The sequence below is a fragment of the Mytilus galloprovincialis genome, chromosome 5 (genome assembly GCF_965363235.1).
Source record: "Mytilus galloprovincialis chromosome 5, xbMytGall1.hap1.1, whole genome shotgun sequence".
Lineage (NCBI taxonomy): Eukaryota > Metazoa > Mollusca > Bivalvia > Mytilida > Mytilidae > Mytilus > Mytilus galloprovincialis.
In genome coordinates this window covers 100102750-100173695 of record NC_134842.1, presented here as the reverse complement: position 1 = coordinate 100173695, position 70946 = coordinate 100102750, and the positions used below count along the sequence as shown (strand labels likewise).

Here is a 70946-nt window from a genome sequence, read left to right as displayed (position 1 = left end):
GACAAGTTCGTTTTTAAAGTGGCGGAAGAAGAGGAAGAGGAAGAAGAAGAAGAAGAATAATAATAAAAATAATAAGAACTGAGCAAAAACAATAAGTCTCCAAACTTTGTTTGGGATACTTAACTAGTACATTCGTATATTTTTGAGTATTTCAGGATGTTTGTTAAAATCTGAATTCTAAAATATTCCATTTCCACCACTATTTTCAATATAAACAGCTATTGTTGTTTACCATTTAGATTTAACATATTGTACTAATAAAAAATCAAGTTAAATAATGTATACACAACTATTAACACAATTGAATAATAAATATGATATGGGAACATGCTGTTTACTTATACAAAGCCAGGGCCTGTTTTCCGAAGGTGTCCTAGGATTTTTTTCTACGACATACATGTACCCTAGGACATGATTTAGGATGGACTGAGGACTTGCCTAGGAAATGTCTGCGCATGTTCATCGAAGCTCTTTTGGGTTATGTTACCTCGGATGCCTTAACCGCTGAACCAAGTGTTGGAGTTGAAGTAGATAGAAAAAAAAAGAAAAAAAATATAAAAAGGTTTCAAAATAGGAAGATAAAAATGTATAACAATCAACCAGACTAACAGTGAATATAATATTAATATATCAAAACGTTATAAAATAATTAAAAATATTAACAGTATTATCAAAATGATAAAAAAATATGTTTTTTAATATATGTGTTCCGGACCATATGAGTATTTGGACCATACGCGTATGATCATGACCATATAGGTATATACTCATATGGTCGAGGTAATTAACACTCTGTTACAGTTTACTTTTAATACTTCTAAACACTTCATATGGTATGACCGTACAGACGCTATCGTATAGGTAATTTTATTATTATATTATAATAAAAATATTAGCTAAATCAAAATTAGAAGTTTCACATAGTTAATTTTACTTACTTGTCAAAACTATAATAAACACATTTTATACCGATGGTCATTACCGATTTGTTATTACGAGTGAATGGCAATATGTCGACTTAAAAAAATGAACTCCAAAAATTTCTTAATGAACTGTTACACAAGAAGTCATTGGAAAGTGACAAATATAAAAAAAGAAGATGTGGTATGATTGCCAATGAGACAACTGTCCACAAGAGACCAAATTGACACAGACATTAACAGCTATAGGTCACCGTACGGCCTTCAACAAGGTTTATTTAAGTTTATTTAAGTTGTCTTGTGAATATGGTGCATACAACGCAGCTACAAAAAGGCTACCTTTTCACTCGAAAACAAAAGGTGTAAACGAAATGGATCGTTCACAACCAATACTTGCAAATGCAAAAAAAGCTAAGATACCAATTACGAAGTGAATGTCACCCCAAGCCTACATGCAAGAATGTAATTAGCGATGAAAATTAACTATGGCATCAATATTTAATTTTTAAGTAGTATTTGAATTATAAAAATAATACATTGTCATGTAACCATCATCGTTTTTTTAGATACAGTTTTTAAATTATTGAAACTTTAATAATGTAATTTAAAAAAATACCTATATGGTCCAAATACTCATATGGTCCTGCCTGTTAATAACCAAACGAGTATTATACTCATATGGTCCGACCATACACGTATGGTCGGACCATATGAGTATACGCATATGGTCATGACCATACGCGTATGGTCCGAATACTCATATGGTCCGGAACACATGCACATTTAAACTTTTAAATTTAAGCAACACAAAAAAAAATCAAAAAAATATAACTACTTCAACTGATCAAATTGACAAATTCAAATGTAAATATTTGCACCGATACAAATACTGAACTACTTTGGAGTAGTCTCACAGTTTTTTCATACATATCAGAGTTAGAAGCAAACATCGTAGATGTTTCATATAAATACTGAATGGTTAAACTATTTCGATACAGGTCTGCCTACGAGTGACTATGTACAAAGAGGAATCGTTAATTTACAAATACCGAACAACAGGCTCTCATGAAAGCATACATCTTTACTGTTCGGTAAAATGTTTTATGTTGCAACAAATCATGCTTCAAAGAGGGCTTGATAAGATACACATTAAGTATCTTAAAATCCATCCTAAATTTAGGACAATCTTATTATACCTAAATTGGTGTCCAGTACTTAGGACAATTCCTAAGAAAAATCATACATTGCGATACGTTTGATAAAAAAACTAAGAAGAAAGATATGTCATAAGATGGTCTTAGAACATATCCTTATCCGAAGACTTTTTCGATAAACAGGCCCCCATTTTCTAATACAAATACATGTAGGTACATTTCATATGTGTACTACTCGAGAAGTATAATGTATAAAAATTTAATAATATTTAACTAAAGAAAAAACAAACGAAACATATAAAATAATGGTGTGAACACAAGAAAAAGACAAATCGAATATTTCAGAAATACAATAGTGAAGTGCATGTTTCTGAACGGACACCCTCATTATTTTATTTTAAATATAAACATGCCCTATTGACAAGGGACCAGTATCATGAAGCAATCTTAGTGCTTGAGATCATCTTATCCGCTAAGATTGTAGCCTGAAGTAATCTTAGAATGATTGACAGTCCTTAAAATTCATGTTGCACTCGTAACCCTGTGAGTACTCTTTATACTAACTCTCTCTAAGTTTTAATCTTATCGACTGAGTATCTCGAATATCGATACTCAACTTAAAGATCGTCTTTGATAATTCTTGGCAAATTTTAAGTGTATCAGCATTCTTTTTTTTTTTACTGAAAACGTAACAGAAAATTATAAGGGTGGTCTCTCTCTTAGTTGATAAAATGGGACTGGAAGTGTCCTTGCATGTGTGTTCAAGAGAACAATATAGAATATTCAGAGATCAAACAAATCCATTGGATTTCCTAGACGATCATTGGCTTGTCTGTTATTATAGAATAGATATGCACGCTAATTTTGAAATATGTTGCAAAATTGATGATGAATTATCCGTTAACAGCACAGATGGGCATATTCAGAGAATCTATCTCATCGCAAATATGTTTGCAAACATGTAAACAAGTTGTTTATTTTTCAAAATAAAACATTTCGTACAATAGATGTCAATATGATATTCACACTTCAATTTTGCAAAAAATAAAAATTAAATGTCTATTATAGATCAAACATAAACGACTCAACATTCAAAGTTAGGTCCCTGGTGTTAAAGTGGATGGATGGTTATTTAAATTCCAGTTGCAGGTCAGATACATATTGAGGACGAGAATATGATAATGAGAATTAAATACTGACCCTGTTTCGTTCTAGTACCTTCCGTGCTATATAGGATCTGGCACTAACAATTCTCAAAAAGAAAATTATACACTTTTATTTATCTCGATTACGTCGATTGTGTGTCAAACACAGTCGTTCTTGCACAGCCTCTTCTTGTGGTTTTGTAATCGGTGAATAACAACTATTAATAATAAATATATTTGTCAAGCTACAATCCAATGTCATCGTATAAAAATTACGAATATTTGCAAACAAAACAAGTCCAAAATTAGAAAACAAAAAAGTTATCTATAAGCATGCAGTGATAGAGATGAATTTATAGTCATACACCAGCATAGGCGTTCTATCATGTTCGCCTCTTCCTTTTGAGGTATACAATTAATGATTCAACCTTGTACTCAATACCTTCTTTGATCTCTTTTAAATAAAAGAATTCCTATAATTGTGGGTTATTTTCTTAAAACCAATAAAATACATTTTACTTTTACTTTGCCATTATGTGATTGTGTTCATACGGATACATCATTTTCCATTTGAAACAAAAAAAGTAATTGAAACATGAATTTGTCAAATCTTATCTATTTTTTATACAATTTCAAATTTTCCTTTTGTTTGATGACGTTGAACTTGTATTTACTGTTTTTGTATTGTAGATGTTTAGCGTTTGCTATAATTATTTTAAAGCGGTCCCGTAGAAAATAACATTGATTTAATCCAGCAATTCAGCAAACAAAAAATGATAAAGAGAAAATAGTGATAAAAAAGTAATAGCCAAAGTGCAGATAATATATCAAGGCAGCAATCTAATTTACCTCTCTTTGTTACAGTTATAGAAGGAGTATCAGCTGAAACTTTGTTATTTGTCATGCATATTATCCCCTATTTAAACAGCTTTTCTGACAAAATTAATAAAATATAATTTACTTTGAGTCGTTTGAAATGAAGCAAATGTATAATTCCACTCATATACTAGTAAGTGGCAAATATATTTTCTAACCGACAACATATATGCCGAAAGTCAATTTGCATGTAAACATAACAAAGGGACAAATGTATGTCATATGAGATATGATAAGCAACAATGTAATAAAATTGTAAAGGGGTTTCATGGAATCATGTGTCTCGCATGCAATTGCTACTGTCAGTCTAAAAAGGTTATGATTTTGTCTTTTTATAAATAAAAAAGGAAAAATTCAACAACAACGAAAAATCAATCTTTTTTTTCAGATACTACATGTATTTTTTGATTTAAGAAGCTTATTTCCACGTCTCAAACAATCCAATAAAGGTTTAACACATTAATTGATGTCTAAAATATAATCCGAGATTGTATGTACAGTAGCTAAACCGATGACTTAGATGAATAGAGAATTCACTGTTCTTATGAAAAAGTTTAGAAAATCAATTTTAAAACAATGCCGATGACGATACTGATTAAAAGTTATTTCTAAACAGTAATCCTACATTTTAAATAATTATTTGTTAAACTGTACATGTGTTATTAGAAATATACATGCAAAGACTCGATGTTTTAAGTTCATCATTTACAGAGATAATTGCATTAGAAGCTTGTGAAAGAGAAACAGACTGTATCTAAATCTTAATGGCAACAACACATGAAATAAGTCCTTTATAAGTAAACTACTGAAAATTAAGAAAAGAAAACATTTACAAACTTTCACTGTGGATTTTGTCTTCTAGTCATAAAAAATCTCCGATCCAAGTTTTATTATATTTCATCAAATTATTGATATTAAAAAAAAGTAACATTATAATCTTTCTTAACCATGAAAAAACTCAGTACACTGATCACTTAAATACGGGAAAAAGAAAACAAATCATAAATTTACAGTACAGTACAGTATTTTGATCATAAAAAAGCTTCTGTCCAAGTTTAATAACATTCCATGAAAGTAAAATTTGACAAAGTTAATGATGTTTAAACAAAATTTAAACCACAGACTGAATTTAAAAGAAAAATAACATATATCTGTTTACATTTAGCAACGGGAGTGTTAATAGTTTTTGTATATATATACACACAAATTGTACTTTAAGATCGATTTTTGTCAATTATATGAATAAGAACATTTGCGAAACAACAACCCACCAAGAATTAAAGAACATAGTTATGCTCTATGTTTTAAAATATCCTGATGAACCTACTACAATGTATTTTGATAATTGTATAGCATTACAAATATCAAATCGACATAAGTATGTCTGTTTAATGTATCTATTTGTTCTAGTAAGTCCCGATGCATTTTCTTTTTATAATAAAAATTCGTTTAAATTGCTAAAGGGACACTTTATTACGAATTAGACAACAATCTCCCATGAAGAGTTGCCGGTCCTTGCTCTGAATAAAATGTTTGTCTCTGATAATATAAAAATGCTGTACATGCATGTTGTGAAATCGGAGGCGTTGCAACAATGATATATTTGCCACTGAACGTAATGCAACCAACAATCAATCAATCTACTCGATCAGGGGGAGTTAATGACGAAATTCTCGTAGTTTGATTATATATAGTTCCATGGAATGAATATTCCGGAGTAAAATCACGTAGAAATACAATCATCTACGGGTCTCACTTCGATCTTTTAGCTTATTTGTTATCTGACACTTCAAGCTGCACACTCCAGTTGTCGGGTCTTAAAATTACGTTCCGAATACACTTAAGGATGTATTTAGGTGAGGTTTTGGAAATTGATGTCAAATGTTCGGACTCCTTGGTTTTTTTTCCATCAATACAGGGTAACATATTTTGCCCCATACACTAATTTTTCTTTTCATAAAAGACTTCAATAGCTCTTAGAAGGCCATTTTCCAAAATTTAAGCAGATTCTTGATTTTTGTTTTTTCGATTTGAGACCCAAATAATACCAATTCAAATGTCAGCTTTTTCCTGCCATTTTTCAAAACTCAAATATTTCTAAAAGAAGCTCCATGACCTATCAATATTTTTAGCATAATTTGTTCCTTAACTGGTGTTCTTTCTACATATAGTATCAATTTTAATTTCTTGATTTTTTAAATTTCACCTAAGTACATCATTAAAGGTACTTCAGTTTTGTTCTGTATAAACAAAATGCACCTTTGTCTTCGTTCCGAATATCCTAGCATTCACATGTAGGGAGTAATCATTGAACTTCAGGGGTGGGGGTATGGTTTTCTGTCTGAGTCAGATTCTTTTTCGATCAATTTTATGGTTTCTTTTCTGATACATTTTTTTTTTTCACCGCTGTCAATCACATTATTTTTTCAATATTTAACACTATGAGGTATGGGGAAAATCTGGATTCAGAATAACAGTTTTTGTCATCTGCTTGACCAGAATATTTTTTTGGAAAAAAAAAACATAACCCCATTGCCTTTTTCCCTTTTTCATAAGTGTAAAGTGATATGTCAGCGTTTTAACAAATTCTTTAGTTAGTAAAAAATAACTTCTGGTATCAAAAGTGTCAAAAGTAATTAGTTAAACAGCAAATTGAAATGTAATTAAAAGTTTTGATAAACTTTTAGGTTACTCATTACGCATAGAATGTGATCCAGCTATGTATAATCACCTTGATATATGAAATATGTAATATGAACATTTATCTAGACAGTAGAACCAGTCTAACATTACGTATAGATAAATTTGCTCTTTCCGCTAGCTCCCCATTGTCAATAAAAATGTATGTCGCTCGTTAGGGCGACAACTTTAAAGAGGAATACCTAATTACAGGGTCAGTTACGGGAATTGGCAAACGGACTGTGTATCTATACTATTACATGAGAAGACCTTTTATTTATAGTATAGATGAGAAGACCTCATTTTGTGTGTCGCTTCTCTTCTTTCCACAATAAATTATTCTTCATTCCTCTGTGTCCTATATGTACCATGCATGGTCGCATTTGTCATCCTCGCTTATGATTTTTCAGTTTGGGTTATTTTGGGAGAAAAACGAAAATGAAGGCGTCCGGATATTGTTTCCGTCATCGGACGGACTTTTAAGTCACAGACAAGACTTCCGTTTAGGACTGTTTTTAAAATACTTGGGGACAAGACAACTATTTTCGCGTGCTTCTGTATACTATGATCATTCATATACTATACATAAAGTGTATTTGCTATTTACTTTCAATTTTAGTTTACTATATACGGCGGTCTCTGATTTATTATATAGAGAGTCTCTATATATAATATTATCAGTGACCGCCGTGGATTGTCTAAATAATTATGACGTCTTGAAAGATCTTGAAAGGCTGTTTTAATTTTTTTTCAGTGACACCTTCCTTAGCGTAAAAAAAAAATGCCTTTCAATACGTCATAATTATTGGGACAACGCCGTTGATAGTGAACCTGGAATTGATAGTAAATAGCAAATACACTTTATTTCTAGTATATATGAGACAATATCTGAAAAAGTCTAATTTTTGGCAATAAGAAAAAAAAAAAAAAAAAAAAAATCTTTAGACCCGGTATTTTAATAACACAAATCGAAGAACACACATTAAGGATCTAGGAACTGTTGTCCGTAATTCAAACAATTGTTAAATGTGGTAACAATGGCAATTTTAAAAATGGTATAAAAAAAATCCAGTTTTTTCCTGTTACTAAAGTGAATCAATTTAAAAAAAAAGTTTCTAATGGGAATAAGGAATAAGTTTAAGATACTATTTGTGGTTTACTAGTATATCCTGCAATAGTTTATCAAATGCCAATTATTGATTTTAGCATTTACAATACAAAAGGTTTAGAAATATACTAAAATATAGTCAGATATGTCGGTAACATGAAAGTATCTTGAGTAACAGGACAGAGTTGGTAACAGAAAGGTTTTTTTTCTCAAAAAAATGCTTTATTTTATAGTTTAACAAAAATACACCATATCAGATTGGTTACAATTGGAAGATAACAGCAAGAAATGTCATTTATCCTTTGAAACTGTATTTGCAAGATGAAAAATCTGCCTAGGTAATGAAAAATTCTAAAAGATTTTCCTTTCTGTTACTATCTACTATACTAGAATTGCACAATGTTCTCTGCTGTTATCAAAAGCAAAATACATATTTTTTCATTCAATATACTATATATTATTTTGAAATTTATTTAATTTGGTGATGTTAATCTATATTAAATGAAATAGTTGGCATATAGAAAATTAACTATTGATTCATCAGTGAAATTATCTTGAACATCCTTCCTGTTACTGATTATGGTTATGCTGTTACTTTCAATCAGGTAACATTACAGAACGTAACAGAAAGGAATTACGCAGTACTTTTTGTCCATTTACTCGCATCTACATGTCAATTTGATAAGATACTATAAAAACACATGTACTGGTATAGTGCTGACAATGAAATATTCATAGAAGGTGCATAAAAAGGCTGTAACAGGAGAGAACAAAACAATAATTTTTCTCCAAATTCTGATCTTTGGGGAGTTCAGATTTTTTAAACTGGTTGCTATTCACCTAAACATATGCAGTCATACATTCAGGAAATGATGTTCTTCACATTGCATTACAAGAAAAAAATTTTGTTCTTTCAAACGTGTCCACAGGTTGAAAAACCCAAGCGGTAACAGGAGGAAAATTACCCCTTGGGACAACATTTAAAAGACCCATAAAAATGCAAAATTTTCTTACATGCTTTAGTTATAACAAAATTAGACCAGACATGGAGAAATTTTTTATATAATCTATCAGATTTGTGAAAATCGGAAGGCTGAATTAATTTAGATATTATTTGAAAAATGTAATTTTCAGAAAATAACAGGGGACAACATGATTTTTTTTTTTGGGGGGGGGGGGGGGGGGGGTTGACCACTTAAATTATAATATTTTATTAGAAGAAATATTAAAAAGAATGTTTAATTGGTTGCAGATGGTGCATTGTATACTCTAGTTAATACTGTAACTTAAATTTTCCCAAAAGATGCCTGAATAAAAAAAAAAATTGCTGGTAAAGTGTGGGACATGGAAATTATACTTTTTCAGATGTTGTCTCATATGTATGTTCGTATTATACAGAAAAACGCGAAAATAATTGAACTTAACAGTTAAGAAAACAAAAAATAACGGACTTTGAAAAAAAGGCGGAGGGCTAGAAAAAATTGTGCTGTCCCCAAGTACCTATGACTTTTGATACCTTTCCCTGAAATTCTCCAGTCATAAAATATTTTACAAAAATGCATCCTACAACAGTTTACATAGTTTCAATTATGCTCTAAACGCCCGCGATTTCGCTGGTGTGTTCTAGTTGTCTTTATTTTCAGAATATTATTTGTCTTACCTTGCATTAGAAGAAATAGAAAATCTAATTGTGACTTCATCATCTCCTGAATTTTCTGAATATATAAAATTTTAAACTTTTAAAAAGGTTCAACAGTTATGAACTGTTACTGTCAATTTATATAATTATGTTAACTATAGCTTTTATTATTGCGCTATTTCTTATTTATCACGTGTTGAAATACTGTCAAAGATGAATGCGTAAAAAGTCCCACATTGAAGATAATAAAACATATTGATAATTATTTATATGAACTTTAAAGTACCAATGTCTACATTACATCTACGTGTTACACAGTTGGTTATATTGAACAGTTCTCCAACTAATCATTAAAAGTAAATAACTAACTTAATTCAGCATTGAGAAGCGTATTATAGTATTATCCAAACTTCTATAAACTCTATGAATTATTAATTTTGTAATTATTTTTCTCTTAAAAATACCTTCTTAAATATGCTACGTCTTTCAAAGCCTTACACAATTTAAAATCAAAAACGACTATGACGTCGTGCGGATTATAAACAAATAATACTTGAGAACATTCATTTGACGGAATGATTTAAATATAGGTGAAAAAAGGGCAACTGCCTGTAAAACTTTATTCAATATTCAATTTCAAGGTGACTAGGCAGTTAAGCTAGACCATTTTGAATTCATCAAATATGTTTAACGTAGTGGTGATTATAAGCATTTCTTGCCATGCGCGTTCCACTTCAATCTTAACTTTTCTAGCTTTACATACTGGATCGGAAATTTTCCGCGGAATTTTTTTATCGGTAACATCTCCATCTTTCTGGATACTCATACTCAATAGGGATTTCATGTCAATCTAACCATATACATCTAGCTGATAAAATAGGTTGCAATAGTTTTTTAAAGATCGAAACTTAATCATTTAATCGCGCTTGCAAGAAACTGGTAGTTGTCACTATGTTCTCAATAGTATGTATTTCATAGTATTGCGCTGTTTTCAGTAATGTTGATAGAATCATGTATAAAAATGTTCAAAGGTCGAGCACTGCATACGATTATGTCTGTGAAAATATGTTATTGCAAGGAATCTTGACGACTGTTTTGGTGTTATTAGTAGCAAATTCAAATCAGATTTGCTAATCAACTATGGTATTTCACTAGGAAGGGCGAAAATACCAAAGAGACAGTCAAACTCGAAAATAAACTGACAACGCTACGGCTTGAAATGAAAAAAAGACAAACAGACAAATAATAATACACAACATACAGGTGCTTCGGAAGGGTAAGCAGATCCTGCTCCGGTCCGTGTAACACTTATCAATTCAAAGTTTTAAAAAGTTTTGAAATTTTAGATTTTTGGAAATTTGATCAAAGTTTTAAAATATCATATTTCCAAATTGTGTAAAAGTTTCGAAATTTTGAAATTTAAACCAAATATTTAAAATATTAAAATTCTAAATATCGTTTTTAAATTTAATAGTTTAGAAATTTGATCAAACTTTAAAAATACTAAACCTAATGTGCAATTTTGATTATTTCACTTTTTGAAAGTTTGATTTTTTTTAAATTTTTGATTAAGATATCAAAAATAGCAAAGGGGCGAAAAGAGGGATACCTGTAAACTGCGAAACGAAATAAAAGCGGAACGAAACGAAACAAAATGAAATGAAAACATACTGATACTTAAAAAATCAATATTTAAAATAAAACCCCAGCCATACAGACTTTGTAAGCGTTGAAAAATAAATTCGTTTTAGAACAAGACTCACGGCTCTGATAATGACCATTTTACTTGCTGGTTTTCCCAGCACCACTATTTTAGGAGTAACAGTAAAAACTTATCAACTCGCAGTAGGTCAAATATTATGGTTAGGTTGAGTATGTATTTATATATTTTCTACTGAACTTTAAGCAATAAAATGGCTCAATACACTTATTATATTTGATTTCAATTTTTTTTCTGTTTTGCTCTACGACTTCTTACTTTCTGCAATCATGTCGGCAGATGAATATATCCTTCCATGTACAGTTTGAACGATCTCATCTTTAACGTTTTAATCAACTATTTCTGTTCTTTATAAATTGTTGGCCCTAAACTATTCAGCTTTGAGCGTTCCCGAAGAAGGTAGATCCAGAACAGCGCTTCGGTCATAACTTTTAACGTTTTGTTTTCATTTTTTATCGATTGCATTACGATCATATATATATTGCCTTGTATCAATGATTTCAGTAATAAGTATTACTAGGAGCATTGAATTCATGATGTCGCAATGAACGTTGTGCTAGTCTGGAATGTGGGAGGTTTTTGATATCTTTTCTTACGCTGAAATTAAGAGTAAGATCAAATATTAGTAGCTTGGAGCTAGGATACTGTTATAAGGTATCTACATAAACTCATCATAGATAGATAACAGAATGTAAATTTTGTATTTGCGCCAGGCACGCGTTTCGTCTTCACAAAAGACTTATGTAATAGTTGCCGCTAAGCGCCCATCTATCCATTTGTAGGTGTCGGCATTTTGAAAAATATTTTCAAAAGTTTATATCAGCGATAAATGGTAATCTTTTTGGGAATCTGATATATAAATATTGTCACTAAGGTGACACTTTTTTTTTACTTGGCCGGATACTTCCACGAGGGGCTTCAATAATGGTACATAAAATATTCTTATCCCCAATTTGATTTGAAAAAATATTCTGTGCAAGCAGAGATCAACAAAAAATATTTTGAATCCAGATTTTCACAATGCCTTATAGTGTTAAATTTTGAACTAAATCATTTGATTAATAGCGTTGAATCAAATTATTAGCACTTAGCGTTAAATTCTTTTTTTTTTCACTTCCACATAACAACCATATCCCCATTTTTGAAGTTAAATGGTTGCTCCCTTAGACAACGTTTGGACTGATGCTTGTAAAAAGTATATGCATTTATCATATATGTAGCACCATTAGGAGCCCTAAATCAACCACTGTTATTGAATAACAAATAAAAGGAAAAGTTTTTGTTTATATTAAGGGATATCACTGTTCCGTATTTGTTATTTGTGCATTTTTAAGTTATCGTATGGCAATCAACTTTGAGGAAAGTAAAAGAACACTAGTACGTCCGGTCAGAATGGGGCGTGTAAAAAGGGTGCCACGCTGTCAGATGCGATGGATTTTTCCATTTTTGGCCATACACCAATGTTGCTTTCAAAAAATCTGTACAATGTAAAACGTGGAATTTTAAGTAAAGCTTTAACCTATGGACCGCTGGATTTCTTTTAAAGTGCGTTTTACTGTGCGTACTGCTGTGTGTTTGTTTATTCTACATTGGTTAGAGGTAGAGGGGTAGGTTTGTGATCTAAACAAACATGTTTAACCCCGCCGCATTTGTGCGCCTGTCCCAATTTAGGAGCCTATGGCCTTTTTAGTCTTGTAGGATTTTAATTTTAGTTCATTGTTATATTTCGGAGTAAAGTAGGCCGTCTATTATCACTGAACAATCACTGAACCAGTACACTTATTTGTCTAGGGACCAGCTGAAGCAGGCCCAGCACAACGTTCATTGCGACACTATAAATTTAGTATTCCTTCCGTATCATTACTTGGAACTGAATTCAATCATAAATGGGAATGCAATTGATAAAAAAGAAAACAAAGTTGCATGCGACTGAAGCACTTTTTCTGGATCTACCTTCATCAGGAACGTCAAAAAGGCGAATAATACTATTTGGCCTACCGCGAGTTGGTCAGTTTTTACTGTTCACTGGGGACACCAAATAGCTCTGAATTAACTATCTCAAACTTTCACCTTATATTAGATGCCGGTTTGAATAGGTTTGAAATTTTTTTAAATTTAATAGATGCACAACCTAAAAATTTCTGGACACTGTTATCCTATGTGATGGCTAATATGTTTTATAAAAAAAACGACTCCTTCTTTTAATTATTTATTTTGTAATAACAAATGATTTGATATATTTCGTGCTATTTATTCCTAACTAAGAATGATTATAATCAGAGCCGTGTTTACAGGTACCCCTCTTTTCGGCCCTTTTCTATTTTTGATATTTTAATCAAAAATTTAAAAAATCCAACTTTCAAAAAGGGAAATAATCAGAATTGCACGTTTGATTAAATATGTTTAGTGTTTGATCAAATTTCTAAACTGTCAAATTTAAAAACGATATTTAAAATTTTAGTATTTTAATAATTTGATCAAATTTCCAAAAATCTAAAATTTCAAAACTTTTTAAAACTTTGAATTGATAAGTGTTACACGGACCTGCTCCACATGTGTAAGTTGACTATTTTTCCAAAAAATACACCAAAAATAAAACAAAAAGGGACACCTAAAAAGAAATAGAGAAAAAAAGGATTGCGTCATAAAACTACGTCGTTAGCGTTGCCTTAGGATATATTTATTTAGAAAAACAGACTCTTTCAAATCTTATATTAACCTTTCGTGATTTTTTCCACGGTGAATATTATGTGTTATCAAGGAGGATATCCTAGCCAATGAGAAAACAGTACATTTATATTCATTTAATTAAACAGTTTATCGATTCCGGAAGACTTCCTAATTATGTAACTTCAATTACATTATTTTGTAATAACATAAGTGACACTTGCTTTGCTGCATCAACATCAAGTACTTGTTAGTACTTGACATATTATCAGAAGTTTCATATTAAGATATACCACGTAAATTATATAAACTGCGTTTAAAAATACTTTTGATAGGTTATTTTCTTAATTCATATTAACTCACTTAATTGTACATTAACCAATGCATTTGTACATGTTTAAATGCTAAAAGTAAATAAAAATAAAAATGAAACTACATTTTTGAATACACTACACGCGTCTGGTGCGAGACTGTAACGTTCTTGTCAATAACTGACTTGCAATAAACGACCGACATAATTTTTAATATACAAACTGCCTAACATACTATAGGCATTTGATCATGAGTTATTGACTGCTAATATAACGACTTGATTGCTTGCATTTCTATAAAACATTAGCAAATCTATTATCGACAATATCAAATCGTAAAGTCATATTGTAAGAATGAAAACAAAATATGTGTATAGTGTGCTTTGATTTTTTGTATCGGTGGAGGAACTTTGAACGGTATTTCTTAACTCATTGTAAATAACAAAATTAAATCAGATAGGATACATGTATACATCTAAAAAATCAATCAGATATATATCTCTCCAAACGCGCAAAATCAAGTCATTTTACGAACTCTCTTATTGTGCTAAAACATGTGGATCCATGTTTTCATAGGAATTATTTTCATAACAGGTAAGATCAAAGGGTTGTACAATAAATTACACGTACATCTAGTTATTTTTATTTTCGTACTTCTACTCAATAGATAAAAATATTATACAGTTTTCATTTCAAATACTGCCGCTGGGTCTATACTGCTCCTAGTGGACTTTTAGACCAAATGCTATATCAGCGCAGTGTGCGTTGCTTTAATACTGGCATACTTTATAATATTTTATTCAATTATCCGTTGTAAAATTGAGATATGTTTATGGAAATAAGGTACATCATTGATTTTTGTGAATTTTGATTTTTATCTTATTTGTGTTTGTTGGAAGGGGGTATTAAAGCCACTCACGTTGTAACGTTTTTAAAATTTCCTTGACTTGCCACATATATACAAATCCGTCATGTATTTGATCTTTTTGTCTTTTAGCTATTTTAAACAAAAACCAATAAACACACCTTTTGAGATATTTTTATTGTGTTCAGTGAAATTAATGAATTCAGTCTATCAATCAATTTGTCAATACCGTTTTGAACAACAACAAAAACATCGACAACACTATAAATTCTTAGATGATTTTATGATATAAAAGCATACTCAAGTATTTCCTTTTGCCAATGTTCAATTTGTACAGATTTTATCAATAGTTGTAAGAACAGGCTCATGTTATGAAGAGTGTTTACTAAACAGGTAGAGTGCAAGACATCTTATAATGAGTAAATTGTTGATTAACCTTATTATAAAGCAATGATTTTGACTTAATGAATTATGAATAAACAGGGTTTAATGTATTTCCTCAAAATTTTAAAAGTGAACATTAATCATTAGTATAATACTTTGTATTACTTCATATCTTATTGAATATTCCTTTCTACTATATGCCTGAATTATTTGGTGGTATATTGAAAACGGTTTTTTCACGTTAATGGGCTTGATTTGTTTGTCAAGAACGTATTTATTGTTATTTTGTAATTGCTATGTCTTGATTTAATGGAGGTTGGGGATAGGACTGGTCACATAAGTCGGTGCTTGTTTTGATATCTATCAATTTATTATTATCTTAATTCTTAATTTGAATGATACAATAACTGCCTTATTCATTAAATAGGTCTTCTTTGCCAAGATCCATGCAATCCAGGAAACAACCGACTTCTTGACGAGCCTACTCGTTCCGTAAATTATGCTCTTGGTCCGAATGATCCTGATTTATGTGATCGTAGACTACTTAGAGAGGGATGGTACAGGATTCCCGAAAATGGAAACATTGCCACTGAATGTCCAGCAATATTAAGATGCGGATCATTGTATCCAGTGTGGTTAAACGGTATGTAGTTTTAGGTCATAACCGCATTGATTTTTAGAGATAGATGGAGCAAGGTCATTTAGCAATATTCATTTCATATCATTCTCGAACATTTGTTGAACCTATAGTATCAAGATAGTACATACATGTACATGCATACATCTATGTAATGTATTGAACTATATATATATATATATATATAGAACTTACCTGTACGATCTACAATTATAGAAAGAAAACTTGACTCTATTATTTTTGCTATTCAGTACGAAATATCGATACATTTTGTTTTTATTTTTTTATGGATGTGAAGTTAGAAGCCGGTTCGTTATTCGATATTCGATATTCAATATCCAACCGGCTGCTAGCAGTCGTTTCGATATTCAAATTTAGTTTTAAATCATTAAAACATATAATATTTGATAACATTAAAAGCATGAGTTTCATAGCTGAAAGGAGTAAAAAGATACGTAGAAAATCGTTGTATGACCCTTCCAAGTTGTCTTAAACTCTCGTTGTCCTCGATTATAAACTCTTATCAATGCTTATGTAAGTTGCATATTTGTCTTCCTGTAATATAGATTTTTATCAATAAAATGACATCAAAACTGTAATTGTATATCTAATATTTCTTAAAACAAAAACAGAAACCGACCACTCTAGAAACATTTAGACATATATATGGAAAGCCCAAAAAAAAGAAATATATATTGAAAACCTACCTGAGACTGCTTAAATGACGGTGATACCCCCTGTTCTTGCAATGTCCACAACATTCGACGAATTTATAGACTTTGTATATATAAAGATTGTGTCAAAAGGATTTATCAGAATAATATCATCTTCGATATCTACGGAGGGCTTAGCTTGTCACTTTTAAGCTAAACAAAAATAAAATTTCAGGAAAAAGGGCACAGGGCAATTGTGCGAGCCCCCTGATCTCTCAATCTGCCTAATATTAAACAAACAGTTAGTTAATAGGTAGATACAAACGTGACTAAAAGGAATTTGGGAACACTTACTGTCTTCTATGATTACGGAGGGCCCAAAGTGCTAGTTGGATATTCAAAATTTAAAGCGAAAACCTACCTGAGACCGTTTAATGACGGTGAGACCCCCTATTCTTTCAATGTCCATAAAATTCGACGAAATCATAGACTCTTTATATATAAAGGTTGTATCAAAAATTAGGATTGTCCAGAATAATGTCATCTTCGATATCTTCGGAGGCCTTTTTTTTCAAAATAACAGTCGTTAACCTGGCAATTTTGAAAAGAGGGTGCCGTCCGTTATTGCCAGTAATTACAAAATCTAGTTGTCTTTATTTTCGTATAAAATATGTGCATGTATGAAATAGTTTTTAAAAGAAAATATAATGCAGGAGCGCGATGATAACTTCTATTAACAGGAACTCTTCCAGAGCAAGGACAAAGGATAACTTTAAACGCATGCCAGAGAGGGTTTCTATCATGTTGTGAAAGCACTTTCCAAGTGGAAGCACAAAACTGCAATGATTTCAACGTGTTCTATTTGAAAGCAATTCCAGCATGCCCTGGTCGCTATTGTACAGGTAATATAATCCAACGCAACTATAGGTTTGAACGTTATTTTCAATTTAGATTTGTTTATAATTTTTCGTTTGGGCTTGTATTATATTTGCCTTCGGGTTTATATCATCCGTTCATCCTATTTCGACTCTTTCAAAATTCAAGAGTCTATCATAAATTGAGGTAAATTATATGGCCTATCAAATACCTTTTCGATTCCTTACGTCACTGAAGAGACAATGTACTTGTCGAAATACGGATATGGTGTACAAATAATTGAACCTCATGTTTGCTGTATACCATCTTTTCTGCAAGTTTATTGTTTTATGTTTGGTAATAAATTAATGATACGATCAATTTTGTTACATCTGGTAATCCGTTTATTTGGCAATCACAAATGGCAGTCAGCAGAGTTCAAGAACATCAGTTGTTCGACTTGCTAGTCGAATGCGTTTTGTTAAAATATACTTTTTGGTCTTTTGGAAAATGTTGTTTGTGCTGTATTTAGACCCCCCTCCTCGCCGTTACCAAGACATTTGTTTTGCATGCACACGTATAGAAGTCGCAGTACTCATCCGTCGCAATCATAGGTTTGGACATTGTTTTCAATTTAGACTTGTATATATATATATATATATATATATATAATATAAATAATCGAGACAAGCCAGGTGCATTTACAGCGCATCTATAGTGCATGAAGGACGGAGGGGGGGAAGGCCCACTATGAGGACAGCTCTAGTTAAAAATGTGCGATCAAAACGTTTTTCAAATTATTTCAAAATTGAGAACTTTATCTCCCTAATACAAAGCTACAATTCACTGCAGGGCGTTTTCTATTCTTTTTGTTTTATTGTTTTATAAGCTGTTCTGAATTTTTTAGATAAGTTTTAGGGTTATAAATATTTTGGCCCCGAGCATCACTAAAGATCCCTTTGTCATTATTCCCCTTTTTATTAAAAAGGATGTTTTTCTTTATATACAGTGGGACCACCAGCTCCATGTCAACCAGGGATGTCATCAGAATCTGGATTTGAGCCATGTCAGCGTAAGTTGTATACTTTGTCACAGATTCAACACTGACGTGAACAGTATGACATTTAAGAACTATTTACTTATGTTCAGTCATTTAGATATCATGTTTAATTAGTATTTAGAAATGGCCAGACAATGATTCAATATTTTATTTTGAAATTAAAGTATAATGTTATAAAATAATCTAACAGTGTTAATCACTGCACGGGAATTTAATTCTTTCCTGCGTTGATTGTGTATAAAATTGTTTTGGGTTTATTGTTTTGTTCATACCTCAAATCGTTATATTAATCGTTTGAACTTTTATTTATTTACATTTTGTCAACTTGGATTAGTGGGACTGAATTCCACATTAAATACAACTTTTTAAAGCCTGACTTTTTTTAGTTTATTTTGTCCTATCATCAAAAACAAAAACGTGTGTATCAATGCTCTACTTATCCCCCCCCAAAAAAAAACAACAACAAAAAACAAAAAACAACAAACAAAAAACAGCAATCTATTCAGCCACTGATTAAACACAGTATTTATACATTGGCCCTATTGTATAATTTATAGTGGATGTGTGCTAGGTCATGCAGTTGTTTTTTTTTTTCTCTTTCCAGGTCTCAGTATAACTTTCAGCGTTTTACCACGAGTAAAGGCATTCATACCTACATTCAATTTTAACTCTCAACTTCGAAATTTGGCCTTTCAATGTCAAGTCGCGATGCCTTCAAAGTACCAACAATATTTCTTTGACATTTCCTGGTATATTAACAAGAAAGAAGTCTCCTATAAGCCAAAAATTCCATACAGTAAGCTAGACACTGACGGTGTTCTTCATAGAAAAGACTGGGATAAACATTCCAATGGACCTAAAGTACTCGGATTTTGGGTAAGCTGTTTATTTCTAAGATTAATTAGGAAATATTTTTATCATGTAAACAAACCATGACAAACTTTTTATAGCGCGATGAACATGAATCCAAAAGTTTTACAAATATTGTGTTACTATTAACCTGGCATCAAGTTTTTTGTTTATGGCAATGAAAATATTCGAATTATCTCCTTGTTGTAATAAACGATTATTTTGCTGATGCGAGGCTAACATTTAGCTACAGCCAGTTTTTGTTATTTAGTTATTACAAAAATTTACACTACATAGATATAAGAAGATGTGGTATGAGTGCCAATGAGATGACTTTCCACTCAAGTTATAATTTGCAAAAGTAAACCATTATAGGTCAAAGTATGGTCTTTAACATGGAGCATTAGCTCACACCGAACAGCAATATATAAATATATATGTATATGTTTTCATCCTCCCTTGGCTTTCAAACCGTTTGTCTCAGAGCATTTCTATTGAAGAATTGTAGCGCAATAAATATGTGCGTCGTAAAAAGAAACGATCAGTGTTGTATCGATTCAGGATATTTGTTATACGGTGTGCAAAATTTACTGTTTCCTTCTTTAATTCTTCAGTTTAATTTGTGTAATCTTCCTTAATTTGTATAGGAGAGGCGAAAGATCTGTTTTATGGATTTTATGAGCTTGAAGAATCGGCAAATTACTGTTGTTTCGAATTTATTTTAAAGAAATCACAATATTCAAATTAGTCATTTTGTGTTTGGTACAATCAAACCTATGTATACAATTTAATTACCAAACAGGTGACATGTAGTATAAGAGCTAGACAAAGTACTGACGGTGTACCTACAGCATACAACACCAGCAAGGAATTTTTCGCAGGAGTCCAGGTAACAATTTGGCTATCATATTTTGTGAATTTAAAGACAAATCACAGTTTCATTAAAACTTCTATTGAATACAATATAACTCTGGTGAATGTCTCCAAATTAAAATTCACATCAACCGTAATAAATAACATTTTTAAATTGTCAATTTAACATTTATTATCAAGAAATACTTTATGTCCCACTATATTTCAAATGATACGCTACACGTCTGCAAGTTCATACTTTAAAAACTCTATTATAAAAAAAGTTCTATATGGCGATTAGAAGACAACTGAAATCAACTTTATATAGAATTTTGGTCAACATCCTGATTGATGTACCCAATAGCGACATATTTTCGCCTTGCTACATGTAAAATACCAAAAAAGGTTGTTTGGTTTGTAAATTTACCTATGGTTTCCTATTCCTGATTTTATAGTTTTGTCAGTTTGAACATCCAATGTAGGTGACCTTTACCCTACCGACGAACTTGTTTTTCGAGTTAAAGAGATTCCCTTCGTCCTTGTTTTGTAAACTTGTGATTCTTCATCTTTTTTTGGCTTTATGGACATCGGTCAACGACTGTCGCATCGTATTTACGACACCTAGATATTATTCAGAACTTTCAATTCTAAAAATGCATAAAGTATACAACCAAATTGTAATGTGATTTATTGTTATCCCGTCCGATTTCTTGAATACATTAAATACACCTTCATAGATATGTGTTTAGAAAATATAATTTATTTATTTTATATTAATCTTATTTTTACATTGGTTGTGTTGTAGATAGAGAAAACATCTTTTATTGTAAAAAGCGGAGAAGAAGTCAAAATCAATATCAAATCAACTGTACCAGTGGCATGTTTAGAATTTCCTGGGTTAACGAGATGCAATATAGATATTGAACTTTTTAGTTTACAAGACCAAATTAAAAGCAGACCCGCTAATTGTAACGACAGCTTATCAGATGATATAATTGAAAACTCCAGGAGTTCATGTGGCCTTGCGTTTAATGGAACTGCATGGGATAAATATCAGACTTTCACACTACGCACACTCGGGGATCAAGCAGTACGATCAAGCTATACTTGTACAGCAAAACTTATTGCTAAGTCTACTATAGATTCCTTATGGAAAAATTTCCAACTTCCAGAAGTTTCTGTAAGTAGCTTTTGAGAAGCAAGGTAAACAAGATACCTCAGAAAAATATTTATTTTATTCAACGAAAATCAGTTTTAATTCTCAAGATGAATAACTCTTTATCCAATATACGATTTATACAAATATACAGAAAATATCAAAGGTGGCAATTAAAAATCATATAACTAAATATGAAATAAAAAAAATAAAAAAACATTATGATAATAAAAATGTCTGTATAAATACCAATAAAAACTGATTAAAAAATGTGACAAAAAGATGGATGTGGAAGAAGCAAGTTAAACGTTTAAAAAACCAGGAAGGAAATAATAATAAAAAAAAACAAATATAGAAGTTATTTAATATATTTAAAACAACATCGTTTTTATTTTTACACACTTTTTTGCACAATATACATGTAATTTAATCCGAAATAAAACTGAGAAAACAACTAATCCTTTTGTTTGGATGAAAGATATTTAAGTCCTTATTACCTTCACATTCAAGTTAACAAATAAAGATATAATATGACTAACATGTATGTTGCAGAAAATCGTTTAGAAAAAAACAAATAGGAAAAAAGTAAAATTCGGTGTCAGAAAATTATTTATTTCGCACTGATCATTACAAACAAACGTATATTTTTCAGATGAAATACACATTTCCCAATTGTATGCGTTCAAAGCGTTTTTCTGCTGGAATTTTCTTTATTAGAAACACTCAATTCTAGAAATTTAAAAGATAGGGATGCGTAATTACACTAAAACGGTAGGAGCTTTCTCTATAACCATAGGATCATTGTCTTTCTTGTTCAAAACTGATTAAAAAGGAGAAAGAGCTTTTCTGATATCCCTTTTTACGGTATTATGTAAACAAATTATATAAAATTGGCAATTCAAATACAAGCAGAAATCTAGATATAATGAATCATGAATTAAAGCATTACAGGATCAATCACTAAATAATTGGCAAGAACAACCGGCCCCCATCTTAAACCAGTTCCTTCTATAAACTTTCTCTTTAATTTTAAAAGAGAAGACTTAACCAATAAAACATTAAAATGTAAGTCCCCTTCATTGAAGACGTATTTGAGATTAAGACGTTTGGTCTCTACAATAGATATATTATAACATTTGAACATAACACTGCAATGTTTATGTTAAATATAAGAAAAATTCATAAGGTCCGAATTCGACGTAAACGAAGATTGAACTAGTTTCGACATGATGTACAACAAACGTCCATTATAATATGTTGTCGATATCACTGATTACAGTCTGATAACAGTCTTTGTGCAAAAGCAATAGAACAAAATACAAGAAACATGTTTAAATAACATGTATCTGCCTTCCCGAAAAACATATTTGATATAAAAAAAACATAACGACTAAATGTTGAGAAGTCATATATGAACAGGGTAGTCTAAAGTTAACTTTCCAGTATTTGTCTGTTAGTTTACTTGTTTTAGCCACGGATTGTAGGTAAATCTTAGACGTTGGTGATTTGTTGAGTATCGTCCGCCGCTTTTGACAAATGCAACAAGAACACATATGGCATCGTCAGTATTTCACGAACTACTCTCGGAAACACTGTCAATGACTTTAAATAAAATTAATATTTGATACTTCTTGTGCGACAAAAAAAAAGATGAATAATGTGTAAAACTAGACATCATAATGAAAATGTGTCGATCACATGCGTCTTGATAGTTATCAACGGTATCAGGCTTATAAATTAATACGTCAGACGCGTGTTTCGTCTACACAAGACTCATAAGTGACGTTCAGATTAAAATAATTCTGAAGCCAAACAAGTACAAATTTCAAGAGCATTAAGACCCAAAATTCAAAAAAATTGTGCCAAATACGGCTACGGTAATTTATGCTTGGGATAAGAAAATACTTGGTATTTTCGAATAATTCATACTTTTACAATCATTAAATAAAAAAAAAACCAACATATAATTGATATTCATGTCAACAGCGAAGTGCAAATAGTTATCAAAGGTACCAGGCTTATAATTAAACTATGGCCACGTAAGTAAAATCATCATAAAAACGAGAATAAATCTATTATGAGTTTCTTGATAATTTTAGTCATGTTAACTTCTTCCTTATCTGCTGATGGTTATTCGTTTTAAAAGATATTTCTATCAATTTAGTAGAGCTTTATAGATAAAAGGTCAAATATTTTCCATGTTGATGGCCGCACTTTGACCTATAACGGTTTACTTTTTACAAGTTGTGACTTTGATGAAGAGTCTCATTGGCACTCATATCAAATCTTCTTATATCTATACACATGCAAAAACAAAATGGTAATAATTATCATTAAAAGGCAATAACGTATATGATACTGTTACAGGGGAGATAATGAACGCGAAATGTTAGTTTTTGCGACGAATTATATCTAACGTATACTTGGTTGAACATTCATTACTCCAATAGTAGTCAGATTAGGAAAAGATTTCCTTTTAAAACAGAAGGAAACTAATTTCGTTAAAATTTGGAAATCTCATTGTTTATAAGAAAACTGTTTGTATTCAGTATACTTCTAGACTATTATATGAGAATATACTGTCATTTTACTTCAAGATTCATGTATTGAACAAACACAGACCAAAAGGAACGTGTTATTCAAGGAATGATCCACATCTGCGAACAATTGATGGCAGGTAAGTATTTTTGAGCCCACCTGTATTTATCATATTAATCACGTCAATACCAGACTCAGTCCGATTTACCATTTGCTTAGGGACTTTTCTTTTTGAATTTTCCTCGGAGTTCAGTATTTTTGTAATATTGTAATAATTATACATATAATAATATGATAAAATCTATCTGGAATATTTTCTATAATAAAAAAAAATATTCCATCTATTCTAACATCCCAGTTGGACAACAGCTTCGAAATTTTTAAACATAATTAGTTCATACCATCGGTTGAATTACAATGCAGTGATCTGACATTCAGAAGTGAGAGGTTTTGCTAGGTATAAAACCAGGTTCAATCCACAATTTTCTACACATGAAAATGTCTGTATAAAGTCAGGAATATGAAAGTTGTTATCCTTTTGCTTGACGTGTTTGAGCTTTTGCTTTTGCCATTTGATAAGGGACTTTCCGTTTTGAATTTTTCCTTGGAGTTTCAGTATTTTTGTTATTTTACTTTTTCATATGAACTGTAGGTTTCCTATACAATTCATTGATGAGTTTTGTTTAGTTAATACAATTCTTATTTGTACTTTTTATTATGGAGCTCGAGTTTATAGCTATTCTGATTGCAAAGACCAGTTAATTTCTCCATAGAAGACGTTGGTCTCTTTTCGAGATGCATACGTTTTGATATTTTTAAAGAAACCTTGCAAGAATTAAAGACGAATTATAACATGTATAATGAGAGTACTTGTAGTCCAAACAATATAGATTCCCATTGCTATTATTGATGTAGTTTTTTATCAATTCCTTTGCCTTTCATTTGCACGTATAACACGTATCTCGTTCTGGCACGGGGAAGACTTCTAAGTTCCGTTAGTGATATTAGGTAAATAGGTTTTTTTTGCCTTCAGTTTAATGCACAGTGTACGAAGTACCTAGTAATAGAAAATATATGACGCACACTTCGACCATTAATCAGGATTATAGCTATACTCTTTATAGTGAACACCATGTTCATAAAATCGCTTCGCGAATAATTATATTATATCCCTTTTTTGTTCATTGAAACTTTCAGTAGTGATTTGAATTTTTGAATTTTTCTTTCATTAAATATGTTTAATGGTTTGGGATATACACCAATAAGACACTATTCGAAACCAACAAACAATTAATAGATATAATAACGCAACATGTATACTTTAGCAATAAAAAATGCAAGATTTGAACATCTAAATGCAGAGTGTATGTTAAAGTTGTGAATACAAAAATCAATTATATCTCTTTAGGTAACAACAATCATTGAGATGTCATATTAGTCAACTGCCGTATCATTCTTGAATTTGGACAGATGTGTATTAAATGTGGTTTTTAGGTTACATACGTGAAAACACCAACGCTAAGCTTTCATTTTTTATCTTTTAAAATTAGTAGTATATTGACATAACATACACATATTTACATTGTGTCATAGATACAAATATTCGTTCAGTGTATGTTCACTTGTGTCAATATGTCTTTTGAATGAGTAAAGCCATTTGAATTGATATTTTGTAGTGTGTCTGTCTTTGTTGTGGCCTTACAATATATGTTAGGGTAAGGGTGAAGATTGGTACCTACATAAACGTTTAAACATGGTGCATTTGTTTGCACCTGTCTTAAATCAGGAACCTGATGTTCAGTATTTGTCGTTTGTTGATGTGGTTCGAAAGTCTTTCTCATTTCTCGTTTCTCGTTTATTATATTGTTTAAATCGTTAGTATTCCAGCTTGAATAGTTTTGCATTAGTAATTTGTGGGGCCTTTTATAGATCACTGTTCGATGTGAGCCTTTACCCCGTGTTTAACACTGTACCTCTACCTAGAATCATGATAAGGGTTTACCTTTATAAAGTGTTTCTTTGAAGGAGAGTTGTCTCGTTGGCATTCAAATATGTACCACATCTTGTTATAGCTATACATTTGTTGGTTATTCTTTTCTTTTATTATTTTTTCTCATGTTTTGTTTGGTTTTTTTGCTTATTAAAAATCATTCAGTTTTCTCTACGTTTCTGGTGGAGTCATGTTATATGAAAGAGATGTGGTATGATTGCCAATGATACAACTCGTCAGAAGAATAATGCTCACACAGACTGTTTAGTTATAAAAGGCCTATAAATTACGAATGTAAAACAATTCAAACGAGATAACTAACGGCCTAACTGATGTACAATAAAATGAAAGAAAAACAAGAATGTTACTATAAAAAAAACTCATCATAGATACCCAGTACTAAATTTTGTATATACGCCAGACGCGCATTTCGTCTAAAAAAGACTCATCAGTGACGCTCGAATCCAAAAAAGTAAAAAAGACCAAATAAAGTACGAAGTTGAAGAGCATTGAGGACCAAAATTCTTTAAAGTTTTGCAAAATCCAGCTAAGGTAACTATGTTACACAGAAACATACGACAACAACTGAATTTCAGGCTCCTCACTCCGGACTGATACATACGTACAGAATTTGGCATGGTTAAACAAGTAAGCGGGATCCCAACTCTCACCTAGCCTGAGACAGTGGTTTAACAGTACAACATATTAACAAACTATAACAACCAGTTGAGAAAGGATTATCTCATCAGATGATTTCAAATAGATACACGTTTAACAAAGACCGTTACAGTTCCATTCACTTGCAATATGATACCCTTGCATTCACGGGTTAGTAACGGTCCTTTTGAATTAGTATAGATGCCATTATATTAAAGGTATTAGTTGTATTTAACACACTAGTTGGCTCATAAAGAATATCAATGTAAATCAAATTGGAAATCAAATTGCCCAATATCAATACTCCCCGAAGGCTTACGTACATTTTGAGTGTATTTTCCTCCTTGTCTGTGGTGTTCTATTAAATTTCTTTTTTTATCAAAATCAAAATAAATGATAGCCTCTTGGATTTTTTTCGCAACTTTACATATTTAACCGAACACTACATTGTCTGTTTAAAAAGTATATTACAAATGTATATGATTGAGAAATTGCATGTAAAATGTTGTTCGATTCATGATTTTAAAAATGTATTGTAATTCAACATCAACTATTTGTTTTTTGTACTATCTTCTCAGATATATTCTATTTATCTTTCTAATAGATATTTTTCAACCCATGACACTGGCGAATTCGTCTTATTTCGACATAAGACAAAACCCATCGAGGTATGTAATAATAAAAAACTAGTAAACACCTGACATGCTGTACAACGTATTGAAAATGAGACCTCGATAGTCGCACACATTTTTAGGTTATACATTTTGGTGGATTTCTTATTGGTTTTATTACGCATTGAAAGGCTGACTGAGTTTTAAAAATGAAAGATCAACCATTAAAGGTCATTCTTTTCGGCAGTCTTGTAACCCCAAAGTGTGCAGACCATCAAACCTGAAAATGATCATTATCGTTAAAATTTATTCGAACGATAAGGCTAATTTCAATAGCAGCGTTGAATTTACGATTTGATGATTTCTGTTTCGAGATTTAAAAAAGTTAGGGACAAAAAAAAACAAAAGTATTCAAACTCAGTCGAAAGTCTAAAAAACTGACAACGCCATGGCTAAAAAAGAAAAGTACCAACATAATAACAATAGTGCACAAAACACGACAGAACAAAACAAATACTGAGCAATACAAACCCTTCTAATTAGGGTAATCTCGTGTAAACAGATCCAGGTTCATCATCTTGCACCCGTGGTGTTGCGTTGACTTGGGCGTTTTCGACAGATGATGGAAACATCAACATATAGAGTGAAAATAAAAGTATAAGTAAATACATGCGTGTTATTCAAATCTCTTATCTCTTGCAGAAATGATTGTACTACTATTCGTGTCTGTTTCTTTTTTTTCTCTTAATTCAATTGACCTGATGTGTTTCATTAGCATAATATATTACAAGGATACAGGAAATTGCCAAAAAATATGCAGTACATCAGACTACAACAACCAGTAACAACCAACTCTTTATAAGAAATCGTAAAAAGCAACAACGATGAACAGTTCGACATAATCTCTTTAGTAATTTGAAGTAAATATTTGAAGAAAAAAAATAAATCGATTTGACAATAACTAAACGTGTAAGTGTTATGCATAATTGCAGATACACACAATTCAAAGGCGGGATGATCGCCGAAAATGGGCTTCAAACTGTGCTGTTCTATTTCGGGCTTCAACAGATATGTTTGTTATATACGGTTGCAATAAACCAACCAGATGGATCGCAAGAAGACTTAACTGTGATAGAGCACATCAGTATCTTGAAGTTTTAGAAAAAGGAACAAATTTTGAGGTATAAATATTTGTAACCGGTTTAATTAATATGTAAGTAGGCAATCTGATTTTTCCTCTGTCCCACCCTTTCCCATACTTACAGCGTATTTTGTGATTTCAATTTGAGAGCTTTAAATGTTTTTTGATCTGCAGTCAGTTATGTGACATTTCAGTACATGGGAAACATATATGGTATTCGATAAATTGAGAAGCAGTAGAGGTAGCGATCGTTAAACATGTCTCACCAATGAAACTGCATAATCATCTTTATTATTTTTTCTTCATTTTTTGTCATTGTCAGTACCTGTAGCTCTGGTTAGGAAGAAGGAAGGAGCATATAAAAATCCCGTCTGCCTAAGCCGTTGTTTTCAGGACCGCATGCAATATTATCTCCGACTGATCTTTATTGTTTAGTCTCGGTAATACATATATTAAAAGATGATTTTTTCTACGGCTTCAAGTGTGGGTAGGGATTAATAGAATTGTTTCACATTCGAAGAAAACAAAACAATAAAAAAAGTCATTTAATGGCTTCAAATTCCCATTTATTAATCAGTTCCACTTCAATGATCAAGTATAGTTAATAACTATTTTCAGTACATAGGAAACATATATGGTATTCGATAAATTGAGAAACAGTAGAGGTAGCGATCGTTAAACATGTCTCACCAATGAAACTGCATAATCATCTTTATTTTTTTTCTTCATTTTTTGTCATTGTCAGTACCTGTAGCTCTGGTTAGGAAGAAGGAAGGAGCATATATAAATCCCGTCTGCCTAAGTCGTTGTTTTCAGGACCGCATGCAATATTATCTCGGACTGATCTGTCTCGATAATACATATATAAAAGATGATATTTTCTACGGATTCAAGTGTGGGTAGGGAGTAATAGAATTGTTTCACATTCGAAGAAAACAAAACAATAAAAAAGTCATTTAATGGTTTCAAATTTGTATTTATAAATCAGTTTCACTTCAATGATCAAGTAAAGTCAATAACCTTCTGTAATATTTTTTTTTCGAAATACTAAGGTTTTGATACACCAGTTAATTATAGATGACCTAAGTTGAATTTAGCCAAACGTTTAGGAATTTTTGAACGAAGTCAGTAACACGACAGATGGTTTCCATTCATGTGATATGTTGTAGCTTTAAGTTTTACCATTTAATAAGGAACTTTCCGTTTTTTAATATTGTTTGGAGTCTAGTATGGTCGTACTTTCACTTATTGGATTAAATTCAATCCTGGTACATATGATGAGTACATTTACGCAAGAAACGTATTTATTCTACTATATAATCATGATCGGTATATTATCATCATTTGTATTCGAATCAAACCAGGTGTTCGGTCAGATGAATTGAAAGTTGTTATGTATCATAAATACAAATCAATTTCATCAGTGCGGATAAGGCTATATCAGGGGGTAGAAAATCCAAAATGCTTTGGATAATTCAAAACTTATTAAAAGTAAATTTATAAAATTGAACTTCTCTATGTTGTTTTGCTTACTGAGCTTGTGATTTTTTTTGGTAAGAAACACCAACCAGCTGTTGCATCTACCGCATGATGGTATGAATTCATTTAAGATGTTAATATACGTTTTTATGGTTTAAAAGAGAGAAACCAGGGTAATCTAAACAATCATCAAATCCTAAAAAAAACACAAAAAAACATGGTAAAAATAACTAAACAACCGAACAAACAAAAATGACAACATTAAGAAAACATAATATTAGACAGCATAATCTTTATCAAACACCTGCGATTAACACATGTTGTTGAAGGCTTATTAGTTCCTATTCCGCATGTACTACTTAATTGTTTTACTATGCAGTTAAAAATTTTCCGACAAGCTAGACATATTTGTAATCCGATGTGTCATATACTCCATATTCATGGCGTCGATATTTTCTTCAATAAGTATGTGCATTTTGTTAAAGGAGGTTTATTATCGAACTAGAGCAGTTCAAATAAATTGATTGATTGATTGATTGATTGGTGTTCAATGCCACTTTTATCACTATTGGAATTCAAATTAAATACTTTTATTTTTTGGAAAAAAAATAGTGTTGTCTTAAGAAAAAATGTAAAAAGCAAATTATGACAAGTTAAAAAGCGCAAACTTCCTTGGTGTTAATGTTTGATTTATTCAAAATATATATAAAAAATGTCAACGAGGAAATGTTTCAACTATATCAAGAATTATATGTTTATGATTAAAAGGTGATTATGCCAACTGGAACACGTATAGTTGTATTAGTTAACAAATATTGGTTAAATGTTTACATTTACGTTTCTGCAATGGACTGGGAAGAAACCGAAGGACTATGTGGATTGTACAATGGCCGAAGTAACGATGACTTTACCGATATGAAAGGGAATATTGTAGACCAAGCAAAATTAATGAGCAGCTGGAGGTAAATAAGCGTTAATGTATATCAATAAAGGCACGAGATAATTCATGTAAATTGTAATACTAAAAAGATGAGCAATATCACGGGTGCCACATGTAAAGCAGGATCTGTCTACCCTTCTGGAGCACCTGAGATCACCCCTAGTTTTAGTGGATTCGTGTTGCAAAGTCTTTAGTTTTCTCTGTTGAATATTATGTACTATTGTATGCTTGTTTGTCTTTTTCATTTTTAGTCATGGTGTTGTCAGTTTATTTTAGATATATAAGTTATAATACCCCACTGGTATTTTTCGCCCCTATGTCGTATTTAAAGAAAAAGTAAAAGGATTTTTGTCACACCAAGGAATGAAATGTATGTGTACTTAAGACAGGACAAACATGTCAAAATAGTTTTAAACAATTTATAAATTGCATGCGTACGATTTGATTGTCTGTATTTACCTTCATCAGGAACGCTCGAACCGAATATGTCAAAGCCAAAGATGTATAAGGACCGATAACGTTAAAGATCGAAATACCAAAACATCTTTTTTATATTAACATTTTTTTTTATCTTAGACCAACTTTTCCGTAGAGAGATTTGCCTGAGGGTGTTGAAATTGATAAAGTAAATGTTTACTTTGAGAAAGACACTTTTAATAGTTTTTTAACAATCTGATTGACTTACATATCCTGTTTAACGCGTTGATTTTGAAAATCTGACAAATCCGACAGAAAAAGAAGACAGACATTTCTTTGATATCAGAAAGAAGTATCGAACGTTTTCAGATTAAAATAGGCACATCTAGGACACATAATTTGTACATTTATCAGATTGCTTTTTTTTAATAACTAGGGTCCCTGGAAGTCGAAGCCTTTTTATAGCAAAGGCTAGATCAGAGAAGATGAAGACTGAAGTAATGTATTGTACATGTTACAACGAGTCTCGCATACTAGAAATACAAGAAGAAATAAAAGAAACGGCAGATTGCACATGGAAGGACAGCTTACCGCTGTGTAAGCCTAAAAACTGGAAGGAAAATACATGTCGCAACTATGGAAGAACGAAACGGGAAATATCAGATGACTTTGAATTTGATGTCCCGATTGATGTGGTTGCTTTTAGAAAGGGTCCACAGGTGATGCATTTATTTGTCATACTGAATATATATTATTAGTGATAGTGTTTTCATTCTTTTTTCTCAGCTGGATATACGGTCCAGGTTAGGTAATACATTTGTAGAGTTTGTGCAGTATGAATGGCTCTAAAATGCATAATGCCCCTGGAAATAAGAATTGCCTTGAAACAGATCATCGACGTCCTCCTTTTCCCCGAGTTTTTGTAAGGGTATTAATCGTGCAGACATTGTTGCATTCTCTCAACACTAGATTTAATGTCCCAACTTGACATGACAGCGTACATGCACATCTCGCACTGCCAAACGGGCGCTAAAATTTGGCAAATTGTTTTCTGCTGGTACGAAAAAGACCAATAGTCATTCTGTATGTAGTCACCAGTACACCTTTACAGAATTTCATATACTATTATTGTCACCCCACTGATATTTTTATTTTATAACAATACTAATGTATGAAAATCGATAATATTATCAAACGGGTTATGTTTCCAGTTAAACATGTAACATGTATTTGCAACACTGTTATGTTTATTCAGGATATTGCGGTTATAGACAAATGCAGTATCTAGTAGTTGCAACCAGTATGGATCCCAATTGCATTGCGTGAATAAGGTGTCTTAATATTTTGATGACAGTAAAAAAATTTCAAACTTTAAAAAAATATTTTAAAAGATACATCACTCCTTCCAATTTACACCATATTATCTTAGTATGCGTTTCACTGATCTAAGCATTGTTCAATTGGTTCATTTTCAGTATACGCATATTTGTTCAAACTTTAATTAAGGAATGTAATGATTCGCTCGAAAACTAACTCCATCCACTGTCCCCGGTGAGGAAGTATTGACGCTTTCAAGCATGTTTAACCGCGCCACATTCTGTATGTGTCTGTCTCGTTATACAGGGCTCTGTAATTCAGTGGCTGTCGTTGGTTCATGTCTGTCATAAATTGTTTTGTGAAAAATTAGGCATTTAGTTTTCTCAATTGAATTATTCTTTACTTTACATGTTTTGGCCATATATAGGCGACTATACGGTATGCGTTTTTCTAATTTGTTTTTGCCATTGTGTTGCCTGTTATTGCTTACAGCCGCTTAATTCCTTTGTTTGACAAAAACAATTGCTTGGTGACTTGTACAGGAACATTTGTTCACGTTAATTAAACAAACTCCCAGTTTTTGGTGGGATTCGTATTGCTTTGTATTAAGTTTTATTTGTTGTGTCGTGTAAATTATTATTTGTCTTTTTGTTTGTTTGTCTTTTTTTTAGCAAGGCGTTGTCAATGTATGTTCAATCAATGCATTTGACTGTCCCTCTGAAATGTTTTGCTCTTCCTTTATAATTGAATTTGACAAATTAATTATGGATTAATCATTTAGTTGCTGAATCATGCAATTCTTTTTTTAATAAACAAATGAAAAGAAAGAAAAGTAATTAAGATAACACCAAAACACGTATTATGTCCATTCCGAGATTGAATCATTTACTGCATTAATTTGAACCGAGCGTATATCAAAGTATTGCATTTATATATTTAAATTATAACTAAAATGTTAATTGCAAATGTTTCTAATCTTTGACAAAAATATATGTAACGATGACATTTCCATTTGTTTTGTTTTCAATTTCATAATGTCATTCGACATTAACCATAATATTAAATATAACAGCATTCAACAAGTTGAATAAACAGTTTGTATCCTCATACAGTTTATATTAATTGCATTGATTTGAATTTTTTAACCTCAAGGTTTTTTCTCAAAAGGCAGTAAAACCCTTGTTTGTTGGTAAGGAATGCATAAATATGCAGCTACGTCCTTCAATCTGGTGTCTCATGTTGAGGAGTCGCCATGCTCTCTGTGGCTTTAAGAATATTTATATATTGATATTCATGTACAATTCACCCTCATTATTCAGTGACTGTCAATATATATTAAATGACCAGTCAAATGTTTTTGTTTGGTTGTTCACGTCCTGAACATACATGAAATATTTCCACTTGAGATAAGATAAGCACATATCAATCCTTCAGGCATATGACTAAAACGAGGCATACATACAACAACAAGATAACAAATGAATAGCAGCTGCATTTGTCTTTCTTTCATTGTCAAACTTGATATAGCTTGTCATTTTTACATTTAAACAACAATCTGACATGCATGCAATATACTATTTGAATTTTATATATCTGCTCAATTCTGTTTGGAACAATAAATAACACAACGAAACCCGAATGCCCCCGAAAAAGACACGCTTTGGAATTTCAGTTATGGTTCGATATGCCTAACATTTTCTCAAATCTAGAAAGTCTAAAAGGTTGATGATGAGGGTTTTACGCGGAATGGTGGGTTGACGCTATTTTTGTTCTATTTATAAATATACTTTGTGTATAATGTTGGCTTACAGAGTCATATAGTAAGTTTGTATGGGTATATTTATTGTATATTGGAATATTGGCGGACGAAACATATATTTCAAAATAAAACTATACTTTTTATTTTATTTTGAAAGATGTCCTACATATAGCAATTAAGGATAATGTATCTATGCATGTCTAGCTTTTAAATGTTTAGGTTTTTGTGTATGTGATGAAAGTAAACATAGGAAAGATAATTAGAATAAAACGCAATATTCTTTGGAAAATAACTATACCAACTTTGAAATATGAAATAGTTGTTTCAAGTTTTTGTTGGTTGCAATTGATAACGTTTGGTTTTGACAGTTTTTATTGACTATTCCTCAAGGAGTTTATCTTGGAGTTTCATTATTTTCTTAGTACGTCGTTTTACTATCACAAAATGATAGATATTATTACTGACAAGTGTAAGTGCCCAATGATATAATTCAGTAGTAATTGCATTAGTACTGATATAATTCATCCCCTATTCCTTCTTATATTCCCTTCGATAAAAAAATACTAATAAACCTTGGTTCCAACTCCATCAGGTACTATTCACCAAAGCAGAAATTGGCTTTTCCTTATTCCTTTTTGTCATATAACTCGAAGCGTTTCTACTTATTAATGCCTAAAATTTGAGTTTGCTTTTTTTCATTGGTATGTGTTTTTAAAGTTAAATTTTTCAATATTGATAATGTTACAATACTGTTTCAGGAGTTCAAATGGGAGAATGGTTGGACAGAACAAAAGGCAATAAATGCCTGCGCATCTTATTTTGAGAAGTCGAAACTGTTTAACTTGTGCAGCAAAATAACCAAGTCTAGTGGTGTCGATAGGACAACATGTGTAGCTGATATAAAGGTTATTTCTTAATTAAATTTGAAAAAATATAAAAATGGTTTCCAATTACAAAGTTTTTTCTCAACTGTATCAATTTAAAAGATAGTATGTGTTGGATTTTGAATAATTGACATGTTCAACACGAAAAGGTTAATTCTTGGTAAAATCTTTATTTACTATTTCCCACTAAAATCTGTTGTGTTATTGAAAGCAATTTAGTCATGGACATATTGTTTATTTATACAATTATCATACTATAGAATTCGAATTTTGTTTGTATTATATAGCTATCTGGTTCAACTGTTTTTCTCTCAGCTTCGTTGGACTCAATGAAAACGGCATGCATAAACGAAATACGACTGAACACATCTTTTTGGAAGCCAAAACCAGAACCAAAGCTGCACACAACTACGGAAACAAATTTGAAATTGAACGTTAAAACGCAACCTACAACAACGACAACAACTGCACGCAGCTTGGAAATACTAGAAAATGAGGACATTTCTATTTTGGACATTGCAGAAACAGTTTTCAACAATGATTGTCCAAACGATTGTTCTGAATCAGGAATTTGTCAGCAAGGTACATAATTCTTATTTTATACCAAACGAAAGGGAAATGAAAATTTGCAAGTTGAGGAGAAAGGGACATAAACGATGTAAAAATAATCAAAACATGACATTTTTCAAAATAATTATAACACATACCAATCTTGTTAATATAATATGTAGTCTAGACAAAGCCGTAAACCGGGGGTTATATAAGCTGCTATGGAAGGACAAATAGAACTAGCTCCAGACATTGTAAGTACTTAGATAGATATAGGAAAATGTTGTATGAGTGCCAGTAAGACAAATCTCCATCCAAGTAATAATTCATAGTAATCCATTATACAGTCCACATCAATCATCTCCATGACATAGATCATGTAGATTAACGAAATCAAATACAATTCTTATTCTAAATGTTATTACTATAAACACTGTTAAATATATATATGACTTTTACGCCAATAATTGATATATATATATATATATATATATATATATATATATATATATATATATATATATATATATTGATTTTGATATATGCATAAACACTTTTTTTCAAACATTTGAACCAATTCGAATTATAACGAATTATTTGAACAGCGTTACTCTACTGTTGCCTTTATCATTTTTAAAACCATTTAAAGGGATATGTGATTGTGATGAGGGATTCGAAGGTGAAGATTGCTCAGTTGACCGCCGGATAGGACCTGAATTATTCGGATTAGTTGAAGAATCATTCTGTGATTTATCAAAAAGGCCATGCTCTTTTATTTCGGTGTTTGGAAATGGTTTTTATGAATCGGACAGAGTAAAATGTCGCATAATGGAAGCACAGGTACATATTTTTTAGAATTTTCAGACACGTTTTGTGTCGTTAAAACCATTGAACTAATTTTATTATTTCATAATTCCTGGTTCCTATCAAACTGCAAATCTTTATACATGATTTAAATAGATACATATTCGGCATTGTTCGAATGTTATTTTAAATAAAGACTTATAACATGTTAACTCCGGATGAAACAAAAAGAAGATTTTCTTTGATAGCCAACGAGTCAATTCTTCACTATAGACCACATGATGTAGAAATAAATTAATATACTGGCGTTAACAACGAAAATACCTCATCATCCTCATGATAAGTCATCAAAGTCCCCGATATAACTAGTAAAACCAAACAATTTACAAGCATTGAAGTTAAGTCGGTCACTGTAAATATAAATTCTTATTAAATCAAACTGTAGCGCCTAAATATATATATATATATAAATATAAAAAAAAAATAGAATCTGAAGCGAAATGATGTATCCTTTATTTATTTGCGTTGAACGTTCTAAACACGAAACCGTCAACTCAAACACGCCCCAACATACAACCAGAACAAGCAAGAGGCCTGTGATGCTCACCGGATATTTTTATTTGTAATTCATGCATGATATAATGCAACCGTTATACTTTTGCTTAAGTTTCAGAGATATAAGTCAAAAACTGTTTTTTTTCTCTATGTTCTTAGTCATTGATGTCTGCCATGTTGGTTGGCAGGCAGAGTCAACGAACACATTTTTAGAACTACATAGCCTAGTGCTTATTGTGGCCAAGTTTGATTAAATTTGACTAATTTCTTTCAGCAGAATATTCCTGTAAAAGATTACAAAAATATAGGAAAATTGTTAAATTTGACTTTAAAGGGTAATAACTCCCTATGAGGTCAATTGACAATATATGTCATGCAGACTTATTTGAAGATTTAACTTTGCTGAATGTTATTGCCGTATGCAGTTTTTTTCTAACTATTATAACATTCAAGATTATAATCAAATGCTGCAAAATTTCCTTAAAATTTACAATTTAGGGGCAGCAACCCAACAAGAGCTGGTATAATAATTTTGAATTTTATAATTGAAAATTTGAAGACAGATAGAAATTAAGCAGATTAACATTTTTACTCATTGTCAATAATTTGTATCTATAATTTAAAAGTAAACAGATGTATCGAGGCTCCATATTATAATTTAAGTAAGCACACGAATATATGATGTGTGAAATCCTACAGTATGAAGTGTATTTTAAAATTTGTTTATTATTTATTATTTTAAATCTTATAGAAAGATACCTTGATGGCTTTTTTTACATTTTCTAACAATTCGTTCCACTTCTTACTTTTAATGTCCACTGATTCGCCGCCTGAAATCATCCATTACATCCATAACATTTCATCTTGTTTAATTCAATTACATTAATGTTGATTAATGTTTGTAGATCGTGCAATATGAAGTAAAACCTAATGTACGCAATGTTACAACTGACGGCTCGTTGATAACTTTTGCTGAAGTAAAATGCCCACTAGAACAAATGGATGTTAGTAAATCACCCAACTTTCCAGTACTCGATGCATACTTGGTGGCAGTCTCCTTTGATGAGATCAAGTATTCAACAGGTTCTCCAATAATAGTGTATGATTCTACGTGCACTATCTGCAAAAACCGAAACGGCACCGTGGACTGTAAAATGAGGGTAAATACTCAAAACAAACAAACGATCAAACTATATATGCTAGCCTATACTCCATTTTTGTAGGACGTTTGTAGTTTGTTTTTTTTTAAGTTAAATATGTGAATTTCAAATGACAACCACCGAAACTGAATTATGTGTTTCTTAATTTATCTCAAATACAACTGCTTTGACCTCTTTTTTATGGCATATTTGTTTTAATCTTTGCTACAACTTTTCTTCCGTGAATCTATTGTTTATCTGTATTCATTCAGTCTTTATTTTCTTCAATTATCATCTGTTACCTATTTTGACATCATTTTGAAAAGAATTACTTAAAGTAAATTATAAAGTCAGAAATAAATGTCAAAAATATCATCCGCAAGATTTAATAGAAACTTTACCAATAAACGCAACTTACTAGTTCATTTAAAGCTACCACATTATAATAAGAATAAGCAGATCCCGTCGTTCATATAAATATCAGTCATTCACCTATTTTATCATACTTTTTTTTCAGACAGGTTTACAAAAATATAATTATAGAAAAGTTTTACTAATATACAGTTGATAATTTTGACAAACAATATTTTTGTGGTTATAGGACGATGTATGCATTGTTGAGAGAAAATGCTACAACCAGGAACATAATATGTGCAAACCGTCAACAACACTCGTACCTAGTAAGCAGACTACCATTTCAGAAATAATATACGAAACCAGTGAGCAGACTACCGACTCAGAAATAATATACGAAACCAGTGAGCAGACTACCAACTCAGAAATACTGTACAAAACCAGTGAACAAACTACAAGATCAGATATTATGTACGAAACAAGTATTCAGACAACCAGTTCGGAAGAACTGTACGAATCCAGTAAGCAGACAACTAGTGTGGCAAAACTGTACGAAACCAGTAAGCAGACAATCATGTCGGAAAAACTCTACGAAACCAGTAAGCAGACAACCAGTTCGGAAGAACTGTACGAACCTAGTAAGCAGACTACCACTACAGAAATACTGTACAAACACAGTAAGCAGACTGCCAGTCCAGATATAACTTACGAAATTAGTAAGCCGACAACCATGTTAGAAAAACCGTACGAACCCAGTGAGCAAACTACCAGTTCAGACATACTTTACGAAACAAGTATAGAGACAACCAGCTCAGACAAACTGTACAAACCAAGTAAGCAAACAATCAGTTCCGAAAAACTGGACGAACCCAATCAGCAGACGTCCAGTTCATATACACTGTACGAACCTAGTAAGGAGACAACCAGTTCAGAAAAACTGTACGAGCACGGTAACCAATCTATCAGTCCAGAAATACTTTATTTAGGTGCTGCAGTTGGTGGACTTGCGATTGTTGTTGTTCCAACGCTCTTGTTAATTAGAAGGTAATATGTCATAGACAAGTTTACAAATGATGAGCACACACGTATCGTAAACCAATGGTAACATAACAACTTGTTTCGTGCACAATTTCTCAATAGTCCGACATACATTTACTACTTCTTATAACTTGTGTAGGTTTCAACATGATGGAAAACACTAACAACAATACTTCTGCATACACTCTTTTTAAAAACATTTTTAATATAATGTCATTATCAATGAAATATAAGGGTAGCAAGTTTATACATAACTAAACATCATTACAAAAGACAAAAAGGGTAGTGGATATTTTTTTCATCAATCTTATATACTTGATTGAAAATTTTGACGTTTGTTACTTAAATATAGCAAGAACCGATACCTTATTCCGGCCTTGTTAGACACTATACTGTATCTTTAAATAGACCTAGTTAGTAATTGTAAGTATTGTAAGTGCTGTAATACGAATTAAAATATACAACATTATCTATCAATTATTTCTGTTGTATTTCATTTTTATTTCTTTTTTATTAATAAGATGAATATGGAATAGTTTTCCATCTGCTTTCAATAAGTAATATTTCTAAAAAAAATGGTCGTTTATAATGAATATATAAATCTTGTATTTGTTTTCTAAAGTATCGCTTTTTTAAATTACAAATCCATATTGTTTTTTTTACATTATGTATAATGTCATTTTAAGTATTGAAATAATTAATATCATTTACCAGTGTACATAAGCTCATCATAGATTCCAAGATTACAACTTAGTATTTGCACCAGACGCAAAATGCCTTGTTTAATTTCCCTGGTTCTCGTTCACTCATGAACTAATTCATATTACTGAGTAGTGATTGTTTTGAATTAGTACATCATTTACATTTGATTATGGTATTTGGGTAAACGATACTAAAGCAACTATAAGTCTGACTTGTATTATTAGATAAGCTTTTCTTCCTTTGTATTATTTTAAGGCTGTTATGTTCTAGCTCTTTTGCTTTATGCAAATAATCATGTTAGCATGTATATATGCTCTCTTGCATGTAAGAATGGATATTCATGAGATAAGTATTTTTCCAAAAAGCAGTATCTAATTTAATCTGATCCTGACCATAAAAAGTAAAGATAAACAAACTAGCAAAGGGAAGTAAATTGTTCTTACCACGCAAATATAAATAGGTATGGAAAAAATAAGAGCTAAACAACAACATATCAAAACATTTACGCATGTTAGAGAAATGCATATTGTTTTAGAAATCCCGTTAAAACTTAAAATGTTCACAGTATATTTTAATATGTAGATGGAGACATGTTGGTACATACAGGCTTTCAAGTAGTATGTAATCTTGATTTTGATAAGAAGATGCAGTTGCTGATGTTAAACATAACAAGTTATAAAAGGTTTGTGAATTAAAAGTATGCGGTATCAACAATTTAGTACAAATTAAACAAAAACTTGGAAAGCCAAACACTTAATGTCTATCAACGCATGGTCCTTTGACTTATGGTGTGGTTGAGTTATTATCACATTGATGAAAATATCATAGGTCTTCTTGTTCATATGAAAGGCTTTTATTAGTTTATCGAAATCTTTTCAAGGCGTATTCATGTGACCTTCAATTTATCCCAGTAGTTAGAGAATGGATAACGCATGCTATGTTTGTTTTGAGTTATTCATAGAAAAAGAATGCCATCATTGAACAATAAAACAGATTGACTGATTCGATCCACAAAATAGCATTCTTATACAGGTAAAAACGATGATTAACATATATTTCTAGTTTAGAATATGAAATTAAACAGACTTTGAAAAATTTCAATGAACGAGTTCGTTTCTTTTTTATCTATATTTATGTTAATATCGCTTATATGACCAACGCAGGTCTCTGGAGGTCATCTCGATAGTTCATTAGATGGCTTCTAGACTAACACATACACAAAACGAAGTAACATATTCTTGCGCTCAAGCCAAGTAAATTTCTAATGTTTGACTTTTTTTATGATATGGATAAATGTTTTACACAGTTAAAAATAAAATTTAAGTCAAATCGGTGAACATGAACTTGACAGTTATTGACGTTTTAAAGCATGTTTCTATGACTTGAACTTTGCCTCTTACTTTTATTATGGGTTGTAATTGCTCATCAGATTCTATTCTGCATACTATATATGCAACTGTTGCCAGTTCGTTTCGTGCCTGTTTCAACTTCTACACGTACTACGTTTTTTTCATTCGAAACTGTGTATGCATTTTTCATTATCAACTGTTTTTCAGAATAATGCATGCATCTAAGAATTGTAGTTTTGTTTTATTTGATATCATACATTTGATTATTCAATTGAAGCACATGTGTCTTTATTAAAAAGTGTTTCCGACGCTAATAGTTTACCGTCAATGCATTTTTTTAGGGTTTTCATATTTCCATTGCTTGTTGTGACTCTGTTTGCTCTATACCTAACGTAACTATCTTTAGCTCGTAATGATCATGTCGTCGTTTTTGCGCTTCAGTGTTTGTAGTGCTTTGATATCATCTTGCTAGCACAGCTTCTCAGTAATTAAATTTGTAACGTGTTTTTCAACAGATTGTAGCTAGTTGAAAATATTGTTACCTTTCAATAATTGCCCATGACAACAGACTTCAGATCGGCAATAGCCTCAAAAGTCCCCATAATAACGGGTATATACAACAAGTCCGTATGTAAAATTTGTATTAAAGTAGAAAAAGAGGGACGAAAGATACCAAAGGGAGAGTCAATCTCATAGATAAAAAAGAAACTGACAACGCCATGGCTAAAAATTAAAAAAAAAGCAAACAGACAAATAAAAGCACAGAAGATACAACACAGAAAACCAAAGACGCACCAAAACGAACCCAAAAACTTGGGGGGGTCTCGGGTGCTCCGGAAGGTTAAGTAAATCCTGTTCCACATAAGGCACTCGTCGCATGCCTTATGTTATTTCAAATCCGGCAGAAAGTCTTATTCGGTAGATCAAATTCGTGAAAAGGAAAGGTTATTGTAGTTACGACATAAGGAACATATCCGTTATTATCTGTGAAACGGTTATTCCATACTCGCTATGGCGTCCGTAACATTTACGAAGGAATGATTTCAACTTCACCATTTGGAACTCTTGGTTAAATAGCTTCCTTGTGAGTAGTAATTCTCTATGAAGGAAGCGATGATAGGAAATACAAGCCCTGGAATATCGTATCAATTAGAAGATATATACTCCGTATGCAGGCGCTGCTGGAATGTTGCTACATAGAAATGAAAAGTTTACAATTGGAAAGTTGAAATCATCTCTTTTGTCGTAAAGTTTTGTTTCAAACATCCCCCATTGTCAATTTCTAGATGTAAGTCAATATATGAGGCAGACTTAGCTGTATCTGTAGTATCCTTTATCTCCAGTTCGATGGGATAGATTCGTTCAACATAGTCACCAAATTTTTCTACTATTAAGTGAGAGAACATCATATATATAGGTAGTTGAACGTAAAGTTCAAGGAGTATGCTAACTTCCTATCTTTCTTCCTAAAAAGTTCCTGTATGGAGTAAGCCTCATAATTATTAAGAAACAAGTCGGCAAGAAGAGGGGTACAGTTTCTGTTGAAAAACAAATTTGTTGTCAATCAAGAAATCAAGCATCTTGATAATGTCAGGTTCAGAGTACAAAGTAGGATTTATCCCTCCCCAAGACAAGATATGTATAGCTACGTTCGCCATTCTTATATATGAAACAAAGTAATACCAACTCTTTCAATATGTCTTTTACTTTAAAATGTGTAAAGTGTAGACAATTCAAATGTTTTAATACTATTGCAAGATGAGATAGTCTTAGAATGTATTGTTTAAGATTTTAAAAGACAATATTTCTGGACAAATTACTTTTTCTTTGTGGACTTACTACTTTTTATTCTTAAAATATACTTACCGTGGGTGACGCCATGATAGGGGCGAACTTTTCTAGTCGTGGATGTGTGTTGGTGCTAAGTATCTATAATCAATTGTGATATAAATCAAAACAGAAAAACAATGAAAAAACATCGAATGCGATAAACAAATATTATCATCAAACACACTATGTTTAAGTTAAGGATTTGGAGTAAACAGAATGGGTCTTCAATCTTAACGATACACCATGACTATTTCTAATAATATTTACTTAAGTTAAACATCCAGCCAAAATATATTTATTTGTATTTTGGTATAGTTATTTTTTTTAAACATTTATATCTCTTTTCATATTGAAATAAAATTCTTTGTTTTTTTCAGGAGGTAAAAAAAGTACAATTATTCCTCAGGAATGCTTTGATTCAATTTGCGATTGTGAACAATTATATTCATTGTACAATTTTGGCTTTGTGTATTTCTATTTATCATCGTTAAAAAAAAAGTAAAATCACAAAAATACTGACCTCAGAGGAAAATCTAATCAGAAAGTCCATAATAATTTGGCAAAATCAAATGACAAAGCACATCAAAAACGAGTGGACAAGAACTGTCATATTCCTGACCTGGCACAGGCATTTTCAAATGTAGAAAATGGAGGATTAAACCTGGTTTTATAGCACTAAACCTCTCCTTTTGATGACCGACGTATCAAATTCCGTTATATCTACAATGATGCGTGAACAAAACAGGCATAATAAATAAAATAGTCAAAATGTGGGTACATCAGTCATCATCGTGTAACAATTTTTAAAGGAACAATTTAACAGAACACAAAATCATATATCTACAAACACTTTCATTGATTCGCGTGTCTGACGTCAGAAAATTTTAAACGTCACATATATTTGTCGTTCAATGTATATACAAAAAATTTAAAAAATTCACATGGGCTATATTAAGTATGTTAGAAGTAATTTCAGAAAAAAAAAACCGTTATTTAAAGTAGTCCAAAAGTTATATAAAATTTATAAGAATCCACAAATAGTTCATTCCACAACGCGATTGAATAATTTTGACGTTTGTGGTTCAACGTATTTTCTAATTCATAATAAAAATGTATCGTAATGACATTCCTTATAATATATAGACGATAAAAATATATATCATTTAAAAGGCCGTTCAGAGTGGACAACTTGTTGTTCTTATGCAATGATGAGTTGTTAACAGTTTAGATAGTATATTCACTTTTTAACAAGAATCATATATTTACTATTATTATCAGGTTTTTTTTTTCACATGTTGGTAAACATTTTTCAGCATTACACTTTTGTAATTTATTCGTGATAAATGTTTTCACAGTCTGATTATATATAAAAGTAATAATTTGCCAATTTTTTTATTTCATAAATTTAACCATATATATCACTCATACAAATCCATATAATACTTAGTTTGCTTTTAAAAATAATTCATCCTTTTGACATAAAGCTTTTTGTTTATATATATATCTTTGTTTTGTAGCTTGTTTGTATTACAAATTTGAATTACTAAGATTAACATTCAAGTATATCTAATAACACCATAGTATTGTCACAACAAGGAACAACTGAATACATATCATGCTGTAGACAATTCATAATACCGAAACATGTGTAAGTTTAATCCACCATTTGGCTCCACAAAAAATTGCGTGAAACAAGTCGGGAATATGACAGTTGTTATCTATTCGATTGATCTGTTTGCACTTGAAGCCATTTAATTACGTGCTTACCGTTCAGAATTTCCCTCGGAGTTCTGTATTTTTGTAACTTTACTTGATATACTTTAATGGCAGCACATCAATAGAAATAATACAGAAGGATTAATAGTGCTACTCAGAAATAATTATTTTTTGCTAGCCCAGAGTGCATGACGAGTTGGGGCTTTGTACAACGTAGTTTTTCATTTTTATTCCATCACTATTATTATTGTAATTATTATTATCCTTTTGATTTAGGGACGACATCAAAAGATCAATGCAAGATAAAAAAAAAAACTTAATTCAAATAGTTTGGGGGTGGGGTGGTTGAACTGCTGCAAGATTTGGTTATCTGACATTGATTTTTACATATATTCATATGGGTCAATCAATTTTTCCCAAACTAAGTTAATAGGAGGGTAGGGGGTCAGTGAAAAAACTATTTGAATTAAGTTTTTTATCCTTCATTGAACTTTTGATGTCGTCCCTTATTACGGACATCATCTTTTGAATAAATTTCAGTATTTTTGTTTTACTTTCTTATACATGCGTATATCAGTATCTGAAATTATATGTATGCGTATAAAAACTACTATGAACTGACAGATTTTAATTAATTACATAATTATTAGACTATTTTTACTGACTTCAGTAGTCAAACATTGTGACAATAGAAGTTATAACAATGTACATCAGTTTAGATTACTAGGAGGGAGCTATACAATCGAGAAAGTAAATGATGTTATTCAAAATGTTATTAAGACAGGCATTCTTATTGACTGTGTGTGTTTTATCCAATGGCGAAAGCCGTACCCGGACCAATAATTGAATGACTCTATGGGATTTTGTATCTTATAAAATATTCTTTTAAACCATCCAACATCTCCTCAGTTGTATGTTTATAAAATTGAAATGTATCTACTGCTTGTTTTTGTATTTAAATGTATGTTATAAAATTAAAACTTTTATTTTTTGCACGTTTTTTGTTTATGATTTTGATAACAGACCACCTCCATTTATTATTGGCAATACAATACTTTAAAATACGTTTTACATAATTAAATAACGAACAAAACCTAACTGCGTTTTTTGTACTCGTCGTTGTACACTCTATCCATCCTCCTAAAACAAGATGGACGAATCTAAGGGGCACTAAATGTAAGGGGTTATGATCGATTATAACAGTAATACTTTCGTCAAGCAATGAAGCATGATTGCTAAAATACCATTTGGAAACTGTTTTTGCAAATAATGTATTTAGTGTTTAATTGTCAGTTTTACTGAAATTACTAAGTCAAACTATCAACGGGATATTATGACAACATATATATCGACGACAAACTGATAATTCCATGGCTAAAAATACGAACATCAACAAAAAGGCATTAACTGTATACAAACCAAATCATAGGAAACAAAGGTTAAGCATCAAAACCTCCACTGACCAGAGGTGAATTTGAGTTTTTTCCAGATGTAATGCAGGTATATAATAATTTATAAAGGAAGATCTACTATAAATCGAATTCAATATATAAAAATACAAGACCTACAACATACTACCATTGTAAACTTCGGAGCGGTCGTATTCAAGGAAGAGGACATGTCCATAAACGTTTACAAGAAATATTGGTTTCGTGCTTAGCATGCTTTACCCGGAATGATAGTTCAATATTAATCGAATTTTACAATCGAAAAAAGAATTGATTGCTGATTAGATTGAAGTTGTAGTCTGAAGCCGTCAATCGGTGTCAATATCGAGTTAATTTAAAATAAAGAGTTGAAACAAAGAGTTACTGGTGTCATCAATTTAACCAAATGTTAAATTTTATAGCGTGTGTACTGTACTTTTCATTTTAGTTATTGAAAAGGTGTTTTATAATTTTCTTCATATCATTAAAAACACTAATCTCCCAGTATTGGTAAACTATCAGAATCTAAAATAACTGAACGGTTACTAGTTCCTTGCAAGGTGACGTATTGGCAATATGCTTTGCGTACAGAAATGTTGGTGTATAAATGAAATGAAGGGATAAGATAAATCCATACAAACTTGTTAAAAGTAGAAAACATTCATTGAAGACCTATTAGTGACCTTCTGCTGTAATCTGTTCTATGGCCGGGTTGTTGTCTCTTTGACACATTCCCCTTTTTCATTCTCAATTGTATTTCAAACTGCATATAGGAAACAATTTACGTCCACTGCATATTCTAATGCAACAACTGTATAGGACACTAAAACAAAACAGAAACTTACAAAAAAGGAGCTGTGTTTACTTATGTTCATTTAAACGACACGAATAAGGCTAGACCAAACATTGCATGCACCGGTTTAAATGGACTTCTGTTTGCTTAATGTGCATCATGCTACTTCTGTGCACATTTGCATTTTTTACCAGATGTTCCCTAAACCGTCAAATAGTTTTGAATAGTATCCCATTCAAATAAATATGATAAAATTATATAAATACAACGGCAAAAAATCTTCATGCATATTCAAGTAGAAGAAAAGGGAAAATCAGACAAACACATATTAACTCTATCGTCGAAAAGTAGATAATTGTTAAATTAAAATACGTTATTTGCCAAATTTGAACTCAAACGTCCTTTGAGTTTTATAATGTTGTAACTAGGATATATAAAGTTATATATGAATTTATGTACTGGGTGGAAAGCTCATGGTTTGCTGACTTGTATATTTGATAAAGGACCATCAAAAATATCATTTTCTAGGCTCTTCGTTTTTGGAAATTAATGTGTTTTGCACTTGTCGTTCAACTTCATAGTTATCTCAAAGTATACACAATTTTATGATTTTACACACACAACACGGTTAATACGCTGCTTGTGTATCAAACTGGTTATAAGTGGTTTATTAGACAATAATAAAAAACGACAATTCTACTTTGTGTCGAAAATGTACATGAAAGATTCATCATCATGATTATGTACAGGTACATCTGTTCTTATAAACACAATTTGGAAAGAAAAACAAAAGTGTTACATTTTCAATCTTCATTGTTGTCATTTATTCTTCATTTTTCAAGTTTTTGTTAATGTTTTCATACAAAGAAATATTTTCGCACCACAAAGACCACAATTTTAACCACAATATTATAACGAATCTGTGAAAACACCATTAACATGTTTTGTGAATATGAAGAAAACTGATGAATGATGTAATAAGAAGAAACCAGATTGCAAACACAAAATTAACAAAAAAACACAAACATGCACGATTAACTAGCTACTTGTTCAATATTTATTCACCAAAATCATTTCGAAAGAATGAGATGCTTTTTGATTTTAATATATACTTTTGTTTACAATTTGCCTATGACTAGAGTTCCATATTATGTTGATGGAGTACCAATGTTAAAATCATAACGTGTAACATTCACCGTTAGAGGTAATTCACTCTTTTCGACAACCTCTTATGGCCGAGGAAGTTTAAGCCAAATCATTATTCCATCTACTCTGTTACCAAGACATGTGCACAGAAATAATCAAACTAGTGATTATCGTACTAATTTGATTGACATTAATGAACATTCACTTTTACAACGTATCCATGGAAACAAACATAAAGGTGTGAACATTCAGATTGATGCGCACTCGAAAGAGGTCGATTATAGGAACAGAGGGTCGGTTTTTTTTAAATACAAGACAGAATATTGAACTTCAGTCATGTCTTAACTGAAAGCAAAGGTATGTAAATTGTTTTAAAATGTTTGAAACTCTTTTTATCATATATTCGACATCTTCTAGTTTTATCCCTTTAGCATGTTTAGTGCCAATACAAAGTCAGCAAGGTAACTCCTTTTGTTTGTCTTTTCATTACTTTATAACATATAAATATATAATTTTTAAAAATCTTATCAAAGTCTTTATGTTTTTTATAGCTTTTATTAGAGAAAGCAGATGCCAATATAACTGTATGAAACATCTAGAGATATGCATTATCGCCAAATTTTCAATAGAGTAAATCTCGAAAATAATGCATGTTTCTTTTGTTTTAAATACATACAGTCTTTTCAAACGTTTGTCAATTTGAAACAGATGAGAATACATCCGTAACAAATCATACAGTGTAAGTTTCGTTTTTCGTGAATCCGCAGCCCTTTATCAAAATTTACCGTTAGCTCCAAAATTACTTTAAAACAAACACAAAAGCTTTAGTACCAATTTGACCAAACGTTACACTTAATACATCACATTTCATTCTCTTTACATTCCAGATTTAAAATCTAAAGATCAAAAGATATGTACTGTGCAATTATGGTTAAAAGACGTATATATTATACAATGTATGACTATTGCAGGAACCCAATCATGTTGTAAACTATTTAACATTGAGTACAACCAACATTATATTAGGTGAAGTATACCAATTTGAATACCAACTTTATTACAAATACATCTCTAATAAAATTATGTTTTACCTGTCATTTTTTTTTATTTAACGAACTTCATTGTTGTGTAAGTATAAAACACTTTGGTAGTGATTTATTTAACGGGGTTTTACATGTAAACACAGGCACTCGTCTCAGAATTAATTTTTCCCTATATACCTTTATATAACCATTTTTTTGTTTTTTCTTTTCTTTCAGATTAAAAGAACTGTCATTCTAGAATCTGCAGCAGACCATTTTCTTGCATTAATATTCTAAAACGCCGTTTTAAAGCACAACTATTAGACGCGCAGTATACATATGTTTTTCTCTTAGATAGATGTACTTTACGCGTAGGCCAATACAACTTTTAGAAGTGTGTTTCTCAAAATGAAGTGGTTTTCAAGATGTATTTTGTCATAAATGGTATTCTTTCATTTTTAACTTTTACTTTACTTTGATTTGTTGATAATGAATTATCATTGTCCTACAGTTCTTGACTTTAGTATGCATACAATAAGAAGTCTGCAAAAGTTTTAAAACACTGACTACTTTCAAAGCGTTTTGAAAATTAATACATAAATGAATGATCGGTATTGGTTTGTTTTCATTTTTAAAGTTCGCACGGTGACCGATAGTTGGAATTTGCTGTGTTACCTCTTGTAGAGAGTTGTCTCATTTAAATCCAACCACGTCTCCTTATTTGTATATGTACCTTTAGATGTTGAACAATATTGACAATCGGTAAATCTAGACCATGGTTTAATACTCTATAAGTGAACATTAATATAATAAAACATAGCAAAATCCAAAAATAGTTCAAAACGGAAATGATAAAATCAAAAGTCCATACATATCAAACGAATGGAGAACAACAATTATATTCCTAACATTGTACGGATATTTTCTTTTCTAGTATATTACTTCTAGTTTTATAGATACATTTATCAAAATTTTTCACTTGTATGACAGTCGCATAAATGTCTACTATAATGTAGAGTGTTTTTGGTTTTAAGAGCAATAAAGTATAGTTGAAATAGGTTAGGTGTACATCAATTCCAGAGCTGGTACTGCATATCGTTCTCTCGAAAATCTGCCGGAAATTTTTCATTGTATTAAAAAACCACTTTGATTATGATATACAAGTACAAGTATATATGCAAAAACAGTATAAATGTCTAAGAATATAACTTAAACACGTTAATTAATACATTTAAAGTTCTATTAGATTTTAAATAGAAATACGCAATATTTCGCTAAACAAATTAGCTTCATCAGGCGTGTGCATCTCTGAAGGTGTAATCGGATGCATGATATATCTCACACAGCTGGCCTAAGTTGGTCGTGTATCATCCAATAGCCTACCCAAACGATTTGTCCTGATTAAACGTTATTTGTTGACAAGATATCTAACATATATATCACTGTGTCCCGTAGTTGTTTGAATGTTTTCTATGTACATGTATGTCACACTACTCAGTGTGATAAATGGGTTAAATTATCTTGGCGGTAAATCCTCGACTAATTTCATTACAACATTTATTTTATCGATGTGTTGTTCAATTTGCCGTTTAAGCGTGATCGTCACTTTTCACAAATTTGCATGTAAAACCAGATTGACCAACCATTTTTATATGGCAAAATGTTCATATGCTAGGTCTACATGACCATAACCCAATAACCCTTTTTTAGTATACGCACAACAATTCTACTACAATTATGAAATTGTGAATTTCTAGAAAAATATGGAAATAAATGCAGAAGAATGTATTCCATAAGCGGAAATATTTATCATACACTGAGTTTACCAGCTATTAATTACTCTAAATGTATCCACATAGGAAATTGATTTAAAAAGAAAGGATTATGATAATGTCTACTGGATTGGTCCTGGAACCAATTAATTTTAACATTTTTTTATATGGCAAAATGCTCATGATAAGTGAGTAATACGAACTTTGTTTTTCATTCGTAAATGTATGATGTGTTAGCTTTTTATTTTGCCATATGATGAAGGACTTTCCGTTTTGAATTTTCTATAGAGTCGGTATTTTTGTCATTTGCTTGTTGCTATAATTCGACTGAAACCGGTGTTTATGTCGTCTGAACCATCGAGCAATGTGAAAATCTTTGCACATGAATGTAGGATTCCTGTTTCTTTTAGACTAAGAACAGCAAGTAAATTGATTTGTGTGCTTTTCTGCGTATTTATTTTGTGCAATGAATGGATATCCTATATTCTTTCTTTACGATTATAAACACGATTTCAAGTCTTCAAATCAAGGTTTAAAAACTTAAGAAGGAATTCAGGTTTGGGATATAACAGTGGATTTAAATTGACAAGTACAAAATGTATACATGTGCCTGTTCAATGTCAGAAACTTCTATAAATAATTGTATATAAAAATTATAAATCAACGTTTTGTTTCTATTTATTTGAAAAGTGTGATGCTGATCATAGTTTCTGTTATATTTATTTAAATTTTTAGTGATCCAAAGACATTTACATATATTTTAGGTAATTGTATTCTGTTTGAAACTATACTATCGTTGAATTGTATGTTACTGTCACAATAAATATATACCCCATATTCATGAAATCAAATATGGGTATGTGAAAATACAAGCGGTAATTAGATATGTATAGGTCAATCCAAACATACATATTTGGTAAACAAACTGAAATCATTTCCATCTAGAAATTGAAATTATTCGAACTACGTATGACTGGTCGTGGTGGTTGTTGTTGGATTGTTTGGCCGGTATGTAAGTGATGGACAGTTCTCATTATTATACCATTTACAGACGTTTTTCTCCTTACGGCATAATGCTGAACCAGATAAACAATCAATGGCAAAATAGTTGTCATGTGAGAAGTGGCATCCTCTTGAATAATCGCTTATGTCCTGGAAAAATATAAAGTTACAATCTGAATCTTTATTATAAAATCATGTCAAATTATTCCAATACAAACTTCGAGAGCCTTCCAATTACGTGATTGCTTTTAACGAACATAATTGGTGAACAAAGTCACATTTTGAAAAAAAAAAAAAAAAAAAACCGACAACATAGAAATACACTAAGATAAAAGCAAAGCGTACAAAAACAAACATATGTCAATAGACAACATATATAATGGGTTTAAAATACATCAATTTTCTCATGGATAAAGTTTCGGTGTAACCATTGATACACAATAACTTCTTTTAAAAAAATCACATGATAAATAACGAAGAGGTGACCATTTTACGAATGAAATATGGATAATACCTTTATATTTTAGGCATCATACACTATGGCCGCAAACCCTCACCCTTAAACAAACATCCTACTTGTACATGCCAGTGTTTTTACCCTCCCCCCTTTTTGATAAAAAGTTTAAAATTACCAGAACGTTATTGACAGCTGTTGTTGAGAAATGTTTATTTTCTTAATGTGCATGGTTTTTGTAGATTGGAGGAAGCTTCAAGCTTAATTTAACTTTATTTAAGCCGTCGTTTATTAGATACATGTTTGATGATTGTTTGTGTGTGGCTAGATCTCATTTAATTCTGAAGGTGTATTCTAAAAAAATAGTAACTAATTGTTAACAGGAATGTGTCCACAGTACACGCACTATCATTTTTTATGTTCAGTGGACCATGAAATTGGGATAAAAATCGTATTTGGCATTTAAAAGAGGGACGAAAGATACCAAAGGGACAGTCAAACTCATAAATCTAAAACAAACTGACAACGCCATGGCTTAAATTTAGAAAGATCATATCATAGGGAACATGTGTAATAAGTTTCAAGTTGAGCCCAAGTCCCACTAGTCCACGATCGCACCACACTCACCGCTATCTAAAATAAATTCAGATCAGGGTGAGTTCGCAGTATGAGCGGCATGCAAATGTTAATTTTCGTTGCTTTCACGATGTCCTCATTACGCTTCTACACCGATCCCGCTGCGATTATACAACGTTCTCACCGCGCTTATTCTGTGACCTTACTACGCTTATCTAGATCTTTCTGCGCTCATCACGTTCTTCCAACGACCATGCCACGAGTTATCCGATTGCAACACGATCTTACCACGCTTCTACTGCGATTATAGCACGTTCTTACCACTATTATACTACATTCATACCGCAATCTTACTATGTTCTCAGCAATAACGCCAACAGTGTGTTCCCTATAAATACTGTTCCATTCCTTATATTTCTGATTAATACGTAGATTTCTCGGAAACAACACAGTTATGCAACCAAATCTCCCAGAATACGTGGGCGTGGTGGTAGGAGTAGATGTAGAGGCAGAGGGAGCTCTTATAGTAACGAATCCTTATCTAGAGATGTCGGACCGACCAATCACTACTAACCCGAATTTAACTTGAACGGACAAAAACGTGTTAACGCTATTTAAATGAAATTGATCGTTATTTGATAAAGATTGACAAAAATTAAAAATTATATTTAATTCATATCAATTCATATCAATTCATTTTAACGCCAGTCAAATAGATTTCTCTGCGGTGAATCAATTGAAATCAAGTTGCTGGTTAGTTGCGTTAAACTAATAGGCCACGCCCCCGTTAAACTATTTCAAACATGCATTAATTCGTTTTAAACATGGATGAGACCCGAGCTTTTTACAGGTAAATCACCCAAGCAAAACGACCTCGATGTCTCTATCGTTTTTTGTTTCAAACTTTAAATGCGTATAGTCTTATTAAAGTCACATGCTTCACAATTTAAAACGTTGAAACGAATGAATAATACACGTATCATGTTCATATGTAAGGAATTAAAAAAACATTAAAATATATATGCACACGCGGTTTAAAAATGCAAAACTTGTGAATCTGTTGAAAAAAAAAATAGTTAAATATATAACATGATGGTTTTCTATATTGTACTCGTATTCAAATGTAGACACGGAAAACTATGTACACAAAAATTATTTATTGTGTACATAATTTAAATCGATGTATTTCATATTTTCGGCATTGACTGTAAAAAGTGCTTAAGTCCTTTATGAGTAAAATACAGAATTAAAAATAACTCTACCTTTTTTTATATTTCTTTATTTTAGAGGTAAGCTTCTGGCCAAGTGTCACTGATTCTGTCGCAAATCATTTACTTCAATAACCAATCAATTGTATTCTGAAAGAAGTTGATTTGTTTTCTGTACGAATACATTAAAAATATTTCTCACTGAACGTTATGTTTGCAATCGATGTTCAAATACAAATCTACAGTATCTATATGAAAGAGAATTAATAATATATTTTTTTATTATTATTCTACACATGCATATTTGAAGGATCGAAATAATCAGTTCTACAAATGGGTGTTATTTTTAAAGACTTGAAACTTTACAATTATCAAGTGAATCCATGAAATTTTTATCGACGCACCAAACTTTCATCGTGCATAGCTCATTTTCCGATTTAACGATCTTCTTACTTGTTCATTACATTCTAAAATTAAAATCCTTCACAAATTGCAAAAACTTAGCTAGACTGCGCAAAAGATAAATCTTGCTTTGTTTGTTAATACACAATGTTTTGAAGGCCGATATCCAGTTTGGCTAAAAAAGAATTAATTTGCAGCACAAGTTAATTACGCGAATTCTTTTTTTGCATAACTTTATCATAAAAACTGCAACATTCATTAGCGCCAATAAAACAATCATTTAATTGCGCAAATATTATAGACTTCTTTTCAAATGTTTCTTCTTAGTGCACTGAGGAGGTCCTTTTAGGTATTTTCATGTAGGTACAGAAATCGCAAACTGAAAGGGCCTCCTTAGTGCACTTAGACTGACAAAAAAAGTGCACTATGGACCTGATGGAAAGATAGAATTGACACAAAAAAACATAGCATACGGAAGGAGAAGTACATAATTTTGAATTTTAGTAATTATAAATTTAAAGTTATTCAACAGTTGAAGTAGGTATTCTAATGTTACATGTACGTGTAAATAGGTTAATAGTTTCGAGATAAATATGACACAATTAATAAAATTGAGAATGGAAATGGGGAATGTGTCAAGTTTCATTTATTGGCGCAATTCATATAATAAAAAAAAGAGATGAGCGCGATTCAAAACTTTACAATATGACAAGTTACACCTAACCGTTTTGACAAATCAGTAAATTCTTCGCCCGGGGATATACACCTGCCAGTAATCTACCTTTAGTAACTTTAAAATACCCAGCCGTGTCATTTCCGTATATTGTACATGTAGATAGCAAGTGTGATACATTTATATACACCAGAAATACCCATTCAAGTGATTTTTAATTTCAGAAGAACTCCATATCGGGTACATACACATAAAATTACAATAATATGAAGCAAGAATGTGTCCTCAGTACACGAATGCCCCACTCGCACTATCATTTTCTATGTTCAGTGGACCGTGAAATTGGGGTAAACTCTCTAATTTGGCATTAAAATTAGAAAGATCATATCATAGGGAACATGTGTACCAAGTTTGAAGTCGATTGGACTTCAACTTCATCAAAAACTACCTCGACCAAAAACTTTAACCTGAAGCGGGACAGACGGACGAACGGACGAACGGACGAACGGACGAACGGACGAACGAACGGACGGACGAACGGACGCACAGACCAGAAAACATAATGCCCCTCTACTATCGTAGGTGGGGCATAAAAATGTATTAATAAGTTCAAATGTTGTTTTGGTAAATGCACCTAGGTATGTATTTGTAAACTTATGTTAATTCGTTATTTCATGTCTCTTTCTTTTTTTTTTGCTTCAATTAATTTTTTGTATCTTATAGACTTATTCGTAAATCGAAAAAACTCACAAATCTGAATAGAATCATATGGCAATGAACATGTTGAATGATTTCTCTAACTCAAAACTAGTTATACATGTACATGTAGATGCCTCTGAAATTATATTTTTCTCGTTGGGTTACTTGTTCATTAATTGACATTTACGATATATTCTAATGTTCAGTATTTGTGAAAACCGCTCATTTATCAATTTTACAAGAAATATTATAATACTTGTAAGTCATGAACATTGAAGTTTAACTTTCTATTATTTTTTCGTATACGCACAAACATACAATAAAATGAAACACTTTAAATCGGTTTAAATTATGCAATGCATTTTGAAAATATAGTTTTGAAAAACCGGATATTTTTGATTCATACTTTTTCTATCCCTTTTCTTAAAAATTAGGACACGTGTCACTGGTTAATATAGAATACAATTAACGGTACCAATTTTCTTGCACTAGATGCGCATTTCGAAAATACATGTCTCTTCAGTGATGCTCGAGGCCAAAATATATGAAATCAAAAGCAAATTTAATATAAAAGACGAAGAGCTATAATCCAAAAGGTCCAAAGGTATAGCCAAGTTCGTGAAAGGAATACTAGTGAACCATGAATAATCCCAAACAACAAATTTGTGATTCAATTTGGTTTGTCACACTTGCTTATATTTTCAATATTATGTATTGTTTTCGGCTGAGACGACTACATGTATAAAATTTATAGTAGCCTCAGTTTTCGGCAATATTGAAACAAATTGAATATCCTTTGAATTGCTTCTTAAGTTATTTTAATATATATACTGAGCAAAAAAAAGTTTAGCAACAAAATTGTGAAATTTTGTTTTATTACAAAATCATAAAATTTAAACATATAATTTTAATAACACAAAAATGGAATTATGATATGTCAGAAGCAACATGAATGTTTATCACTCACATTAATTAGGATTTTCTTTGTATGGAGCGCGGGAGGGTCAAAATGCTTAAATGAGTATAGTGTTTCTCAAAATCAATTTCTCAGCCATGCCCTTAGTGCACCAATGAAGGATTGAAAGGAACACCAGCAACTTCCCTTAGTCAATGCAGAATTTTTTTAGCCGAAAAAAACTTGTCACGTGTTGACGTAAAGCGAAGGAAGCGCTCCTCCCTTGACGATAGTTTTTTCTTGTCTACGAGATATCAACCTTTCCTATGCAGTTGTAATTTGTCGATATCTGTTTGTTAGTCTCTGAACTGTTGCCTAGTGCACATTAAATCGAGCCATGATGTCAACAACCCTCATTCCGGCATAAACCGTTTCAAGACCTTTCTGACTGTCATTTTCGGGGTGGCCTGGTTGACGCCCCAAGCAAATTTTTCAACGGTGTTTGTGTTTTTCTTACCAATGGTGTGTTTCTGAACGTTAGTGAAAAAGAATTTTTTAATATCGTTTTAAAATTACAGGTACAGAAGGTAAAACATCATTGACACGTGCAAAGCTGAAATGGCGCGAAATCAATCAGCAGGAAAAAAGTACGACTGTTACAGGTAAAACTAAGGATTATATCAATGATGTTTAAATATTTTTTTTCTAAAAACAACCAAAAAAAAATTATAAAAAAAAGTGTTGCTAAACCTTTTTGGCTCAGTATATATACAGAAAAACAAGGTGAATATTTAATCATCGGCTCTCGTGAAGTTTTCTTGTAGGTTAAAAGAAGGGGACAGTATACCTCTAAGTAATAAAACTTTAAGATTTGTATTCTTTAAATTGTATAACGTCTTAGTCTGGCTTTCTCTTCAATTTTTAGATTATATTCAGAATCACGTTTTTATGCCAGATCTTTTATCATTTGTTAAATCAAAGACATGTAGTAGATGTATTTTTTTTTAGACCAAAAAAACTATCATACGGTATTCCACATGTACGGTGAATTAAATTATTGACAAGCATACCACATCTTCTTATATTCATTCGTTATTTGATGAAGATCTTCAACAAGCCTTAAAGGGATAATTTGCGATTTTTCACTTTAAATAAATGATTTTGAAAATGAACTTATTGATAACTATACACTTTTTAATTCTAAATAATTATGTTTATCCAGAGACATATAATTGTATTATATGTCTCTGGAACAAGCATGTGCATACAATAATGCATGTATGTATACGCATGAGGTTCTCGCTACATTAAAGACCCGTAATTTAGGCCTTCCTCTTTTGTCTGCTCTATAGTCGGGTTTTTGTCTCTTTTACACATTCCTCATTTTCATTCTCAATTTTTGTAATATACGACGGTATATTGTTCCTGTATCAAATACCATGTACATGTACATATATGAGGCTATGAAAGTAAGTTTACAGAAATAAAGATGATAGTGGAATAAGCACTTTAAATTACAGAATAAAGAGATGAAAATATAAAGAATAGATTAAATGATTCATGATTGCTTAACGCCCAGTTACACATATTACACTCTACCCCTCCATCTTTTTGTCCATCCTATTTAAAATGATTCTTATAGGAGGGTCTGAGTTGGGGGGGGGGGGGGGCTGTTTTTCTGTAAACATTTAATTTTCACCCCTTTTTTTCTAATCTTCAAAAAATAAGTCTATTCTTTAAAAGTAATTTTTAACGCATTATTCTCTAATTTTTCCCCAGTTTTCTTTAATATTTAAAAAAAAAAAAGTAAAAATCATTCTTTTAAATGAATGAGAACGGTGATTTCCAAACAACAGCAAGGCTTTCATTTGTTACTCAACAATGACGTGTTGGTGTGTATTGTTCTGCATGATTCAAGTGCTAGTTCTATGAAGTAATAAGTCCAAGTTTTCATCAGTTCTTTCCAGTGATTTTGACTACACATAAGAAGATGCCAATGAGACAACTCTTCGAAGAGACCAAATGACACAGAAATTAACAACTATAGGTCACTGTACGGCATGCAACAATGAGCTAAAGCCAACCGCATAGTCAGATATAAACAGGGGCGGATTCAGGCTTTTTGAAAGAGGGGCTGTAGTTTTGTAACGAGGGGAGCGAGGCGAAATTTTTTTTTTGCCCCTTTTTAGGACTTAAAACATAAAATAAGTGAAATATGCACTTTTTAAACGGTTCCTGGCGTGGGGCATGCATATTTTGTAGTTGCTGGTAAGGTGTAAGGGTTGGACATTTTAGATGCTGCATCTCCCTATTAATTCACGACGTCTAGTCTGATTAATCATTTAAAAAAAAAGTCCAAGCAAAAGGGGAGGTGTACGCCCTCTACGCCCCCTCTGGATCCGCCACTGAATTTAAAGCCCGAGTAGAAGTATCGGAAACCAGTTCATATTGACTGAATCCTATAGTCTGTTACCACGAAACCAAAAAAGGTTTACCAAGTTTGTTTTCACTTTTATCATATTTTTACAATGATAACTTTGATAATTTTCTTTAAATTTTAAGAAGAGAAAATTCTGTTACCAGATAATGTTTAGTATTTTCTTTTATTAATCATTCAATAAAATTCAGGTATCTTTAAGCGTTTTCTTTTATTGATCATTCAATGTTCATTATATTTTTAGACCACACATTTCTCTAATCTTTATTTTTTATGCCCATTATTCTCTAATCTTCATTTTTCAAGGGCATTATTCTCTAATCATTGAACCCCATCCAAACCCTCTTTTTTTTATTATGTTGTACATGTACTGTTATACCACTGATCGAGACTAGGGTGAGGATAGGGAGCCCGCTAACAATTTTAACCTCGCCACATTACTTATGTATGCGCCTGTCCCAAGTCAGGAGCCTGCAATTCAGTAGTTGTCGTTTGTTTATGTTTTACATATTTATTTTTCATTCATTTTTTTTGTTATATAAATAAGGCGGTTCGTTTTCTTGTTTGAATTGTATTACATTGTCATATCAGGGCCTTTTATAGCTGACCATTCGGTATGGGCATAACTCATTGTTGAAGGCCGTACGGTGATCTATATTTGTTAATGTCTCTGTCATTTTGGTCTCTTGTGGACTGTTGTCTAATTGGAAATCATACCACATCTTCCTCTTTATATTCCTGTCCTTTTAAAATGCCCATTATAGACATATAATAATACATTAGGCTTAACATTTCAATTTATAAATATCAAATAGCGAAAAATTTATATATTTATTTAATAACGACAATGTTGCTGCAATAGATGCCAAAAACATCAACAATATTTTATTGAAAAGAAACGGCATTTTATTTCACTTGTTCTTAAATAAAAAGATGTTTCATTTCATTTGTTATATACAGACACTGTAAATTTTGAATGTAAATGAGTAAAAATTTGTTTATATTTATATATTGTGTCTTATACGCGCCTCATTTATCTTTTTAAAGATTGATGCACACAATGCAAATGTTTAAATGTTTTGTTTAGTTCTGTGATTCTCATTTTATGTTTGTATGTGGTGAGACTTTAAAAAATAATAATAATGATAAAATATTGAATCTAAAAATATTCAGAAACTATTAACTTTTCTTAAATTTATACTTGAGTCAGAAAATTACGGAAGCCGATAAGGGCCATTCAAAAAAAATAAATTATGTCGTAATTACGACATAGCATGTCGTAATTTCGACATAACATGTCGTTATAACGACATCGCTATGTCGTAATTTCGACATAATATGTCGTTATAACGACATCGCTATGTCATAATTTCGACATAACATGTCGTAATAACGACATCACTATATATATTAAAGAATATGTATTATGATTGCTAAGACACTAAATGACACAGAAGTTAACAACTATAGGCCAAATCATAATGTCCCCAATAACTAGAAAAGCCCCCGCATAATCAGCTATAAAATAGGGACGAAAGATACCAGAGAGAGAGCCCCCGAAATGCTTTCTACCTCTTTTTAAAGAAGCGCACAACTCCATGGTTTGTTGTAATGAGGGTGAATGGACGGTTTGTTGTGATGAGGGTGAATGGATTTATCGATTGCTCTGTATTTACTGTTAAACGATGGGCACGATGTTCCTAAAACACGACGTTACACATATAAAGCGGCGTCGAAGAGGGTTATTGATTAATTTTTGCAAGTTTTATTCGTTTTTTTATATGTTGGTTGATTTATTTATTAGATTACAAAAATTTTAAAATTTCTGATTCTGGTTCTGTTCGTTTTGTGATGTCATTTTATCATAAATTACCTCAAGTTGTGAAAATCTATTTAATAATGTTTACCCTTTAAGTTATTTTAAAAATGCATTACTGTCGCAAGTAATGTGGGAAAGAAAGATGGGACGGAAGTAGATATAGGAAGATGTGGTACAGTTTTCCATAAAAAGATAATTTTTTTAGATGTACGAAACTTTTATCATATGATGTTTAACTTTCAAGGTGCATATCAGCTGTCATTGTAAAATTTCTATATCTTAACTCAACCCCAATACAAATATATCTGACACTCTGCAAGTAAATCGAACATTTTTACCCTTGGTTAAATTTGAATAGAATTGTATTTTCCCTGGTACATAAGTTGTCGAAATACACCCCTTCAATTACTTGAACCTTGGCTTGAGAATTATTTCCGCAAGTCATCTATAGTGTTTAATTTCTGATATACATTTTAAAATATAGTAATCTACTCCTGGATCGTCCGTGAAAACGGCTTAAATAATCCCGGGTTTTTAAAATTCGATGAAACGGTTTTCGTCGCTGTTTGGGATTTGTCTTTCAATTACTAGTACCTCCATTTCATGCACAAGTTTATATTGACGAAAAGTTCCGGCTTCGCTAGTACAGGAATTAATTTCATCACGACAGTTATAACATGAATAGCAGGACAAATCGCGAAGTAAAACACTCCGTGAACTGGTATAAGTCTTTTAATATTGGTGATTGCACCTTACTGAAGTGACGACTTTAAATGATCTATGGAATACTTCCACAATATAAGTTTCAATTCGAATTTTACATTTAGAGGACTGTCTTGGTGTCTAAAATTTGTCTTTGCAAAAGTTGGACGAAGTTCATGTAATGAGAAGTTTTTCCCCATTTCACCATTCTTTTAAATAAATCGTTAAAAGCTATAAACGATTAATAAAAATTGCAAAATTTAACCTGTGTCGAACCTATGTCCCCGGTTGGAGTCTATAGCAACATGTGCTATTCTTTTTTTTTCGGCAGCAACCATCAACCTGTTTTTCCAAATTTCATAACACGATTTGTTTTAATTATCATGAACATTTAATTGAAACTTTAGCACATGTAACGACGGAAATTAGCGTCTTTCGAACTTTCGACGTTTGGACAAATTGGCTACTGTTTTGTAATGTGTGGAAGCATTTTATTCCTTTAAGACCCAAATATGTAGTTAATAAGAAAAGAATCTTGGCATTTTTTGCTCTTTGTGTATCTAACTTTTGTTTTGATTAATTATAAAAAATACGCGTTAACTGCTTTGAAAAATGAAATATCAACTTGGGCAAAATGGCTACCGTTTGAAAAACGACTATGTAGAGAAGATTTTATTGAATCAGCAATATTTGAACTCACGAACAATGAGGCAAATATTTGTACTTTTGTTAGATATTATTATTGTCTTACTCTTTTTATTCATTTTCTGCTACTTACAAAATTCACTTTCAGTCGTTGAGATAACGAAAAACGTCGTTGGACATTTTTCTAATTCCCTCTTAATATGAAGCCTACGAGTCAAATAAAATATGGCAAAAATAACGGCTTTACGCCACAAAGAACCGACACCTGTCGTTGTTCCTGCCAAGTATCAAGAAGATCAGAGAATAAGAAATAGGATCACTATACATAAGATTTAAAACAGTTTTTCATAAATGTAACGTTGGACATCCGGTTTTTTCACATAGCTTTGCTAATCTAATCATCAAATATACTAGCTATTACTTAGTATATGATCAAGAGCTGTAAAAACATAATTTGAAACATATATTGAATTTGTTTTAATATTGGTTCGTGTTTTCTAACATTTTTATTTTGTTTTGCGGATGAAATTTCGATTCTGTTTTAAATCCTAGAGGTTGTATGAACATCGTGTCCAACGTTTGAAAGTAGAAGTAGAGCAAACAATATTTCAATTCACCCTTATTACACGAAGGCATGTAGTTAGCGCTTGTTTATAGGTAGGACTGTATGTCAGTCATATAATTTCACGCATATTTGTTGGAACAAGTAGACGGTTTATAAGACCTTGACTGACTCTGCATCCGTTCCACGGTCGGTATCTACTTATAAGGATCTATAAATTATATAAGTTTCTCACAGAAGGTAATTAAAGAAGGTGACCAAAGATTTTGCAACGATACAAATATTAAACTTTACAATATGAATAAATATCTTTAACCAATGAATTCAAATAGCAAAAGCTATGCAATTAACAAATATATACTGATTAAGCATCATGTAAATTAATCAACAATGAAATACTTTAAATATGAAATTTGGAGTTTTACCAAGGGAGATAATAATTAATTAATGTTAACACTGTCTGCCACATAGCATTTCGGGGCCTCTCCCTCTGGTATCTTTCGCCCCTCTTTTATAGCTGACTATAATGCGGGGGCTTTTCTAATAATTGGGGGCATTATGATAACATATAGTTGTTAATTTCTGTGTCATTTAGTGTATTGGCAATCATAATACATATTCTTAAAAGAGGGACGAAAGATACCAAAGGGACAGTCAAACTCATAAATCTAAAATAAACTGACAACGCCATGGCTTAAAATAAAAAAGACAAACAGAAAAACAATAGTACACACGACACAACATAGAAAACTAAAGAATAAACAACAAGAACCCCACCAAAAACTAGGGGTGATCTCAGGTGCTCCGGAAGGGTAAGCAGATCCTGCTCCACATGTGGCACCCGTCGTGTTGCTTATGTGATTACAAATCCGGTAAATAATCTAATTCGGTAGGTCATATTCATGAAAGGGAAGGGGATTGTAGTTACGACGTAAGGAACATATCCGATATCATTCGTGAAACGGTTATTCCATAACGGTCAACCAACTCGTGATGGCGGCCGTAAAATTTACGAAGGGATGATTTCAACTTCACCATTTGGAATTCTTGGTTTAATAGCTTCATTGTGAGCAGCAAACCTCTATCAAGAAAATCATGATAGGAAATGCAAGCACGGGAATATCGTATCAATTGGGAGATATATACCCCGTATGCAGGTGCTGCTGGAATGTTGCTACTTAGAAATGGAAAGTTCACAATTGGAAATTAAATATATCATTATATATAGTGATGTCGTTATAACGACATGTTATGTCGAAATTACGACATGCTATGTCGTAATTACGACATAATTTCTTTTTTTGAATGGCCCTTATCGGCTTCCGTATTTTTAGTCTTATGTAGACGAAACGTGCGTCTGGCGTTCTAAATTATAATCCTGTTACTTTTGATAACTATTTGATTATCTATATCAAATTATTGATATATTTCTTTATTAGATTTTAAACTTGTTTTTACCTCGTACTACTCACTTCTCGTACCTAAATTGTCGCTTTAGTTACTTTTTCTAAAAAATATGTTTACCATCATTTTAAGGCATATATTGCAAATTAAACGTCAAACTTTTTTTCGTTAAAAAATCCTACTTACAATTTTTCACAAGAACAAAGTTTTCTTAAGTTGCAGTTTAAATACTGTAGCCATCAATGTGCATTTGTCAAACACATGTATGTATTGTGAAGTGTTCGTGAACTGCTGGTACTGTTTGCACTTTTCATTTTGAATTTCCTTTTATGTTTTGTCCTTAAGAATAAAGGGTTGTCGTATGATTACAATAAGACACACATTATTACATGTATGACATGAAACAAAACAATTATGAATCATGCATATTGTTACAATGCAAACACGTCCATGTACATTTAAGCCCAACATTTGTCATTTTAAAATGTAAAATCGATTTTGCAACTTTTAATGTTAATTGTTTGGAAAAATGTATCGAAAATCTTTTGAAGTCAATTCATGAGAAAAAAAATTCCTTAATGAAATTTGAAATTTGTAATTTCATGAGATAACATTTTTTGATTTGACGAGGATATTGAGGAAAAATAGTATGTGTTCAATCTTATTAATTTTTTAACCATTTTGAATAATGTAAAACATTCGCATATGTTTGTTTTTTTAGAAAAAAAATATTCAATTTCATTGTAAAAACCAAATGTAGAAATTGTTAACCTTAATCATGTTTCACTTTGACTAAAGATACATGTTGTATTGAAAAATGAAAAATGTTCCAACGTGGAACATATTTTAATTTCACTTGAAGTATTGAAAGTTAAAAAATGCTCCAATATGGTGCTTTTTCTTATTTTTTTTTAATTTTTACATCAATTGAAAATGAAAATTGATCTAACGTAGAGTACTTTCCCTTTTACTTTGCAATTTTTAAATTTGAAAAATGATAAAATCTGCATAATTTTTTTATAATTTTAAATGAGTAGAATGAAATAATAATTTGTTTTAATACTAGTGTTTCAAATTTTAAAACTGTCAACATCAATTTTGAATGTTTTACTGTTTTTTCGTTTTTATTTCTCTTGAAGTGTAATACTACATGTTGATCTCTTCTTGTTAATAAGGAAGTGTAGTTAAGAATATGCAAGAAGAGATCTTCATGTAGTATTACAGTTCACGTTAAAATACCAGATTTTGATTGGCTAATAGGATTGAGATAATTTACTTTATCCCATAGCTGAGTTGGAGACAGTTTTTTTAAATGTCATCCTCTCTTGCTTACCAAAAACAATTGATAGTTTAAAGAACAATGAATTGAATTTACATTAAAATTAAAGACAATGCTCCAGTTTTACGTTTTGATTCAGAACCCTGTTATTCATTGGAATCGGAAATATGTGTACTTTGTGATTCTTCTGGTCTTCAAACGAAAGTATGGTGCAGTTTTACAGAAATCTTTATCAAAGGTCACATGTCGTTTTTAAGGAAAGACAACATTGAATATCCAGCTCCAATTTGAATACCATTTTTACAGTAGAATGATTGAAAACTTCAACCAATTTTCTTCCTTATTCAATCGTTCATAAAAAAAATTAAAAAACCATCCATAAATGAGATTTCCTAATACTTGCATGCAACTTAACGAAAAGTGGGGTACACATTTGAATGATGCATGTATTTGTTTTCAATTAGTAAGAACAACGTCAAAGTCTTTCTTAATATAACCAGCTGTATTCCCCAAAATAAGTGAAAACTTAAGTTTTGGCCATATAAGTTGAATTAGGTAAATTCAAAACAAACAACACAAATGGTTTCAAAACATACTGAAAGCTTAATTAAATAATTCAATTACTTACATATTTTATAATATTCCATTCATCAATGAGTAAACATAACCCAATATTTGTCGACGAAAATGGTGAAAGGAGTAGGTCCAGTAAGACCCCTTTTTGGCCCTAAAAAATATAGCAGTTTTACAAAATTGTTAAAATGTATACTTTTAGTTATTTATTTGACAGTAGAATGCTTCTGCTACATAAATATGGGCTGTTTTCGACAATACGATGTACATATATCGAGTACTAGCACAGTTAAGTCATGGTAAATTACTGAAATCTTCACAATTCTAGCTTTTTGGTTAAATTTTAGACGGTTTCCGTGTAAAACGAAAGTGGCCATTTGTGTTCATCCAAAATATCTAAATGTAAGTTGTATTTGATGATATTACATAACATATATAAAGGATGATGATTAACACGGATGCGGCCACTTTCATTTTTAACCTAATTACACCTTATGCAAGGATCCGGGGTTTTGATTGGTTAATAGCCAGTGTATTTTTCACCAATTTACTGTTATCAAATGAATATCGTTCATTTTTAACGCCGCCGGGGTATTTGCTAAAAGGATATGCCTTTTTTACCCTCTCTGCCGTGGTATTTGCCAAAAAATACTCTATCCGACTGGACGCTTGTAACGTCACGATCATCAATGCGTTTTAGTACATTAACATTCGGTGTAATTAAACAGATATATCATGTTATTGAGGGGTATTTGCGAAAAATACCAGTCTTGAGAATGAATTTCCCTCGCCTTACGGCTCGTGAAATTTAACATTCTCTCGACTGTTATTTTTCGCAAATACCCCTCCTTAACATGATATATCTGTTCAAAAACCATCTTAAAAATGACATTTTTCAGCATTTTGGGTAAATTTGTCATATTTGAGCTTGAATCGGAGCGTTTTTAATGACTTAATTAGTTAAAATCTTTCACATAAATTAATTGAATCAAATAAAATAAACCCTCAAGTGTTTAAAAAGTGGTCAATATCTTTCGTCATATGAACCTGAAATTTGAGGCCAAAATCGGTCCTTACCGGACCTACTCCTTTTGAGGAAATGATAGATATAAATGAACCAAAGGACCTCATATAGTTATCAAAGGTACCAGGATTAAAGCTCAGTACGCCAGACGCGCGTTTCGTCTACATGAGACTCATCAGTGACGCTCATATCAAAATAATTATAAGCCAAACAAGTACGAAATTGAAGAGCATTGAGGATCCAAAATTCAAAAAAGCTGTGCCAAATACGGCTAAGGTAATCTATTCCTAGGATAAGAAAATCCTAAGTTTTTCGAAAATTCAAAGTTTTATGTTCCGGAAAGGAGTAGGTCCGGTAAGGGCCGATTTCGGCCTCAATTTTCAAGTTCATCTAACGAAAGATTTTAGACACTTTCTAAACACTTAAGTGTCTATTTAAATTGATTCAATTCGTTAATGTGGAAGATTTTAACTTAATAAGTCATTTAAAACGCCCCGATTCAAGCTTAAATATGAAAAATCTATCAAATATGCCAAAAATCGTCACTTTTCAGTTGGTTTTTGTCAAAAATGAAAGTGGCCGCATCCGTGTTCATCCTCAATCTTTATATATATTATGTATTATCATCAAATACAACTTACATTTCAATATTATGAATGAACACGAATGCGGCCACTTTCATTTCAGACGGAAACCGTCTAAAATTTAACTAAAATGCTACAATTGTGAAGATTTCAGTAATTTAGCATGACTTAATGATGCTAGTACCCGATATATGTGCATTGTATTGTCAAAAACAGCCCATATTTATGTAGCAAAGGCATTCTGCTTTGCAATGAATATCTAAACGATTACATTTTCACAATTTTCTAAAACTGCTATATTTTGAGGCCAAAAAGGGTTCTTACTGAACCTACTCCTTTATAAAAATGACCACATAATTGATATTCATGTCAACACCGAAGTGCTGACTACTGAGATGGTGACCCTCGGGAACGAAAAGTCCACCAGCAGTGGCATCGACCCAGTGATGTAAACAATTATCAAAGGTACCAGGATTATAATTTAGTACTCCAGATGCGCGTTTCGTCTACATAAGACTCATCAGTGAGCTTATATTCATCATTATAGTTTCATCTTTTGTATCATAGTCAACTGTTTGTAGGCAGATGGGAATCATATTTGATCATATGTTTATTCAAACTACATGAATATTCTATCATGATGCGTCTTGATGTAGATTTTTAGATAACACATACAATGTCTGCAATTAAACATGATCTATTTGTATAACTTATAAACTGATTATTATAAAACAAAATATTAATGCTTAACATAACCAGAAAATTACGAATACCAAAGAGAAACAGTTGTCACATTTATTGTATTAACCAAAGAAATATTCATATAATTCCTGCTGATTGGCACTTGTATTTAATTTTTTAACAATGATTCTAATCCTCAAAGTCTATGCTTTTGCTCAACATTCAACAATTTTTGACCATTCATTTCACATGTGTGGACATTCTCAGAATATTGAAATAATTTGTAAACAACATCAGCATGGTATATACTGCCCTATGTAGTTGCAATTGGTAACAACTTATACAATGGATTGATCTATGTACGTGGGTATCAATGCCCGTCGATTGTGGAAAACTTGAATTAAAATGGCGTTTTTATTTTTTACCAATCCCTGCATACAAAGCTTATAACAAATAATCCATTCGTTTAAAGATTGAATTCGGGATTAAGCTTTACTTACTTAACCTACGAAAATTGTTATCGAACGATAAATAACTCATAGTATATTAAATGTGTGAATGTAAATATAATGATGGTAACGTAGCTTAAAACAGATTATTCAGAACTCCCCATGGTGATTTTTATGTTACGAGACTTAGAGAAAAATATCGGGCAGAATTGTTCCCAAGTCTTATAAGGCTTGTGCAGAAAAGAACCGAGCAATACTCACAGAAAAAAAATTATATGCAAGTGAGCAGCATAAAGAGATTCACAATCATGTCAACAACGAGACGGATCCGGAGTAAACATAATGTATAATTTTACATTTATGCATGAACACACTCGTAAACGCCCTGGTCACAACGAACCCACATCACATCTATGCAGCGCCATGACATGAAATTTTGTCAAATTGCGAGTCATCTGTGATCGTCGTACGACAATTGCACGACAGTTGCACGAATATTTTGAACATCGTAGGGCTGTCGTGTGTCGTGGGATGAAAATTGGCCGTGCACTTTTTTTGCTCTACGTTTTTTGTCGTGTTACTGTCTTGTGGATGTCATGAGAGTGTCTTACCACAGTCGTGGGACAGTTGAGCGATAAAAACATTGCCGTTGGAACCAACATAAACCATTTTAATAAAACAATCGTCGCATGACTGTCGTACGACAATCTTACGACTGTTGCAGGACACTCACAATACAGTCGCACGAAATTTCGTACGATGATCGCACAACACTTGTTGTGTATCATAAAATAATTGTACGTTCGTCGTGAATATATTTTCGTGCTATTGAGAAGAATACAATTCGGCGGGAATGAATGTGTGGAAAAACATACCGTCTGCCGTCTAAAGGGGATGGCTATTCTACCAAAACGAATATGCTTATCACTGCTGAAAAGGCACCTTGCCGGACTCTAAAAAGAGCAAAATGTGGTTGATCCGAACCCGTGAACCCGTGACGGATCGTCCGACGTTGGTGGGTAAGGTAATCAATCAAACAGCGCCTGATGTTTGGGCAGTATAGTACAAGAGTGATGCAAGAGTTTGAGCGGGAATCTATCGGTGAGTTAATGCACATAGAGCCTGGCTTGCTTTAAAGCTATTGCTGAAAGTAACCCTTCGCATCACACTGACACGATAGTCGACGATAGTCGACAGTGGCACGATAGTTGCACGACAGTTACATGACAGTCACATGACAGTCACACGAGCATCCCAATACATGAAAACCTGAAAAATAGCACCAAACAACTCACGTTGTCGTACGATTGTCACACAACTGCTGCACGATCAAATTGAGACAAGCACACAACGGTACAATCACTATTATTTTTCCCGTATTGTACCCGTCCTGGAATCATCGTGAGCATGTCGTAGCTG

At 31.6% G+C, this 70946-nt stretch overlaps 1 protein-coding gene across 2 annotated transcripts; it reads left to right on the top strand.

Moving 5' to 3' along the window:
* The first annotated feature begins 14656 nt into the window (after positions 1-14656).
* LOC143076881 (von Willebrand factor D and EGF domain-containing protein-like) lies at positions 14657-46290 on the top strand. Of its 2 annotated transcripts, XR_012978822.1 has the most exons (19): positions 14657-14813; positions 15896-16111; positions 17499-17660; positions 18623-18685; positions 19278-19549; positions 20325-20411; positions 21180-21554; positions 24128-24207; positions 27320-27383; positions 28319-28507; positions 30715-30908; positions 31740-32022; positions 35138-35284; positions 35551-35845; positions 36462-36652; positions 38077-38331; positions 38912-39708; positions 40987-41086; positions 43961-46290. XR_012978822.1 is itself a non-coding variant. In XM_076252769.1 (18 exons), the coding sequence occupies exons 1-18, from the start codon at positions 14774-14776 to the stop codon at positions 43965-43967; spliced, it is 3717 nt and encodes a 1238-aa protein (XP_076108884.1). In that variant the 5' UTR covers positions 14657-14773; the 3' UTR covers positions 43968-46290. The 2 variants fall into 2 exon arrangements, 1 of the variants encoding a protein (XP_076108884.1); XM_076252769.1 differs by lacking the exon at positions 40987-41086.
* Positions 46291-70946: the final 24656 nt, after the last annotated feature.

What these genes read in the sequence shown, in the direction of transcription:
- LOC143076881 (XM_076252769.1), top strand. Translation starts at nt 14,774, where the DNA reads ATGTGGATCCATGTTTTCATAGGAATTATTTTCATAACAG. An exon ending in GTATCCAGTGTGGTTAAACG is followed by an intron (nt 16,112 to 17,498) that starts GTATGTAGTTTT and finishes TTCTATTAACAG; the next exon opens with GAACTCTTCCAGAGCAAGGA. An exon ending in AAATTAATGAGCAGCTGGAG is followed by an intron (nt 30,909 to 31,739) that starts GTAAATAAGCGT and finishes TTTAATAACTAG; the next exon opens with GGTCCCTGGAAGTCGAAGCC.